At 37.9% G+C, this 62,599-nt stretch overlaps 1 pseudogene; it reads left to right on the forward strand.

Moving 5' to 3' along the window:
• The first annotated feature begins 20,754 nt into the window (after positions 1 to 20,754).
• On the forward strand, positions 20,755 to 24,778 carry LOC132039058 (uncharacterized; annotated as a pseudogene).
• The last annotated feature ends 37,821 nt before the right edge of the window (positions 24,779 to 62,599 follow it).

The following is a 62,599-nucleotide window of genomic DNA, read 5'->3' on the forward strand; positions in this document are numbered from 1 at the left end:
AGTCCTGATTTAAGAGTCATAAGAGCAATAGGTATGTAATGACTATATCGTTATTGTTTCTTTGGCATGACTCCTTGCCATACGCTTCCTTTCAAATGAGATTCAAAGAACGAAATGTCGTAAATACTCCATTCATATTCTTGAGATACATTCATTCCTTTCATATGACGTTGTTCATTTATTGTCGAGCTTCTTTCGGTCATATAGCACTTCTCGAGTTCTTCGAGAATGGTCGGACTCTTTATACGAGCACTTATAACATAAGCATATCAAACGAACCATTTCTATAGGTGATGACTTCATTTGGAACATTTATATCATTCCATAAGCTTAAAAGGAATAATTATAAACGTGCTAACTATATATTTATGCGGGGAAATCATTTGATGTCTCTAGCACGAGGTCCATAGAGGCTTTCGAGGGGGAAGGGACTTTGGACATATTCATTTGTATTAGGCCTTATATATGGCGCATTTGTCACGACCAGACTGGGGGCCATGACGGGTACCCGGAGCTGACTACCGAGCACCACTCATTAAGCTAATTATCATACCCAACCTGAATATGCACAATCTCCAAGGCAACACATACATATATACATAAGCCCTCACGGCTGCAAAAATGATATACAATGATGTATCCATGAGACAACGACTACCCACACATGCGTATCTACGAGCCTCTACTAGAGTACTGAGATGTAAGGATGGGACAGGACCCCGTCATGCCCGAATATGTACACAAAATAATACATCAAAACTGCACCTCTGGAGTAGGGAAGTGTTCCTTTGCAAGCTGATATGGCTCCTATGGATCTGGACCGTCCCCCTGTGGGCATGAACATAACATCCCAAAAGAAAGAACGTCATTACGAACAATGTACTGAGTATGTAAGGCATACATGATAACATAATAAGGAAATGTAGAAAGCATAAGAGTAAAAAGATACTGTAACTGCTTGCCTCTTGAGGCGGAATCATGTATGCTTACTTTTTACCTTTATAACATATCACACATACATACGTGAGGGCGTCAGAATCAATAACCTTATTAGCCCACATCCGGGCCTCCCGCGTCCGGGGTAATCATGTCACGCCACCCACTAGTGGTGTCATGTCCGGCCACATAGGCACAGTGTAATCATAAGCCGCCTACCTTAGCGGTGTCATGTCCGGCCATCTAGGCACGGTGTAATCATAAGCCGCCCGCCTTAGCGGTGTCATGTTCGGCCATATAGGCACGGTGTAATCTCATTATTATACACTTATCATAAGACATGCATAAGAACTCAAGTAAAAGCTACAACTTTATCGGGGTGACGTAAGGTCGAGAACCCCCGATTCCATTATAGAGTAGTCATGATCATCATGCCTCACCTTGAAGGAACTAGCATTATAAGGCGAAGCTATCAACAATGAATAGCATCAAGGAATCATGTGAAGATCATTAGCATCGTAATAGCATCATATCATTATCATGGAACATGTCTCATCTCTATCCCGTAGGAGACTTTTAATACTCTTTAGCTTTCATCTTTTGGAATGTAAGAAGGTCATGGGAATTACCGGAAAGAAATTACAATATATATAGGAATCATGCCTTTGAAGGAAGGTCTAGCCTTATATACCTTTACGTCGCTCTAGCTCTATCGATTAATTGCTTCCCTCCAATACTCACAATTCTACATTCAAGAGAATTTGTACTAAGATTAGACAACCGAAAAAATCTATAGGACACCCATGATAACATAATCAATAAATTCTTCAAGTTAAACATTGTTCACTTCTTAAATCCACTTCCAACATCATCCATAACCATACCTATAATACAACTTCATATTCATTCTCATATAATACTCCTTTAACCTCATTTATATTATTCACCAGAAAATTGTACTCATAACACATCAAGAACTATTATTCAAGTCAAGTCATTATTCAAGAGTATCATTATTCCCATATGTGTATTCCATATTCTCCTTCCTTCCATAATCCAAGTCTTTTAACCTCTTAATATTCTTAATAACATGAATTGAACATAAAACTTACCTTTGATGATGTAGGAATGAACTTTGGATGTAAATACTTCACTTGGAGAAAACCCCACTTCAACACCCAAGAGATTCTTGGTTTCCACAAACCCTAGAGAGTATCCTTGCACTTGATTCTACTAATTCTTGGTGTTTACTCCTTGATTTCCCTTGGATATATGATAATATAATGAGAGGATTTTTCTAGAACCTTCAAGACTTGGAGAGAGAATGAAATCTGAAAATTTGTGGTGTAACTCATCTATTTATAGCTGGAACTGGAACGTTCCAGATAAGCGGTTCGACGAGCGGGTCGACAACCCGTCGACGATCCGTCGACTTGCTCCATTGACTAACACCTGAGAATCTCTGATTGCAGAAGCATGTTGACGGTCCCGTCGACGTGTCGACGGTCCGTCGACTTATTCCGTCGACTGACGCTGTCGTAGGTCTCAGTCTACAGAAATATATTGATGGTGCACAGTGATGGTCCGTCGACATGTCGACGGCCCGTCGACAGTGACTGGTGTCTGCAGTTTTTCCTGAATCCATTCAGATCGCATCGTTTCGATTTGTTCAACTTCTAACCCCGTAAATCATCGTGAATACTTTCTCGGCACAACGTGTTCGATCTTCTCTACCTTCAAATGTCTTTGGAATCTTAATTAGAATCATCAAGTATCCCTTCTTAATGGTAGGGACATCATATACACCTTAACTTTCGTCAGTCTATTCACCGCATAGTGATATGAAATTTTTCGAGGTGTAACAGCATTTGTTCATATGCAACCATTATGCGGAGATTATACAGAATCATTTGCTTCTAAATATGGAATTGTGGTGGGGGGGGGGGGGGAAGGACATGGACATTCGGCGTACTTATGTGTATCAAGCCCGACATGGTGTATTATACTAAAGATTGACCAACAGGTTACTTAACATACCCTCGCAGGTTGTTCCTCAACTTGCTACTATATATTGTTGTTTCCATTTCATTTATTTCTTATATGAGTTTCAGTATTTATATATATACTATCTTGTATGCCTTACATATGAGTACAATTCTTTCTGTATTCACATCCCTTTTGCCAGGGGAGCTATGTTCAGATTGCAGGTTTGTCACGACCCGACTAGAGGCCATGACGGGTACCCGGAGCTAACTACCGAGCACCACTCATTCTACCACTCATCATACTTATCCTGCATTAATTTGTTATTCTCATACTTCTAATCATAGGGAAACCCATTATCACTTCTAAGAGCATATCTACAATTATATACTTAAGCCTTTCGACTATAAAAAATTATATACAAGAAGACATTGTGATCATTACATGCCATTAACTACCCACACCTACGCATCTACGAGCCTCTACTAGAGTACTAGACATAAGGACGGGACAGGACTCCGTCGTGCCCAAATATGAAGATTAAAGAATATCTCCAAATAGCACCTCCGGAATAATGAAGTGCTCCTGTAAATCTGCTGATGGCTCCTATGGCTCGTAGACACTTCCTAGGACTGAACTGCTCTGATACTAATTTTGTCACGACCCGACTAGGGGCCGGCAGACGGGTACCCGGAGCTAACTATCGAGCACCACTCGTTCTACCACTCATCATACTTGTCCTGCATTCATTTGTTATTCTCATACTTTTAATCATAGGGAAACCCATTATCACTTCTAAGAATATATCTGGATTTATATACATAAGCCCTTCGGCTATCACAAATTATATACAAGAAGACATTGTGATCATTACGTGCCCTTAACTACCCACACCTACGCATCTATGAGCCTCTACTAGAGTACTAGACATAAGGACGGGACAACCCCGTCGTGCCCAAATATGTACACAAAATAATATCTCCAAATAGCACCTCCGGAATAATGGAGTGCTCCTGTAAATCTGCTGATGGCTCCTATGGATCTGCACTATCTCCCTGTGGGTATGAAGACAGCATCCAAAAAGAAAGGACGTCAGCACGAGCATTGTACTGAGTATGTAAGGCATAAACAATAACAATATATCAATGAAATAAGGAGACATCAAGTGAAGGATAGCAGAATCGATAATACGTAAGATAGAAATAATGCATGTTAACTTACTTCGTAAACATCATCATATCATATGTGTGTATATATATATATATATATATATATATATATATAGCCCGACCATTTAGGTACGGTGTGATCATCATTAGCCCGCATACAGGCCTCCCGCGTCCGGGGTAACCATCTCATGCCGCCCACTAGTGGTGTCTGCCCATGCTATCCAGACATGGTGCATACGCTGCCCGCCTTAGCGGTGTTTGCCCGGCCATATAGGCGCGGTGTGATGTCATGATCATATACTTATCATGAATCATGCATAAAACTCAAAGACAGGCTATAACTCTATCGGGGTGACGTAAGGTCGTGAACCCCCGATTCCATTATGGAGTATTCATAAGCATTCTGCCTCACCTCGAAGGAATTAGCATATAAGGTGAGTGTACACAATAAACAACATCAATGAATCGTAATTAGGATCATTAGCTTTAGAATCTTTAGACTTAACTCATCATCATCACTATCATACTCATAACATATCTCATTTCTTTATCTCATGTGAAGCTCTTTATAATCATAGACTCATAGTTTCCGGAATGTAAGAATGTCATGGAAAAATAGGAGGATTCATGCCATAGGAGTCATGCCTTAGAAAGAAGGGACTAGCCTTACATACCTTTTCATTTAGCTACGCTATCACTTGAACGTTCCTCTCCAATATTCACGTTTCTACCTTCAAGAGAGTTCGTACTAACATTAGATAATTGATAACATAGGCATGCTTGAACTACAGCGAGAGAAAATTGGGCAGCATCTCCTTTGTTTATACCACTCTCTCCATATCATATATCAACTCCCAAACGTCAATAATAACATTCATAATATCATAAGCAATAATCTTCATTCACCTTACATTATCCAAGTCTCCCAATTTCACTTCAAATCATCCATAACCATGGTCATAGTACAATATTACATCCATTCTTATATAATGTTTCTCCCATGTTCTTAATATCGTTTATAACATAGTTATAATCACAACATATCAATAATCATGACTCATTCCAAGCTACTACTAAAAAATGCCACTATTATCATATTTATGACCCATCTTCTACCTCCTTTCATAATCCAAGTCTTTCAACCTCTCAATACCCTAAACAACATGACATGATTATAAAACTTACCTTTGATAGTGTGGGAATGAGATTTGGGTGGAAACACTTCACTTGAGCAAAACCCTAGTTCCACTTCCAAAGAGATTTCTTGTCTTGGATGAACCCTAGTGAGCTTCTTGCACTTAATTCTCTTGGTTTGATGAAGTTGATCCTTAATTTCTCTTGGATTCTTGTAGAAGAAGTGTAGAGAGTGTTCTAGAGAGTTCTTGAGGTGTGGAGAGAAAAATGAGAAATGAAATATGAACTTGGGGTCCTCTTATTTAAAACATAAAATCTGCCCTGACCAAGTTATACGGACACACATACGGTCCGTATAATTTATATGGGCCGTAAGTGTGACCGTATACTTGTTCCAGTGAAGACCCCTATTCTGGCCAGTTTATACGGTCTAACATACGGGCCGTATCTTTTATACGGTCCGTATGAAGGACCGTACAATGCTCAGTTCTCCGAAACTTGTCCTCGTCGACTCGTGTGATCTCCAATTCTTATGGAACCTTCTTAACACTTATTTAACACTTCATTAACAATCTAAGAGGCATTATAACTCTTCTTTTAGACATCATTAAGCCATCATTAACTTGGTACCTTGTAAATCCTTTCCGATACACAACGTATACCTCGCCTTTCTTGACGAACTTTCTTCTCTTACCTCAAACGTCTTTGGAATCTTAATGGGAACCGTTAAGTGCTACTTCTTACTTGTGGAAACATCCTATACTTCTTTTCCTACATTAATCCATTCAATGTGCAATGACATGAGTTTTTCGAGGTGTAGGATTCTTCCCCCTTTAAAAACATTCGTCCTCGAATGTTAAGTTCTCGGGAATTCTATGAAAATTTCGCCAGAGTTTCCCCTGTAATATGGCGCTATCACCCTGTCACAACAGCCCACAATAATCATGCCTCATAGGGCCACAATACAATAGCAATATATTTATGGTCACACACGACCAAAAGCACGAAAAGAAAGCATACATACCTTATAGTGTTGAGGTCTCATCATGGATCTCTTTCGAGGGCTGGAACAAGTGCGGGTACTTAGACTTCATATTTTCTTCCGCTTCCCAAGTCAATTCTTCTCGGTTGTTGTTTCTCCATAAAACCTTGACTGAAGCCACTTCTTTGTTTCTAAGCTTCCTTACTTGCCTATCTAATATGGCAATAGGTACCTCTTCATAAGCTAACTTTTTCGTAACTTGCACATCCGCTACCGGCACAATTCTAGTAGGATCTCCAACACATTTGCGGAGCATTGATACATGAAAAACTGGATGGACTGCTTCAAGTTCTGAGGGTAAGTCCAATTCATATGCTACTTGACCCACCTTGCGGACTATCTTATAAGGTCCAATGTATCGAGGACTCAACTTCCCTTTCTTACCAAATCTCATCACGCCCTTCATTGGTGATACCTTCAGAAATACCCAATCATCAACTTGGAATGCTAAGTCTCGCCGACGGTTGTCCGCATAAGATTTCTGGCAACTTTGGGCTGTTAATAGTTGGTCTCGGATAGCCTTGACCTTTTCCACCGCTTGTTGAATCAATTCAGGGCCTATTAGCTGTACTTCTCCTACTTCAAACCACCCAATTGGGGATCTACACTTTCTCCCATACAGAGCTTCATACGGGGCCATCTGAATACTGGAATGGTAGCTGTTATAAGCAAACTCAATAAGTGGTAGGTGGTCATCCCAACTGCCACCAAAATCTAACACACATGCCCGTAGCATATCTTTCAAGGTCTGAATAGTGCGTTCGGCTTGCTCATTGGTTTGTGGATGAAATGCTGTACTAAGCTTTACCTGAGTACCCAAACCTTTTTGAAAAGACTTCTAGAGCTTAGATGTAAATTGTGCTCCTCTGTCAGTAATAATGGACACCGGGACGCCATGAAGTCGCACAATCTCTTTGAGATACAACCTTGCATAATCTTCTACTGAATATATGGTTCTAACTGGAAGAAAATGAGCTGCTTTCGTGAGTCTGTCCACGATTACCCATATAGAGTCATACTTGCCTCGGGAACGAGATAACCCTACAATAAAATCCATATTGATCACTTCCTATTTCCAAGTTGGAATCTCTATTGCTTGCAATAATCCTCCTGGCTTTTGATGCTCGATCTTCACTTGTTGGCAATTTAGACATTGAGCTACACATTCTGCTATGTCTTTCTTCATTCCATCCCACCAATAAATTAACTTGAGATCATGATACATCTTTGTCGCTCCTGGGTGAATAGAATACCGAGAATAATGAGCTTCTTTCATAATCGGACGACTTAGTTCGGCAACATTCGGAACACATAGCCTGTCTCGGTATCTAAGAACTCCATCTAAAGAAGTTTCAAATGGAGATTTTTCTTTCTCATGAGATGTATCTCTATAGTGGCTCATCTGAGGATCTTCATATTGACGCTCTTTCACCTCCATATCCAAGGACGAAACAGTTGGATTATTAATATCAATTCCTGCATTGCCTGAATTAATTAGGTGATCTCCGAGGCTAGCTAGTTGGTGGAGCTCACGAATTAATTCCTTCTTCTCCGGAGGTGCCTCACATAGGCTACCCATTGATCTACGGCTAAGTGCATCAGCTACTACATTCGCTTTTCCGAGGTGGTATAAAATACTTACATCATAATCCTTCAGTAGTTCTAACCACCGCCTCTGTCGTAGATTTAACTTATTTTGCTTAAAAATATATTGGAGACTATTGTGATCGGTATAGATATCAATATGCACGCCATATAAATCTTTTTTATGCACGGTGAACAGTGAAAATCAGAAAATTTAAAATGAAAAATCTTTTTTTTTCATCAATCATTTTACACCTCTCTCACCCTCTCTAAACTTCCCTAAAACCCTCTCTACCTAGTTCATGAAGGTCTAATATCAAATTCAAGTGATTATATCCAAATTCAACCTCAAAAGTTAACCTTGGTAAGGAAGAACACCTCTATAGCATTGTGTTGTGTTTAAGGGTGATTGGAAGTTGAATCAGCGACGGATTTCAAATGGTATTTATTTTTTAAGGTAAGTTTAACATCCCTTTGGTTGTGCTTAATCTTAATTCCATGTTGGTGAGATTGTTTATCGCAAAATACTACAAGATAGCATTGAAATAGCCTAAGATATGGCTACTGTTTTGTTTTTAGTCGTTTGAGGTGATAAATATGATTTGTGATGGCTAGAAATTATGGAATACAACATGATTGTAATATGGTCTCTGTTGTTATTTGTATATAAATGTTTATCAAGTGAATTGGTGAAAGAAACATATGAAATTTGAGATTGAAAGTGAAGATTGAAATGTTAGGCGTGTGGATTGTTTTGAAAGCTGCTCTTATGAACTTTAAGTGGCTGGGAATTATTTTAAATAAATTGGATATGGTACTGTAAGTATGATTGTATTGGTTTACATGTCAAGCTTCTTGACGAAATTGCTAACTAGAAAAGGAAATGGATATAAAGCACTTGGAAGTTGTCCGCAGTGATATTATCTTGTGTTGGACTGTTTTGGGTAACTTTGAAATTGAGTAGAAGGTTGGAAATCCTTTAAAAAGTATTGATTAGTATACTGGATATACTACTATGTTCAAGGATGAATGATAATGGAGTTGAAGGGTGTTAAAAGGGATCCAATCCGAGCTTATCGATCGTCATGAGATATTGATGACTTCTTGTTGACATATTGTTCCTTGTTATTGATGTTGTCTTTGTTGTGTGTCTCTGGTTTTTGTTGTTATGTGGAGTTGGAGGAAGTCAATATAATAGGGGAGATGCTGCCCGAATTTATATGGACAAGTTACTAATGTAGAGATTCGACTAAGTCTCTTTACAGTGTTAATCATGGACCTTATTGTATTAATGTAGATTGAATTGTATTGTGGACTGCTTTTGAAAGCATTGGGGAGACGAGGAGATTCAGGTATGTTAAGGCTAAACCTATTCTTTCTAAAGGCATGATTCTTTTGTTATAAACCTTTGTGCCATATCCATAATAGCCTTGCCTCCACAAATGCTAGAAGCCAATGAATCTCATGATCCTTACGATATTATTGAGCTTATTCATGATCTTTGAGACTATTTTTTTTGATTGATCTCGCCTCATAATACTTGTTCTTTCGAGGTGAGATATAGCGATGACGATTCTATTTCTAATGCTATATAAGTTCATGGCTCTCGATACTCTCATGACATTATCTATTTCATCTTATGATGGTTGATCCTTCAAGGAATGATATGGTGATAATGATAATGATAATGATGATGTTGATTTCATTTATGTATATTTATGTATATGTATGTATGTATGCATTGCACTCCCACTGATTAGTTGGGGATAACACCGAGTCCGGAAACGGCCAGGTACGGATGACATCGAGTCCTGAAAGGGCCGAGTACGGATAACACCGAGTCCCGAAAGGGCCAGGTACGGATGACACCGAGTCCCGACAGTGCCGGGTACAGATATGACAGAAGTATGTATAGTAAATGTGTGTGAATGCAAGTGTGTGTATATTGTGTATGGATGTGTATGAAATGTTTTTCCTATAGACAAGTTAATTTACGTGACAAAAATATCCGGAAATGTACGAGGTATAATTGCTCACTTTATCTTATGTTATCTTCATTCTTATATCATGCTACTATTCATGCCTTACATACTCAGTACATTATTCGTACTGACGTCTTGTCTTGTGGACGCTGCGTTCATGCCCGCAGGTGTAGATAGGCGAGACGAGGATCTTTCATCGTAGGCTACCTTCAGGTACTGGTCTTGAATGGTAGGTCCACTTCTTCCTGGAGCATTGCTGGGGTTTTGGATGCTTTTCCAGTGGTCTTTTCCCCTTTTCTATTGAAGGGGCGTTAACAGGTTTTTCAGTGCACTACTTTGCGTTTCATTGCTTTTTCCCATTCTACTGTCCTCTAAAGTGAATCTGTGCCTTTCGGAAAAAAATTATTCCATGCCTCATTTAACTTTTCTGAACATCTTCCATTTTTGAATTTCCTTTTGTTTATAAATTAAAGTATATGAAAAAAAAAAAACTGACAATTAGAGTCTAAAATATCCTACCATTCTCTTGCCCCTGTTTCATATTTTCTATGTTCATCACTTAGGAGTATTTAGTATCACTCCCTCTGTCCCGAATTAGTTGTCATGTTTTGATTCTCGAGAGTCAATTTGATAACTTGATCTTCTTCCACAAAGATCATTTTCGATATAAAAAAGAGGTGACTTTTATTTTTTGATCAAGTAAACAAGAAATGATGTTTGCACTTCAATTTTACACATTATACAAAAACAAGGCAGAAAATTGAAAGATAGTAATCCAATTGTTTACATACGACACGTACCCAAGCTAGGCTCGAAACTTTGTCTTCCTTAAGACTTTAATAAAAAGTATAGCATTATATTTTTAACGAAAAGTTGATCTAAGAGGAGGTGAGGTGACACCTTTTAGGCTACCATTAGTAAGTATTTTTTTTTTCTTTTGGTTAATTTTTTGACCCTTTCATCTCATATTTTTCTTACTATATTTGTTGAAAAATGAAGTCACTTTATCAAAAAATATTTAACTACCTACGTTCATTTCATTGCTCAATTACAAGGGATTTTTTTTTTAGAATTGTTCCTTTTCATATTTCAATTTGTATTAATATTTTGAACTTCCATGCCTTTCATATTCATAACCTTCAAAAAGTTACTGTATTAGGTAAGTAATGACATGATTTTATGACCAATGCTTATATGTATGCAAATCCACGAGAAAAAAAAGTCTTTTCTAACGTGACTACATTTGCAGTAAGATCATATTGTAAATTTACTTTTTCCTTTATGACCGCGCGAGCTAGGCATAGACAATCTTATGTGGCATCTCTCTATGGCCTCTATTGACATTTATCTTTTTTCTCCTTTTTTTGAGTTTTTAATCTCCAAAATATTTTTGGTAATCCTTTTTTCTTTCCCTATAATTAATATGTGATAGTTTGTATTAAATTTATTAGTTAAAGCAATAAACCTTCTCTCTCCCCTCGACCAAGATCTCTAACTTTTGAAAATCTCCTTATACATCTTTTCAACTTTTCATACTCTTATCATAGTATATTTATTTATAAAACTCTTTTCATGCCAATCGACTTTTTCCTGTCTCGAAATCAATTGTGCAGGAGAAGCCACTAAAGTGAATCTGTGCCACTAAAGTGAATCTGTGCAGGAGAAGCCACTAAAGTGAATCAATCGACTTATATATGTATATGTATAACTTGTGTTAAGGGTATGTCGGGGGCTCTGTCCCGACTTTTATATTTTAGTCATGTTCATAGAGGCTTTGCAGACAGTTCCTGTGTATAACTTAGTTATGTTATGTTGGTTGTTATGTTGGCGTCATGGGTCTATTGTACATATATTTATGCATGATATTATGTTCATATTTAGCCCTTAGCCGTATTTTTACCATTCGAGACAAGAAGGATGCAAGTTATAAGTTGGTTCGCTCAGTTCTCGTAGGGTGCCGGGTGCAAGTCACGCCTTACCAAGGGTGGGGTGTGACAGTATATCAATACCCTTAAGCATTAATTTCACTCTAATAATTCACCAGTCAAGCTCACAACGATATCAGAACTCACATATCATTAAATCGATCGTTCAGTCTAGTAGTCAACTCATCATTAAGACACCCGTTATCCTACATCACATAGAGGCCAAACATATAACTAATCTTACGGACGGTCTATAGGATACCTCAACAAGTTCAATAAATAAATCCCAGATCCAAGTACACGTCATTGCCTAAGTAAAGCATCTAATCCCAAATGTGCCAAGTCTGAATAAATCAATCTGAATCCAATCATCACAGGTAAACACCAAATCATCTCAAACGAGCCATAATGCAATGCAATGCAAGATGTATCAATGCAATGTAATGCAAGATGTATGGATGCAATGCCATGCCATGCAAATGAGGTGTACATATGTACTCTGGATGGAAATATCGACGTCTCTGTAGCACAACCCAGTGTGACTCGCGAATCTAAGTGCCACCCGTCTCGGATCTTTGCCCAACAGACAGACGGGACCATGGCAAATTGCTCATAGGGGGAGTCTCACCGGCACCACTCTGGGGGACCCACGAAGCCCATGCACTAACAACGATTCCGAGATAACATCGGAATCGTCCATGCAACAATGATGCCGGAATAGTTTAACCGACATCGGCCTTCTCATAATCACTCAAGTAAAAGAGTTTGTCAAACACCAATTTCATAAAATCAACGATTCCGGAATGGATCTTCGGACATCGGCCTTTTCACAATCACTCAAGTAAAAGAGTTTATCAAAATACCAGTTTCACTCCATCAACGATACCGGATCATCACCGGGTATCGTCCATGCATTATGAATATGAGAGAATGTATGCAATGCATATGTCAACATCAGTAACCAAGTTCAATATCACAAGTACCAATAATGGGGTACACTAACAATGTACCATATCACAATACCAACAATGGTATGCCAACAATATATCAATATCACAATTACCGGTAACGGGTACGCCAACAACGTATCATATCACAATACCAACAGTGGGTATGCCTACAATATATATATATATATATATATATATATATATATATATATATATATATATATATATCAACGGTGGGTATGCCAACAATGTGGCTATATCACAATACCAACAGTGGGTATGCTAACAATATATCATATCACAACACCAACAGTGGGTATATTAAATCCATCCCAATGAGGATGACAAAACAGAATTCGATATCTACCAGTTAACACATGACATCAAGCCAACACAGTAGAACAGTCAAACACAACACAACAGGGTGGCTAGTCCCACACACAAAAGGTCAACCAATCGATATACATATTTGCCACTTCCTTAAATTAGGAACACGAATCTCACCCTACACTCAAAATCCCTCGTCACAACTCATTTTGGACTCAATCACAATCTTGGTACATTTTATCCTCCCATTCATCCACTAGATTTACTATTAATGGCATAACTCAATAATCATATATTACAGGAATTTCTCATCATTAGACCAACAATAGGTTTCACCTGCTACTTTCAAGTCACATATAACCACCGATATTAAAGAAAACCACATCAAACGCCTAAGGAATCTATAGGCCACAAGCCCGAACACAAAAATCACACAACAATACCATCCTAAGAATTCCATCCCAAATCTCCAATTCCTATACATGCATTCTCCGTTCCTTCTAATACACGAATATATGAAACTAACCTAGTCAGCGAAAGGGGAAGCCATACCACACACCGCCATCCGAGCGAAGGCTATGAACGCGCATCTTCAACTTTGTCACTCGAAGCATCTCCCAATTCTCGAACCACACAAGGCTATTGACATTCGAATACAATGTTACCAATTACACAAACAAGACCCATAACGAAATCATGATATTCGGGTCCTAAAGAACCTTAGTTTTAGAAGAAACAACCTCTTGAAAAGAGTAAAATGGGAATCTCAAGGCACAAAATTCAAGAAAAAAAATATGAATGATGTTAAATCAATGTTAGGAACTCACTCAAACATGATTTGAACCCATAAAAACTGATTTGGAAACAAACCCCAATTTTGGTTTGAAGAACCCTAGGTTTTGCATAGAGATTTTTGGAAGAGGAAGGGTTTTACAAAGCCAAAATGATGGATTAATTAATGGAACTATTAAGCATGAGATTTAGACCTTACCCATAGGAACAATCTTGATAAACAATCAAGAATCCATTCATCCCTAAGCTTCCAAGAGAGAAGGTATCCTAAATGATGTCCAAATCCGACAGTCTTTGGTTTTTCTCGATTCTCGTGCCAATATGACCACAAAATGCAAATTGGACCAGACATCAGTCTTCAACGAAACCGCTATAGTGGAAACCACTACCGCTACGGCGGTCCCAAAGATCTTGCGCGGTGCGCGCCACGACGTAAGTGGGTCCGCTTATGGGGCGTCACCCGTACACCGTATGCCGGATTTTTGATTTTTCGCCCCGAAACTCCGAAAACTCATTCGGAACCCAAGTTTCAACAAACAAAATATGCACCCACATGTTAAAACATGCTACGAACGCACCCGTGACCTCTGATTTCCCAACGGAGATACCGTTGACTAAGTCAACTCCCAAACCTCAATAACCATTCCCAAACCAAGTCCCAAAATGCACTCGAGCAGTATGGGAGCCGAAATCCGGCCCCATCAATGCGTCATAAATCGCCCTACGAACCTCTCGAAATTGATAGATCCCCGAATAAGGTTCATTTCTCAGAAGTCGATCTTCGGTCAAATGGAGAAGGAAGAAGAACTCACGGTAACGACCAAACAGGTCATTACATTAGATACCAATTGAACAATCGCTCGTCCTCGAGCGAGGAACGAGGATAGGAGAAGGTTGTGATAACCAAGGAAATCATTTCACAACCAACACGAAGCCGGGCATAGAAAGAACAAACCAAACCACAGCTACTTACCACCAAAGCCAAAACCCTTCTGATATTAGCCGAGAACCCAAAATCCATATAACCATACTCGAAATGCTTTTGGCGACGAGTACCAAAATAACCATAACCATACAAGAACCTTCTGACCCAGAATACCATGCCTCTGAAATGAACCACAAACCTCAGACCCATTATTTAAACAATGCCAACCCTCTGACATAACCAAGTCGTAGCACATTCCGAATCGATAAGATATTCTAATCGCCCTAATTCTTTCATCTCATCTAAGTCATTCATCGAGTCACAACTCCTTAGAAACACACAACAGAGTGGGACCCTGACTTACTCCTTCAAAGGAGAAATCCCAAACCTTCTAGAAATCTATAAACCGTTCCGTTGAAACTCCTCCTATCCACAAATTGCTTAGCCAATTTTCGCCTTTCTTAACTCTTTGAATCACTTATCTAGGAGTCTATAGTCGAACACCGCATAAGGCACACTCACAACCCAAAAGATCCATACCGTAGCCATTACAAACTTAGAGTCCTTTCGAACGTAACCATGCCCATTGCAAACCATTGCACACACCGAAATAGCTGACCCCGAAGGACTTATTGCCAAGTCTACTACTAACAAACCTCAGAAATCAACCATTTCCTAGAGAATCCTCGAAACATATTTCCTTAAGATCCATACATTCCCTCTATGAACTACAACTCGACTTACCCATCTCAAGTCAATTCACATCGACCTATAATGAATGCACCTTTTTAGGAATTTTGTCAACAACCACTCAAACGGATTCCCAAATTCGAAGCCAAACTCATTCTTATCGCGCATAGTAAACCATAGTTCATTTTTCTCAATTTTAAAAGCTGAGTCTTATCCGAATCGGCCTCAAGGCACCTGATAAAAAAAATCTCGGGAACGCAACCTTTAGTTTCTTAACCACACCCAATACATATATCTTACGCAACTCGAATTTTTCCCGATACTAAGAACATGCAGTCCCATAAATCACTTCTAGTCCATAAAGTCTGAAGTCATTCTATCAATATTACTCATTTATAGACCTCTTAGCTTTATTTCAGTCGTATTCCTTAGCCGAACTCACCGCTTTCAGCCTATACAAAAGATCCATCACAAGTGGTATCACGGCAGTGATTCACGATTTTTTGTAGAAGTGCGCATCAAATTCGAACCTATGAATTCTAATCCTCAAAATCAATAGTGAGATATCCTATCTCAATCATTCTGTCTTTCATAACACATTTAAGCCAGCACTTTCATTACCGCCGTAAATCATTCAAATCATCACGCCTGTCGCCTACCTAAGGAACTTTACAACGGCTATGCCAACATCCAACTAGTCCTCTACATACCGCATCACAAATTATGACCTAATCATGAACTCATCTACTTCATGCCAGGCCACAACGCCACAAAGTCATACAACCCCGTAACCAATCAAAACAATCAAGGTGGTAGATTCACACACATACCCTGTACATTAAAGTTTCCTTCAACGCATCAAACTTCAAACCCAATCTCCTCTAAGTCCAACGAAGTTCGCATTTGGTCAACAATGACCCACTTATCCTTACTAAGATTCCATTATTTCATCTCTTTATCTTGAAATTCAGAGATCCATCTACTCGAATAAGTCAAAACCTAATCTTTGATCCATGACTAAGAATACCCTTATCGTCGAATTTAAGCACATATATCCACATAAACAACTATACCTTGGATCCATAAAATCCTTATCATTTCTTTAATCGCGATGGCAGAGGACACATTATTTATTGAAATGGATCCATGAATCACTCGACGTACAACCACAAGATACCCGGCAGATCATTATACTATAATGCAGAAACCATTCTAATATCAAACACAACCATAATCCATTAAGTCTGCCAGATACCAATTGTTCCCATCTTAGACTCAAAATTCCCAATCCACCTCTTGTTTATCATGACTCAATCCCATTTACGCATCAGGTACTAATACCTATTCATCTTAAGAACTCTAATCCTTTACACTATTCTCATCAAGGCCGTCCTTTACGAACTTACTCTTAACTCCTCTCATCTTTTACACACAATCACTATACTCGTCGAATCTCATGATCCCTAGCAAACTCACACTTGTTCTTGCATATCAACTCTTAAGAGTTCAACCATTTACCTGCCATAAGCTCGCTCGTGCTATGCTTGCATTAAATACTTGTCGAACCTTGAAACGCCAATAATCAATCCTCTCATAAAGCCAATCCTCCTTACTAAGCCTAATCATACTAACCATTTTTTAGCAACCAACACTTAGAAACATGACGACATTTCGACTAATATCACCAACTCTCCAATTCTCAAGGAACCAATGCCATGGAACAATGCTTTAACCACGTTTCCTCGATAATGAACGGTGAACCCAAGTCGACCGAACTAGACCATGCATTTGCAATGAGATGATCCCTCTCATACCATACCACAACACAACGCATGAAATCGATCACACCAGACTTAGCAGGAGTTTCACCAGTCGAGAGAGAATAAGACAAGGACACAAAGATACCAATTGGAATCAACCAGATACCAATTGGACCGAAGTAGCACGATTGGAAAGAAAGAAGAGAATTTCCTAGACGCCTCATAGACTCTCGCGGATAGGTACAGACGTCTCCGTACCATTCCACGAGACTCTACTATACATTGCTCTTGTACATAGTAGATCGGTAACCTAAGCTCTGATACCAACTTGTCACAACCCAATTTAGGGTCGCGCGGGCACCTACCTTTCCCTCCTTGGTAGGCGAACCCTCTCATTGATTATACATCAATTAAGTAAAGGCGATTCATTTAAATCAATAGATACTTAGCAATTCAGCGGAAACTTCATAATATATGCAGTAAACTCAAAATTTAATATAATTACAACGATGTAACAAATATAAACTCGATCCAACTTCCATGACACAAGTCTAGTAGTACAAAAGAGCGACTAATGATTTTAGATTACCACTACATTCTAAGACTCAACCTTCGTCCCAAAATGAAATGGGAGGAGGCCTTCCAGATAGGCACCGCGCATTTTCACATATGCTTCGATCAATCACCTGAAATAATCTACACCCCAAAAAGGGTGTAGCAAGTGCAATATCAGTACAAACCACACATACTGAGTAAGTATCATAGGCCGAGAATGGTTAGTAACACATATCAATAAAAGAATTCACAGATAAACATGATAACAACCCAATCAAGTCATACGGTGATCTACCACACACTGTATATCGATGCCCTTATGACTTAATTTCACTCTAATAATTCACCAGTCAAGCTCACAACGCTATCAGAACTCACATATCATTAAATCGATCGTTAAGTCTAGTAGTCAACTCTCGTTAAGACACCCGTTATCCTACGTCACATGGGGCCAAACATATAACTAATCTTACGGACGGTCCATGTGATACCTCGACAAGTTCAATCAATAAATCCAGATCCAAGTACACTTCATTGCCTAACTAAAGCATCTAATCCCAAAGGTGCCAAGTCTGAATAAATCAATCTGAATCCAATCATCATAGGTAAACACCAAATCATCTCAAACGAGCCATAATGTACGCAACGCAAGATGTATCAACGTGCGTAATGCAAGATGTATGGATGCAATGCCATGCCATGCGAACGAGGTGTACACGTGTATTCTCGAAGAAATATCGACTTCTCGGTAGCACGGCCGGTGTTACTCGCCGAAGTCTAAGTGCCCGCCCATCTCCGGATCTTTTAACGATAGACGGTGGACCCTGGCTAATTGCTGTTGAGTCTCCCACCGGCACCACTCTGGGGGACTCGCGGAGTCCATGTACTAACAACGATTCTGGGATAACATCGGAATCGTCCATGCAACAATGATGCCGAAATAGCTCATCCGACATCAGCCTTCTCACAATCACTCTAGTAAAAGAGTTTGTCAAACACCAATTTCATAAAATCAATGATTCCGGAATGGATCTTCGGACATCGGCCTTTTCATAATCATTCAAGTAAAAGAGTTTATCAAAATACCAGTTTCACTCAATCAATGATGGGATCATCACCTAAATGTCATCGGCCATAAATAATAGAATATGAGAGAATGTATGCAATGCATATGTCAACATCAATAACCAAGTTCAATATCACAAATACCAATAATAGGGTACGCCAACAATGTACCATATCACAATACCAACAATGGTATGCCAACAATATATCAATATCAAAAGTACCGGTAACGGGTACGCCAACAACGTATCATATCACAATACCAGCGGTAGGTATGCCAACAATATATCAATATCACAATACTAACGGTGGGTATGCCAACAATGTGTCTATATCACAATACCAACAGAGGGTATGCCAACAATATATCATATCACAACACCAACAGTGGGTATGTTAAATCTATCCCAATCAGGACGACAAAATAGAATTAGATATCTACCAACTAGACATGGCATCAAGCCAACACAGTAGAACAGTCAAACACAACACAACAAGGTGGCTAGTCTTTGCCATACGGAAAGGTCAACGATCGATATACATATTTGCCACTTAAATTAGGAACACGAATCTCTACACTTAAAATCCTCGTCACAACTCATTTTGGACTCAATCACAATCATTGGTACATTTTATCCTCCCATTTATCCACTAGATTCACTATTACTAAGAAACACAATAATCATATATTATAGGAAATTCTCATCATTAGACACAACAATAGGTTTCACCCGCTACTTCCAAGTCACATATAACCACCGATATTAAAGAAAACCATATCAAACAACCTAAGGAATCTACAGACCACAAGCCCGAACACACAAATCACACAACAATACCATCCCAAATCACCAATTCCTATACATGCATTCTCCGTTCCTTCTAATACATGAATATATGAAACTAACAGGAGTCTACCGAAAGGGAAGCCATAACCTACCTGCCATCCGAGTGAAGCTGCAAACGCGCATCTTCAACTTCGTCACTCGAAGCATCTCCCAATTCTCGAATCACGCAAGGCTATTCACATTCTAATACAGGGTTACCAATCATGCAAAAAAGACCCATAATGAAATCACGACATTCGGGTCCTAAAGAACCCTAGTTTTAGAAGAAACGACCTCTTGAAAAGGGTAAAATGGGAATCTCAAGGCACAAAATTCAAGAAAAAATATGAATGATGTTAAATCAATGTTAGAAACACACTGAAACATGATTTGAACCCATAAAAATTGATTTGGAAACAAACCCCAATTTTGGGTTGAAGAAACCTAGGTTTTGCATATGGATTTTTGGAAGAGGAAGGGTTTTACAAAGCCAAAATGATGGATTAATTAATGGAACTATTAAGCATGAGATTTATACCTTACCTATAGGAATAATCTTGAGAAACAATCAAGAATCCATTCATCCCCAAGCTTCCAAGAGAGAAGGTATCCTAAATGATGTCTAAATCCGACATAGTCTCTGTTTTTCCTCGATTCTCATGCCAATATGACCTCAAAATGCAGATTGTATGGCCTAATTGGATTCCTTATGAAATTTCCTTGAATTTAGGCTTTTGAATCGCCTGATTTGGACTTAAAATGAGGGAGGTATGAAGGTTTTAATATTGGACCAGACATCAGTCTTCAGCGGAACCGCTATAGCGGAAACCACTACCGCTACAGCGGTCCTAAGTACACTGTAGAAGTGCCGCTAAAGAGGTAAGGGGTCCTCTGTAGCGATCACCAGACACCAGATGCCCCGATTTTTCAGTTTTTCGCCCCGAAACTCTGAAAACTCATCCGGAACCCGATTTTCAACAAACAAAATATGCACCCACATGTAAAAACATGCTACGAATGCACTCGTGGCCTCGGATTTTCCAACGGAGATACCGTTGACTATGTCAACTCCCAAACCTCAATAACCATTCCCAAATCAAGTCCCAAAATGCACCTGAGTGCATTAGGAGCTGAACTAGTCCCACCAATGCGTCATAAATCAGTCTATGAACCTCTCAAAATTGATGGATCTCCGAATAAGGTTCACTTCTCAGAAGTCGATCTTCGGTCAAATGGAGAAGGAAGAAGAACTCACGGTAACGATAAAATAGGTCGTTACCGCAGATCACATCAATCAAGTTCAAACATCAAGTCCCAGTGCGCCACCTATTCAAACATCAGGTCCTAATAGTGCACCACCTATTCAAACATCAGTTCATGGTATTACCCCGCCTATTCATTTGGAACCCTCTCTGATTACCCCTAATCATAACAACACAATAGGTGAGGTTACATCTTCTCAAAGCAACATAATAGGTGAAGTTGAGTGCAGCAGTACTTGTTAATCATTGACACTTCTTACTATTTCTCCCATAGTACATGCTTGTACTATTATTTTTCATATACTATTATTTACACAGAAAAGGGACTAAAATACCCTCGAACTATTAGTATTGGTGCAAAAAATACCATCCATCCACCTTTGAGCTCCCAAATACCCTCGCTGTCCACCTTTTGGGTCTAATATACCCTTATTTTTAACTTACCCCTTCTCCTTAAATACGTGGCATCATTTAATTGGTTACCCCATATAACTAACTAAACTCATTAAATTTAATGTAAGTTGACCGGATTTCAACCCACCAACCCGACCCGAATCCTCTGTAAACTAATTTTACTGCAGCAATTTGTGTTTGTTGTGGTCTTGCTCCTTCTTTTTAAAGTGTTGCTTGCTGTGAATCACAAATTCACAATTCCTAGTTAGGTATTGAGGACTTGAAAAGAAGCACTTCCTATGACAATGCATACTTTTGCTAAATATTTCAATTTTGTTTTGTTATGGAAATACATAATTTTAGAGAGGTATAGCACCACGCATGAGCATTTCCTACATGCCAAATTAGTTTCAATTTTAAGCTCCTCATTGTTATAGATGCAAAAGTTATGACATAAAATTCAAATATCTCAAGTTAGTTGGAGATGGTGCATGTTTTACATGTTCAATAATTTGTACTTACTCAATTATCTTTCTGTTGTTTGAGATATTATTATCTCTATTGTTACTTCCATTTTTTAGTGTATGAGGTTGTGATTACAAAGAACTAATACTATGTTGGTCTTTAATCCTTTGCAAAAAATGGGTTTTAAGTTTCCTTTGACCGTGTGTTGCATACACTTTATTTCCATTCTGAGTACTCACACTTATTGGTTTTTCTGTCATTCAAATTCTGAATACTCACACTTATTTCAATCTTATCATCATCAGACTAAATTACAAGGTCTTTAATTTGGGGCGGGTCGGGTTGGTGGGTTGGGATCCGGTCAACTTAGATTAAATTTAATGAGTTTAGTTAATTATATGGGGTAACCAATTAAATGATGCCACGTATTTAATGAGATGAGACTGTTAGAAATAAGGGTATATTAGTAGACCCAAAAGGTATACGGCGGGGGTATTTGGGGGCTCAAAGGTGGATGGAGGGTATTTTTACACCAATTCTAATAGTTCGAGGGTATTTTAGGCCATTTTCTGTTATTTATATATGGTATGCCTTCAAATAATGTCTTTTTAATTTGTTCAGGCTAGAACCTTCAAGTTTATGCTCCGAGTGCATACGTAAATCTTTCAAGCATGAACTTGATCCTAATGGGATCAATTGGAAAAGCGTCTCAGATGGGATAACAAAAAATTATTTTGGAGAAACCAAGGTATAATCCACCACAATTGAATTTAGAAAGTGTATTAACTATTATATATAGGATTTTAATGCTATTACTTTATAAAATGATTTCAGAAGGACTTCCACTGGGATTCTTCAATTGATACTGTTGTGGAGGACCAATGGGAGCATAAGGCAGCATTAAGATACAGTGATTTTATTTCCCAACTAAAAAAGAAAAGAGTGTAGCTGCAATTTATTCCAGATAATGTGTGGCAAAGTTGGATGAGACTTTGGGAAGATCCTAAGTGTGTTGAAAAGTCAGAAATAAATGCAAGCAATCATTGTGGTGGTGAGAGCGGAGTTGCCACTGGGACTCACACGGGTGGCTCTATCAATGTAGGGGAGCATCGCAAGGGACTTGTAAGTGTATATAAAACATTGGAAAATCTCATTTAAGTTTGCACTATTTCGAATATGAAAATCTCATTTAAGTTTGCACTAATCCGAATTTGAATGGAATGAGGCAAGAATAGTTGACTGTAGTTGTAGATATAAGAGGTGGAGGAACTCTATGTTTTTGGTTCACAAGTAAAAGAAGAGTAGATGGGGCGATGGAAGAATTCATGAGTTTTATTACGAATTAACAGAGACTAATATTTCTCTATGTTATTTTCAATCTCATTTTATAAAAAAATTCTGTCGATTGTCTGAATTGAGTAACTTTTGTATAGGCTATTGAAAATGGTCGAGATCCAAAACCAAGTGAGATGCATTTGCACGTCCATACACATGATCATGATGGAACATCTTTTGTTGTTGAGAAATCCCAAATCCTACATGTAAGTCAACTTTTTTAAACGTTGTCCTTATTGTATACCAAATTTGTGCACTTCGATTCTCTTCTATTCTTACAGACTGGAAGTTATAAATTACGTTGAACGAGAGCATATTCATCTCTTCTTTAGTTTCAGCTTACTTTGTGTTATTGTATTGTATTCTCTCTTTGTTGGGACCAATTTGTTGTGCTTATATAAGGGTTTGTTGGCTGACCTATTAAAAATTTAAAAGGTAGAAGTCCTCGTTGATTAGTGTAGTCCTCACTGATTAGTGTATATATGTTATGTTAGAATGTGTGTGAATTGAGCTGTGATAGACTGTTGGTATTTAATGAAAGTTGAGCTTTTCAGTGATAGATGCCATGGACTGACAATTTGTACCTAAAGCCGGTGTTGACCGTAAAGCCATTGTTGTTCCATATAATTTCAAGTTCACCACTGCACCAAGGTATAGAGCCTCTTCTAGTGCTATTTTGCCCCTGATTTCCCCATTTATTTCATGATCTGTACGTCCTCATACTTTTTGTTTTTGCATGTATCTGGCATCCTTGTTTTGTCTGCACATTTTGGTTAGTGTTTATATTATGTTAGAATTTGTGTGAATTGAGCTGTCATAGAAGGCTAAGAAGCTGAAATGGAACATTTTGAAGCTGGACGAATTTTGTGCTGGAAAAGTTTTGCATGTATTTTACCTTTTTTTTATCCCCTCTTCTACAGGAAAAATACCAGGAAATATTACAATAACAAACACAGACTCAGTCTGATATTGATCAGTGTCAAGCATATTACCAAGCGGCGGGAGGAGAAAAGAAAAGAAGATTATATGGTCTTGGATGTCAAGCAAAATGCTACTACGGCCAGAATCTTTGTGACTCTTTTGGATTCGATGCTACATCTTCAGCTGCACCTCAGAATGCTTAATCAACACCAATAAGAAATATGGATGAGTTTGTGATGCGTTTGATTCCTGTATTGACAGAACGTACAGTTCCTGTAATCATTGAGCGGGTGCGCGGATTAGCTTCTTCGCCCTCGCATTAGCCAAATATTGATCTTACCAGCCACCCATCAGTTGTGATACCTACAGTTCCTACCCCTCCTACTGCTGCTATCGTTGATGAGCTCCATTCATTGGGTTCTGATGATTAAAGAATGGAACTCCACTGCCCCTAGCAGAGGAACCAGAACTCGAAAGTAATGGCTGATGTTTATACACCATAACCCACTACCCAATTTGATTAGAAGATGCAGGAGAACTAAGGAAATATTACCTAGACTAGGAAATAGTAAGCTCTATTTTGTTAGCCTATTTTGTTTGGACCGTGACTCTCCAGCCTCGCAATAGTTAGCCTATTTTGTTTGGACCTTACACAACTCTCCAGCCTCGCAAGAGTTAGCCTATTTTGTTTGGATTTGTTGGTGTTTGTGGATGGTTTGTACTTAAGGATACAATTATATGCATTGTGCTATATATTTTGGACCTTGTTCATCTCAAAAAATATATATTTTGAACCTTGTTGAATATTAATTTATATGAATATCAATTATTTTAATTAAGTGTATTTAAGTTTTCATGTAATATGCTTGAATAGGGTATATTTAATTTTATAAATAAAAAGTATTTTAAAAAATATTTAGCGACGAATAATTTTCGTAAAATTAAATCTTGCGACGGATTGAATACAAAAGATTTTTATCGCTAAAAGTAGGAATAATTAGCTATAAAAGGACTAGCGACAGACTCTTTCGTCGCTATTAGGCGAATTTGTTATGAATTTTAGCGACAAAATTAATCAAAATAGTGACGGTTGTTTCTGTCGCTAAACTTGGCTATAGATATATTTGGTCGCTAATCCGTCGCTAGTCTAGCGACGGATTTGTATTTTTTGTTGCTAAGAGCTTAGCTATGAGCATTTTAGCGACAAACTTGGATCCATCGCTAATCCGTTGCTAAACCGGTTTAGCGATGGAAATAAGCTGTTTAGCGACGGAATACGTCCGTCACTAAAGGCTTTTTTTTTGTAGTGATATATGGATTATATTAGTATCCCTATAAAAACAATTTTCTATACTTTTTTTCTAAAAAATCTTTTTCTAAACTCGGGTGGGCTTACGTAATGTTCTACTTGGGTTAACGCCTTCGGGTTTAAACCTAGGTGTTCTAGTCCGAAATCCAAAAAAGGTCCAATTTTGGGAAAAACTCTACCATTTTTCGTTTTCTTGAAAAGGAGTGTTTTTGGCATCAATGACTAATTTCTATTTGCGGAAATATGAAACAAAAAACTGTTTTTATCACAAGCAATTTATATCTACAAATGCATACTATTAGAACCCGTAGGTCAATTGTATTTTACGGATCCTTAATACTGGGGTGCCTAATTCCTTCCCGGGGGATCACCAGAACCCTTACCCATACTTTGGTTAGATTAGGTTTCTTTTAAAATTTAACCGTTTTAAATGAACCCTTTTCGAATTGGTTTTCCTAATTTCCTAAAAATTAGGTGGTGACTCTAAAACATTATCCATTTAGAGTACCATTACGTAGAGGTATATTTTTCCTTTTTCCCGGTACAATTGACAACCGTATTTCCCCGGGATACTTTCCTTTTTAAATGAGGCAAGTGCAAATGCGATTCGGAAAAAATATCAAACCGCTACAAATGGCAACTCCCCTGGGGATAATTTAAAGTTCTAACCATAAGGGTTCCAATAATTTATGTGTTTGTATGATATAAATTGTTTATGCGTTTAAATTTTCGCAAAATATAACTGTCATTCATGCATGCATACTCCGCCACTCCTAGCATTTATTTTACATTTTTTCTAAGGGTGACGACGCGGGATGAGCTGCGGTCATACATTCACTAAAAAAACTTTTAGCTATATTCTTTGGAGCGCTTTAAGGTCGAGTGGGCATGCGGTCATCCCACAGCCTTAGAGAGCCCACCCCCAGCTTGTCCACTTGGGTAACCTGTGTCATTTGCTTGAAAAACCACTCTAGAATAATTAGCATAGAGCGAAGCCAAATTTTTACTGATATAGCGCATATTGACCATAGGCCGGTTTGGGTATCTCAGACCTACCTGAATCAGACAAGAAGACCGCCCGCATCCAACTGTGTGAAAAATTGAAGGATGTACATGCCGTTATAGGAATCGTTTGCCCTTGGGTTTGGGTTTGGGTTTTTACTTTTTAGTTTAGGAGTTGTACCCCTGCGCGGGACTGATATTCTGTATACCTCGTTCCCCTATTATGTATCCCCATTCGATATTTATCAATGTTGTATATACTGGGGCAAACAGAACGTCTTAACGGTACCTGCATCCTTCATACGATAGTATACTTTTGTTGATATATTGATTACGTGAAATATATATTGTTTACATGCTACGTGCTATATACTCTGCTTTGCCATGCTTATTTTTGATTTACGCATATAAAGACATCTGTTTTGCTTCAAACACGAATAGTCCATAGTTCGATTCCCAAAATCTTAGAATGTCATCAAAACGCACCCCAAAGTAAAATCTCAAAACAGCACATCAAAAGTCAAGTTTTCTAAAACCTGTAAAACGTCGTTCGATCATCATCCAATCCACGTGAACCATGTCATTTCCAAAAGGACATTTTTTACACTCAATATTGCTAAAAGCCGTACCCCTCGGTCCTCGCAACCTCTAAAGTTTTAAGACAAATAGCCCAGCCGTCGCAAATTGCTGACAACTACTTCATTCCTAAAAAAAATCATTCTTATCAGACCCAAAAGATCGTTAAGGTCACACTTTGCCCTTTCAAAGTCTAAACACTTCAAGTCAAAACTGGTCGAGTCATCATCCAATGCTCGTTGACCATGTCATCCTCAAAGATCACTGTCACATACAAAGATTACCAAAGTCGCACAAAAATCGGTCGAATGGGCAAAATCTGTCCATCCGGGTCATCTCCAAAGTCTCTATGAGAGCCGAAGTTTGGACAATATGTTTTAAGTAAAACAGATGTTACATGTCTTATTATGATTAACGAACTAACACGTTTACCTCTTGAGTTTTTCTCCTCTTTTGATTGACTCGTGGGGACCACCGAGAGGTTTCGGTAATGAAACTTAAGTCGTGATCCATTTTAGCCCATCCATGTGCTATGCTATCGTGATCTCACAAAATTCAAATCACAACTTTTTTTTAGCTCACCCATGCGCTACACTATCATGATATTACAAAATCCAAATCACAACTCCTTAAAAAATTAAAGATTACGACCCTTTTTTAGACCACCCATGTGCTACGCTAAAATGTCCGACATCCAAAATGGCAAGCCTGTGCTTATTCAGATAGACAATCCAGATACGTCAATTTCGAATTCCGAACTACGCCAGACTTCATTCTTGTTCCAGCAAGATACGTAGGCAATCCTATATAAGGTGCGGTCTCCCCACTATTTCAAACCACAAACCCCGATAAGGAATCGGGGTACGTCTTTGATCTAGTCTTCAAAAACTTCATTCTTCCACTGTTTCAAAATATGGACTGTTACACCCCGTATCTTCGAAGAGCACTTATCAAATTTAAAACATAAGTACGTTGAGTTAGGGTTAAGTAAAACCACTTTGGAATATAAGGAGCAAGAATTATTAAGTATATTTATTGAGTGAAGGATGTATATAAGGTATACCGGAAGGTTTTATAAGGAAATGAGTGGAAGAAATGGAGTAGTACGACTTTGGAGAAAGGATGGGTCATGTTTTGTATGAAAATTTTGGTCCAACTTTGGGGACAAATATCTCTTAGCATATGAAGTGTTTTGAAGTGAAACAAGAGTCTAAAATGAAGTTCGTTGAGTCTAGTTTTCAACGCAATAAACTGCTCATCGATAGGACATCGGAGTAGAGAATTATGGACGTTACAAGTTCAGCTGACAGAGCAGAAACGCATGCTACAGTACTGCTACAGCACCGCTGCTACAGTACTGCTACAGTGAACCCGACCCGAATTTGACCCTATATAAAGGGTAAAAACCCCCTTTTTTTCACCAGATTTGCCCGAAAATTTCCAGAGAGAGAAGAGAGAGAGAGAGAGAGAGAGGGGATCACAAAGTAAGCAATTTTCAAGCGACGGAGTATTAATCGAAGCTTGGATAAATGAATGGATGTGATTCTAGTATGGTTTTGCGGTGGATTCAAGGTGGATATTGAAGATATCTCTGTTTTAACAAGAATAAGGTATGAATCTCCTATTATTAATGTTAATTTTGATTTATTTACGGAGATAAAGTCGTTAAATAATTGTATAGCGAGTTGGTTGGTTGTGGAAATTGGGAAACACCGTGTGGGATGTTTTATGGTACATATTGGCGTTGGAAATGATGTTATTGTCATTGTTGTTGTTGGTTGCTGAATTATAATTTCGGGCTAGGCATATAAACGAGGGGATCTTTGCCGAAATTTATTTTCTAGAAAGAGTTAGTTTGAGGGCTTAAGGCAGTGCTATGAAGATGAGTCTAACAATAGTATAAATTTTCTTGAATATAGATTTACGAGCACAGAGGCCAAGTGTTGAATAGTTAAAGTTAAGGCGACTAAAAAGGTATGTTAAGGCTCGTCCCTTTCTTTCAAAGGCATGATTCCTATGTTATGACTTCATAAATGTTTCCATATCTTCCTTATTTCCAAAAGTTAGAAGTCTATGATTCCAAGGCATGATTCCTTTCCCGATAACCCATAACCGTTTTCCAAAATGTCCGTATTCTTCCAAAATAGAGGTTTATGATTTTGTAAGCTCTTATGACAACAATGATGGACATGTTTTTATCATGATAACAATGATGCCAAAGATGAGAATATTTTTCTATGGTGACTATGATGAGAATGATTTCATGTTTAAAGGTTCCAAGTTATGATTTCAATGACGATATAAGAATGTTGAGCTATTTTTTGATTTCTCAATTTTATTCATGGATGATGACTATTTTTTTTTAAAAGATTCCAAAGCATATGAATTGACGCCTTATGAGATTTATGATCGTATTCTATGTTTTCTCTCAATGTTATTCTTCATTGATAGTCTCACCTTATAACAATTATTCCTTCAAGGTGAGACAAAACGATGATCATTCCATAAAATAATCGGAGGTTACCGACCTTACGTCACTCCGGTAGAGTTATAACTTTCCTTGGGCTCTCCTGCATGCTGCTTATATGATATCTGTATATGTAAATAGGGAATATGGGAAAAAGGGCCAGAGTGTTATATACGCGTAACCACCTGATCAGTTGGTATAATATGATATGATATCATCCCGGACGCGGGATGCCCGCGGGACATATGTGGTTAAATGGATCGGAGCCGACGCCTCGGCAATATGATATGTTCTATTTTCTATATATATGAACAAGAAATGTTTTTCAAAAGAAAGCTAGCATGCATGGCATCCGCCCTAAGAGGCACTCACATGTACGTGTTATTCTTTTATCTCACGATATGCTCTATATTTCCATTATGTTATTGTTCATACTTTACATCCCTTATTATGTTACTATTCATGCCTTACATACTCGGTACATTACTCGTACTGACGTCCCTTCTTGTGGACGCTGCATTCATGCCCGCAGGATCAGGTAGCCAGTCGGACGATTCACAGCAGTAGGACCTCCCCTCAGCGGCAGTTGGTACGCTCCATTGATCCGGAGCTTCAGTCCTTTTGGTACGCTATTCGGTTACGTACATATATGGGTACGGCAGGGCCTTGTCCTGTCATTTCTACAGTTTTTACTCCATAGAGGTCGGTAGACAGTGATATGTAGTCGTGATGTTATGTGATATGTAGTCGTGATGTTATGCAGCCTCGTCAGCGTTTATTTTATTGTACAGTATATATGTGTGGCGGCCAAATCGGCTCACGCTGTTATTCTCAGTGTTTATGTTTATATGTATGCGTTGGCCGTGAGTTCCGGGTACGGTGTCTTTTATGTTGATTGTTCGGGAGACAGTTTAGCACAGTTACAGATTGTATATGGGCCTAGGACAGTCAGTGAGAAGTAAATGCGAGCATAGGAGTGCTTGGCCGGCAATGGTCCGGCACTTGTTGCGGCCCATCGGTTTGGGTCGTGATATGGACTCTCCGAGCAGATCTGGGGTATGTCTTTGAATCAATCAAGCCATTCAAATTTTCAAGCGCAAACATCTTGAACTAAGTGCCCTAGGACTGGAAGCCGAGGCGACTGGTTCAAAACAGTTCGACAATTATGATATCTTCATTCATTAGAGTTTCCCAATCAAACGAACAAGTCCTTCCCTTATGAGAATCCAAAATAAGAACGTAAGTGGCTTTTTTCGAACGAACGATTCATCCTTTTATAGAAATAAAAAAAAATGGAACGTGCCTTACGTGACGTCCTATACCGGTTATTTAGCCTTCGACTCACCCAATGCTTATCCCGGGGATCACATCCCCGTTTCCTTTAGTCTATCATGACACGCTCGGTGAGGTCAACATGAGTCAATCACTTTTACTCTAAAGAAATTTTCTTTGAGCACAGGAACAAGGAAGCTACAAAACAACGGACCTCAAGTCGATGTCAATTCCAACCAAAGGCGTTATTGAGCCTACCATCGCCTCAACTCTATAAGCCAAAAACGACTTCATTTCTAACTCAGCCTTCAAATTAGATTCCTTTCACTTCGTTATGTCCACTGACACTTGCTCTTAGAATATTACAGGTTACGATATTATGCAAAGTTGAACTCGGGAATCAAGATTATGAGACGCTGGCTGGATCCTCACCAATCCACAGAAGCCAAGACATCTTCGTCACTAACCTTTTGCGTTATCCTTATCAAAATAATACTATGATTCTACTGACAATAAAGTCGAATCTCGCAGGGATCATGCATCAACACTGCCAAAGACTGGCACATCAAGACTAAAGGATCAATAACGTCACTTGCCCGACGTAATCATCACAAAACAAGCAAAACAAACATCAAGCCTTCAAAGATGGCCAAAAATCTCAAAAGCCTATTTAATGGCCCGAGTGAGCAATGGCAATCTCTAACTCTTCTCCCAATTTTTAAAGGCTACTTTTAATGACTTTGCTTTAAAATTTTGTAGAGTCAACTTCAAGTCATCAATGACTCCCATCGACCCCAAAACGGGACAACTTGCTTAAGAGGAATGCCGAATCTTTCCAAAAAATAGGAACTCCACATCAGGCTACAAAGTACGATCAAAGATCGAAAAAGCTGACAGAGAGCAAGGCCTACCCCTACAAAAGCAAGTAATTTCTCAACGGTTTCGTATATCTTTCTAAAGTCCTTTTTAGATTATCTTGACTAAAGTCACTGGTAAAGTGACCACATAGCTACTAATCATCTTCTTAAAGTACAGGTGATTGCTACAATATTAAGAGGCATCAAAGCCGTGATCGTCCTCAATGTCAAAGGAAATGAGTCAATTGAGCCAAAGGGGCTATAAAAGGAAAAAACGCCGCAAGGGCGACACAATTGAGCCGAAAGGGCTATAAACAAAATCAAGCAAAAGAAGCTACAAATGGACGTGGGGCCACAAGGGCAATGCCATCAAGAAGGGCTATAACATAGACATAGTGTCTTAAAGACGGCATAAAAGAGCCAAAAAGGGCAAAACAACTATCTAACCTAGAGAACCACAGTTCTCGGGGGTCGAGATGACGACAAAGAAGTCAAGAAGGCTACGAAGAACATCGAGAAAGCCGTCCTAAGTGATACCAAGAAGGTTATAACTATAAATCAAAACCGAGGGGTTATAACTACGCGAGAATGGTAGAATAGAAACAAACTTATCTCGTGACAAAGCAGGGTTGTCCGCCCTAAAAATGTGACAAGCAGGGTTGTCCGCCCTAAAAATGTGACAAGCAGGGTCGTCCGCCCTAAAAATGAGACAAACAGGGTCGTCCGCCCTAAAAACGTGATACTTACCTCTTAAGTAGACATTGCCTATCTCTAAAGTGGATTGTCATAGGACGATACGCTAGTCTCGAAAATTCGAGATGACATCATAAAAACATTACCACCAATTATGTTTATGACATAATTCCCAAAGTGGGATTACATAGGCGTTTTTCGTGTTTAGTCGCACCAAACGAAAATCGTAGATATCCCTAGATAGAAACTGGGGCAGAAATTTTGAGATCTTTTTGGGAGATCTCAAAACTCAACACGATAGGTCACCGACGCAGCTTTAACTGGCGCAGAATTTTTGAGAGAATCTCAAAAATTCTTTCGGTACGGCAAGTTTAAGAATTAGCGAATACACTTCTACACTGGGGCAGAAATTTCCATTTTTCAGACTTAGAATAACGTCATTGCCAAGCGACATGCTCCTCTCAAAGGCATCAACCAGACAAGAGTCGCCACGTCAAACGGTTTCATATCCAACTTTATCTGTCATACCTTACTAACTTTAGTATAAGGGTTTTGTAGGTAATGCCGTCAAACATCGAGGACATGCCTAAAAATGACGGATGAAAATGGACATCAAATCCGCAACAACGACAAGAAAAAACAAATAAAGCCTCTCTAATGGCGAAAGCCGAATGGCTACACTTTGAACTCTCTTCTTCTCCTTTACGAATACATTGTCGTTTCTTTTGACTAGTTTAACGCCTTTTTGCTTCAAGTTTTGCAGAAAGTCACCATCAAGTCATTAACGACTTCCCTTGACCGCATTGTTCAAAAGTAATACCAAACTCTGCAGGGAAAGTAGAGATCCTACAAAGTGCGTCAAGGACCACCACGCAGGAAAAGCATGGAAAGCACGGTCTTCCTCTACAACGAGGGAAAGATGCTCGGTGGTTCACATATACCATTAGCCCTTTCCCCAAGTTTCTTTCTTAAGAATTGTTTTAATTACGGTCGCTAGCAAAGCGACAACGTATCTACTAATCATTTACTTTGAGTACAGATGGCTGGACCATCAGAACGGACTTTGGCAATACAATTCAAAATTCAGAAAGGCATCAAGATGATCGCCACAAACAAAGGCTTCAAAGACAGCAAAGGAGAGCATTTTGGCACCCACATCGACAATGAGACATAAACTATGTCAAACACATGGTTCTCGTTTAAACATACTAAGGAGATGATACGTACAACCAAGAGGGCCATTCATTCAAATTGCTAAGAGGGCTATTCATTCAAAAAAAAATGCCGAGAGGGCCATGCATTTAAGATAAAATTCAAAGGAAGAACAACAGAAGCTGCAATTCAATGAAGGAACACCCGGAAAGGGTAACAAAGCTATTTAAATAGAGTTTTTTTTTTGCTAACTTGTTTGTTCAGTGATTGAGACAGGAAATGGCGCTAGCGGAACAAAACAAAGCAAAAAAAAAAAAAAAAAAAAACAAAAGCAAAAGCAAAGACGAAAAATTCAAAGACAAAGCAATAAAAGCTAGAAGTATCCCAAAAGGGAATAATGATGACGAAGCAAAACGAAGACAAAAACTTGAAGATATGTGATAAAGCAAAAGCATCCGAGAAAGGGTAACGAAATCCTCCCTAAGTAAAGTTTGTTTTACTCTAACATGTTTGTTCGTTTTGCTGAGCACAAATATTTTTACAAAAAGAAAATATTAAGACTACTGAAAGATATAATCATGGTTTACCGAAAGCTTGGTCTCCACTAAACAGTATTGTGTCAAGGTATTAAGACCCCAGCTTAGACGTCGCATGGCTTGCCTTAATACATTGACTGATTAGACGTCATAAAAATCTAAAATTTGAAGACGACACGTTTATATCGGTACTGAAATGATGTATTCACAATCGAGTCTAGTCCTTTTGGAAGATGTGAACCCTGTACGGGCGGGTATTCTTCCCCGGAGTCAAACAAGGAAGGTGTCATTCTTGCCACCGAGGTAAGCTTCATTCCTCAAAATGACGATATGGATTGAACGACTACGTGCCGAAGGGGCTAAGTCATCATCCATATATATAGCAAAAATAGGTAGCATAATTCCGAAGTTGATGTCCACAATCGTTGAAATCCGAATGTGATTCCTACATCAAGATTTGCGATCGCTACTGCAGTTTATTTCAAGTTAACGTAATCATGGTTCAGGGATAGTGGTAGTCATGAGAAAAGGCTCCACACTTGAATATGTAGTAGTTAACTTGAATATTCTGACAAAATATTGTAATTCTGAACACAGAGGTTAGTAGTCATCATGAAAGGAATATGATCCTGCACTCTGACGTGCAGTCTACACTTGGGTATTTTTGACTATAAATGATGTGGTCCCGAAAGCGGTATACTGCAAGCTTCGTATGAGGATAACGATGCAGTTGATACCAGATTTGCGACGGTCACTGCAGTATGTGAAAATGATGTGAGTCCAAATTTTTAGGGGTGGCGGATGTTATAAGAAATAAAAATGACCCCGCACTTGAAAACATGGTTTTCATTAGTAACATCTTGCTTACGAAAATGACAACTGGACTGGGGTGTGTAGGTTTCGCAAAAATGCGGTACACCCTGACCCAGATACCAACGGAAGTTATCATTGAACAATGAAAACATCTGAAAATGACGAAAAAAGAGCCTGTAAAACTATCATGATTATTATCCAGAGTAGATCATTTTTTTTCAAAAAATACACGGTAGATCATTTTTTTCAAGAAATACACGGAAAACACACACTTACATGAGAAAAGAAAGAAGACGGACAAGCATTTGCGAAGAGGCGGACATAATATTGGAGGATGACTTCAATGTGAACAAAATGGCAAAACGCCATTCAGGTATGACTACATTAAAATCAAAATTTTCAAAAAACTAACATGCAGGACTCAACATTTGGAGATGGCTAAAAGCTACCGAGATAGGAAGCAAAAGCCGGATTCAAAACATGCGAAGCGTACGTGGAACTTTTCTTGGGCAGCCCGTCAAAAATCGTGTACGAGAGTCAAGCATTCTACACCGGGGATTGGAGATCACTTCAAGCATCAACACTAATAAATCCTTTCCAAAAACCGCCTCCGGTTTGGAATTTCAACCGGAAGAAGCGAAAGGGATTCCCACATAAAGGGATATTCTTTTTCGGGCTGTCGAGTCGAACTACAATTGGCTTGATTCCCAAAGCCAGGGATATGTAGGCTACTCAAGTTTCTAGGATCGGCCATATTCCTATAATTATCTCGAGACACCTCGAGGTAGTTTAAAGAAAACTCTTATTTTTCATAGTTCTCATAGAGTCAGAACTACAAACGGCCTGAATTCTCATGTAGCCTGAGATATGTAGGAAGCCCAGAAACCGGGGTCCAGCCATACTTTCAAAATTTTGCGCAAAAGAAGGTTGTAATTTCTTTTATTTGGTGAAAATTAGGTTTGTCACATTCTCAGCTCAAGGATGGCCTTGCCATCCTCGAACTCCGAAGGGACAGCTGTTGACACCTAATTTTCACCTCATAAAATGCGTATTTTAATTTTCAACATTTTCGAGTCCAAGATGGAGTAAGGATGCCCTTAAAAAGTTAAAAATTTAAAAATCCCGAGGAAATTATAAAAATTGACGTTTAATTATTATTTTCATAAAAATTAATAATTACAAGAAATTACGAGTTATTTACTTTCACAAACGTGATTTGAAAAGAAGATACATATCTCGCTTCGTCTAACTCGGGAAAATTATTAATTAAAAATGACGTATGAATTATGGCTCATTTTGACCGCATTTTTTCACATTTTTAAATATTGCTCGGAAGTATATCAATATTGGGCTCGTTTTGAAACTCGTATTTTAAAACGACATATTATAATTTTTATTTCGTCAAAATATTATTTTACTAGGGCGTATTAAACTAATTAACCTAAAACTATATAAAAATTATGTTACATTTATAAAAAATAAGAAGGGAATTTTATCCATTTGTACCTTTGTTGGTACTATTTGGATAAGGTCTTTTTGGGGGGAAAAGTACGGCCAAGTGGCCTATTTTTGTCCATAGATTTCTAAATGCTTAGTTGGATGATTTTAAAAATTTGAATTAGGATTTTGGGGGGAAAAGCTATGGCCACATGGCCTATTTCTGTCCATGAAATTTTAAATGCTTAGTAGGATGATTCTTGAAAATTTGGATAAGGATTTTTTGGGGGAAAAGTACGGCCAAGTGGCCTATTTTTGTCCATTGAATTATAATTGCTTAGTTGGATGATTTTTGAAAATTTGAATAAGGATTTTGAGGGAAAAAACTATGGCCACATGGCCTATTTCTGTCCATGAAATTATAAATTGGCTTGCCTACAAATAGAGGGATTAACATTAAGAAAAGGGGACATTTTTTTTGGTGGGGTGGGGGGGGGGGGAATCTTTTTTTTTCTATTTTTTGGAAAAAGAGAGAAAAAAAAAAGAGTTCAAATTTGGCATCCTAAAAGCTAAAGTTTGATTTATATGTTCAAAGCTTAGCAACAAAAGATACAAATATAAGATATACATATAGAAAAAGAAAAAGGGGTTGAAAGACTTGGGAATGAACTGCTCTGTTTTTGTAAAGAAAATTTTACGACACCGTTAAAATGTGTCGTAAAATGCCTTATTTACATTGTTCCTATTTTAAGATGCAACTTACGGACCATAAATATTTTTACGGATCATAACTTGCACCGTCAAATAGTTTCCCCATTTCTAGTTATGCTTATATATTTATTATGATACTTTTGTTAGTTAAAAATAATTCCTTGCTGGCTTAGTCTTGTTTGATGATTAAGTGGATATTATGTGAATTTGATACCATTTGAAAAAATGAAAATAAATTAGAAGTTTGATTTAGACAATGTTAAGTGATTTTAGGTTAGTTAAATTGATATACTTTATTTCATTTCTAGTTATGATTATATATTTATTATAATACTTGTGTTAGTTAAAAATAATTCTTTGCTAGTTTAGTCTTGCTTGATGATTAAGTGGATATTATGCGAATTTGATACCATTTGAAAAAATGAAAATAAATTAGAAGTTTGATGTTATATCCCGTATTTTGTACATTGGGACAATCCGGATTAACTATGGTAAGTTAGGGATAAAACCATTCCGGGATACAAAGTCGGGACTTTTGACCTTCGATTTTATTTTAAGACATGAGTTGTTCATAAATTTATTGGTGTGGGACATTTAGGAAATTTGGGACCAAAAATGGAATAATTGAAAGTTGGAAATCATGCATTTTTAGGCCATTTGGCCGTGTGAGTTGGAGGTGGCTCCCACACATTTTGTGGCCAATTTTAATTGATCCAACACATGTGTGGGCCATGGACACATGTATAATTCATGTGGGAACATAAAAGATGACTACTAAGTCATCTTCTCCTCATTCAACACTTAAAAAAAAAACAAGAACTTTGGATGAACAACCAAGAACCATTCGGCCAAGAGAAAAAAAAATTGAAGTCCAAAATTAGCCATCACAAAAATATTTCCTTGGTGCAAATCCACTAATTGGAGGTCCCTAGTTAACGTGGAAGTGTTGTTGGAGCGAACAAACCATCCGTTTTGTCAATCGCAAACCCTAGCCTAGTTGTGAAGTTGAAGAAGAAAGGTAAGATTTAATCTTGTTTATGTGTTATGAATGATGTGTGCATGTTGTAGTATGTTAAAATGGATGAAAATCATGAAATATGGCATGTGGGAGTTGAGCCGTGCATGGCTTGTAGCCGTGTGGATATGTATGTTGTGTTGAAGTGATGAGTTAAACTCTATGTAGCATGTTCAATTGTTGTAGTGTGTTGAAATGGATGAGAATCACCAATATATGCATGTATGGTGATGGCCGAATATGGGTCATATTATGTGACAAAGAATGGATTAATGTTACTTAGTGTTTTAGTTGTTGTCGTTATGAATTCTAGGTTGGCGACAAGAGTTTAATGATTCAAATTGATATTGTAAGTGTTGCGGACTGATTTGGAGGTGATTGTGCATTTGATGTAATTTCTATATTTATGAGAATGACATTGTTAGAGTGTGGATTGTTGGTGCAAATCATGATTTGGAAGTTAGGAATGGGTTATAGTTGTGTTCTCGGGTTTGGGGCAGATTTCAGGTGAAGTGGGATATTATTTGGGATGTTTGAAACATTGTATGAATTGTTTAAAATGTCCTTGAATATTGTTGGTATGGGTTCGGGTTGGTATTTGAATGTATGAGCGTAGATGTTGGCTTGAATGTAAGCCGTTGAATTGAATGTAATGAATGTTGTTGGATTATGTAGAAAGGGTATTTAATGCTAGAATGCGTTTTGAATTGATTATTGATGTTGCTAGGTTGGTTGTTGGTGTTGTTGTTGTTGATTTGGCTTGTTAAATTCTCGGGGTTGGTCTATTTACGAAATCTGCCTAAATTTCTATAGAATTAAGTGCTAGTTTGGAATTAAATGCCTAAACGTCTATAGCTAATATTTGATATCCGTTGACGTTGTGTAGACCTTGGGGAGCCCCAGACGTAGGTTGGCATTAGCTTGAGTTGGATTAGCTTTGAGAGCGATCGAGGTATGTAAAGCTCAACCCTTCCTTCTTTTGGCATGCCTTATTTACAAATAGGCTATGACACGAGCCTCGAGGAAATTTCATTCTTGCAATCCGAGCATGTCTATGATTCTTATGTGTTTCTTGGTATTCGTATGTTTGATGTGATGAAATATTGGCCCTTATGTCTTTGGAATAATTGATTTCCAAATGTTGCATAAAAAGTTTGTTTTTAAAGAGTTCCGTAACTACGAACGGCCGTAACTTTCACAGAAAGGCTCGGATTGCCTCGATATATTCGTAGGAGATCTTATGGCGTGTGATGAGTATGTTTTCCATAGGAGGGCCCGGCTCGAGTCAACACCCGTCCGTGGGTCCCGCGACTCTCCTTTTTGTAATCCTGATGACTTTTGAAAGAATTTGGTTTGGCTATTATTCCGATTTCCAAGTATGGTCATTTTACTTATCTTTTAAGTCTATGATAATGATTTTATACATATGGTTACTCACGACTCTGCTCGTGCATTCTGTTGTATCTTTCGCCGAGTCCCGGGCCGGTTATGTTGTCGTGCGCGCTATGTTATACTCCGGTGTTATGCTGTGTTATGGTTCGCCGAGCCCCTCGCTAGAGGGCCGGGTTCCGCTTATATTTGGTGTTATGCTGTGTATGGCGTTATGATGTGTTATGATGTGTGAGGGGATACGGAGATTTGAAACTTTCTGGTGTTATGCTGTGTTATGGCGCCAACGACGGGCGGGCGACCATATTTTAAAGCCCTATGCATGATTTGTATTTTGAAAATAAACACTTTGGCATTTTTGGATATGCACTTACTTTCGTAGATTTCGATTATGACTCGTATTTGTTACTATATCTTACGCTTTGCATACTCGCACATATTTCGCATCGACCCCTTTCTTCGGGGGCGTTTTCTGCCGCAGTGCGACGTACGCTTCGGTGATCCGCCGCCTAGGACACCCTTTTCATTTGGAGTGCTCCCCTTATTCCGGAGCCCACATTTTGGTATATATTCGTTCGTACGTGTGTATGTGTTTGTTCGAGTGGCACGGCGGGGCCCCGTCCCGTCATATGATTCTCGTTGGTCCGTTTAGAGAGGTACGTCAGACGTATATGTGGGTTGTTACCTATTCGTGTGTGTGTTTGTATGATATATGTTCGGGCGATCCCATTCGCCGTGCAAAATTTCTTGTCGGCTTGCATTTGTATATGTTTTGGGCCGTTGCTTACTTGATAGCCTTTGCGCTTCGATATACATATGTTTGTGTTTGAGATGTGTTTGAGGGCAGGTTGGAGATAATTTGAGACAAATACGATATTTGTATACGCATAAGCTATCTGTTTGTGATTCGGATTTATAAATGTGTTTGGGTGCCCAGCTCGGGCATTAGTCACGGCCTACAGGGTTGGGTCGTGACATTTGATTTAGAAAATGTTAGGTGATTTTAGGTTAGTTAAATTTATATCATTTATTTCATTTCTAGTTATGATTATATATTTATTATGATACTTGTGTTAGTTAAAAATAATTCTTTGCTAGCTTAGTCTTGCTTGATGATTAAGTGAATATTATGTGAATTTGATATCATTTGAAAAAATGAAAATAAATTAGAAGTTTGATTTAGACAATGTTAAGTGATTTTAGGTTAATTAAATTGATATCCTTTATCTCATTTCTAATTATGATTATATATTTATTATGATACTTGTGTTAGTTAAAAATAATTCTTTGCAAGCTTAGTCTTGCCCGATGATTAAGTGGATATTATGTGAATTTGATACCATTTGAAAAAATGAAAATAAATTAGAAGTTTAATTTAGACAATGTTAAGTGATTTTAGGTTAGTTAAATTGATAAAAAAATAAGAAAAAATTCCATCCTTTATTTCATTTTAAGTTATGATTATATATTGTTTATGATGCTTGTGTAGCTGAAAAGGATTAGGTGCTAGCCTAACTTTGTTTACGTGATTAAGTGAGTATCCTATGTATTTATTACTATTTGAAAAAATGAAAATAAATTAGAAGTTTGATTTAGACAATGTTAAGTGATTTTAGGTTAGTTAAATCGATAAGAATAAGAAAAAGAGATTCCATCCCTTATTTTATTTTAAGTTATGATTATATGTTATTTATGATGCTTATGTAGTTGAAAAGGACTACGTGCTAGCCTAGCTTTGTTTACATGATTAAGTGAGTATCCTATGGATTTATTACTATTTTTGACAATGTTAAGTGATCTTAGGTTAATTAAAATTGATAAAAATAAGAAAAATAGTAGCTTAAGTTAGAATTTTTACATTGTGTTGATAGGTTTAGTGTGATTTATAAATTCTTGTTAGCTTTTGATATATATATATATATATATATATATATATAAAACCTTAGTTCTTGTGAGTTTGTTACTAATTCATAGCAATTATTGGGCCTTTTGCATAAATTGTCATTTTATTTATAAGTATGATAATTATGGGCTTGGTTTAAAAGTATTGTAATTTATTTTTTGGTTTTGTAAATTAAATAATTGACCTCGGCCTATTACTAATGTTTTGTAGACCTATCTTTTGTGACCTTCCCAATTTGTTGGTGGATCTTTCGAGGCCCACTAACATTTCTAGATCGAGTCAACCCCTATTATGGAAGGACTAAGGCATTGGAGCATAATTTGAAGCGGAAATATTTATGTAAATTTTACTTGACATAGCTTAGTATGTTACATATTTATGGAACATAACTATACTTTTTAATAATTAGGTTTAGTAGCTATAATATTATATTTTTACAACTTATAGCTACCCACTTTTCTATCAATTAACTTACCACTCCTCACACCCCTATTTTTTAGCTGCACATTTTCTCTCTCTCCCCTTTTCCTAAATATACATTTCTAACTCCCATCTCCCCTAATTTCGTGCTTTTCAAATCAGTTTCTGATTTCTTCACTTCCTTTTTTTACTCTGTATTAACTGCTCATTAATTTCAACCTTTTACCGCCAAAATTCAACTCTATTTCCTAAAATATGTAAGATTCTCTGTTATTTTTGTGTTCTCCCTCATCATCTTTGTTTCTTTTTGGGCTTTACTAAGCCACAGGTTTCATCTTCCCTGTATTCAGTGGAAGTTTAAAGGTTTTTTATTTTATTTTGAGGGATCCATGTATCATTCATCCTCATGTCGTTTTAGACCACCGTCTTCTCCGGCGTGATCTGACCGGCGTCAGTCGTCTTCTCTTTCGGTCGATCCGTAGCAATTGAATGGTCGTATCCGTAGCAATTACAAAGACTAGCATATTTGACACGGTCAGATCTGTAACAATTAAAAAGATCAGCCTATTTGAACAGAAAATATTAAAGACCAAATCATTTAACCGCCATGACTGTTCCTAGATGCCCTCCGCCGCCGGCCACCGGAATTTTTGAATACAGATCTGAAGTATTTGTTATTGGACAAGATAAAAATGTTCATGTTCTCCAAGAGGTATTTTTTTTTATTAATGACCCTATTTTCACTTCACCAGATATTTATTTTACTTGCATTTTAAGTATATTTTTATCGTATTTTTTGATGAACTCAGTTAGCTCCCCTTTTTTCAATTCACCAGATCTATATTTTGCATACATTTTAAGTATATTTTTGTCGTATTTTTTATTATTTCAATTAGTTTGTGTTTTGAAATTCAGTTAATTCCTGTTTATTCAATTCACCAGATCTGTATTTTGCGTACATTTTAAGTATATTTTTATCGTATTTTTTATTATTTCAATTAGTTTGTGTTTTTATTTGTGTGTTATATATTTTTTCTACCTAATTTGTTACTTGTAAATTTATGCGATTTTGAATTTGTGTTTAATTTTTATCAAAGCATATTTTGTAGTATATATTCAGTGTATTTGAAGTGTAATTTTACAGCACAGTCACACACTGTTGTAGTGACAACCACAGTGCATTTGACATAGATATATTTGCATTATATTTATAGTATATTTTCAGTATATCTTGAATGTGTTGTTATTTATTCTGGTTAATTTGTTATTTTTTCATGTTTTGTTAATGTAAAGTTTCAGTATATCTTCATGCATTCCAGCTGAAATTGATGCAAAGTTTCTCCGTATGAGATACGACGCAAATCGACAAGGCAACCCTGAATGCATTTATTAATAACGAGCAACCACCAATACCTGTCAAGGCTACCGTTGATTATGATGCAGTGATTTTAGTAGATGTTTAGGAGTAGATTTGTAGATAGAACAGTTTATGTTTTAAGTTGTTTTTTTTTTCTCCAACTTTTGATGTATAACATCACTGTTGCTACATTATTTTTATGAAGATTTTAGAAGAAGTTTTATGTATTTTGGTAATGATCCCGCTTGTTGTATAGTTTAATCGTAGATTTGAATTCTGTTTTTATTACATTTATATTTTTCTTTATAGTTACTGCTAAAAAATTACAAAGTGCATTTCAATATCAAGTTTGTATTTCCTACATGTTTTCACTATATTTTATTGATGAACCAGAAGAGTTCTATGCATTTTCTCTATATATTCATGGTACACTTGAATTCATTATTGAACCATAAAAATCCATTTTTCTGTACAATATACTTCAAAAATTAAAGAACAATTTTAATACTAAAATACATACAAAATACAAGTGAAATATATATTGTAAATATATTCATTACGATTCAAATCTTACGGATCAATTAGAATACACTCAAAAATACAATCATAATACGATAAAATACGGTGAATCAAAAAAGCCACCCTTAGGGATTAAAGTTTTTTTATGGAGTCAAGTTTTCCCCATCTTATTAAAGTTACTAAATAATATTCAATATCACTTATTGCACTCAATAACTAATATTTTTTGTAACGAACATTTTGATTTTTAATAATGTAATTTCATTGAATATTTTTAATAACGAACACAAAACCGATGGTCATAGCATCAGGAGACAATCTCAACTTGTCACTATGCAATTCAGTTGATGAGCAAATCAAGATTTGCGTGATTTATGGAACATTAAAAAGAGGTTTTTTTTTTAAGTTATATTTTGGGAAAAAATATGAAGAGAGTTTTTTAATTCAAATTTTATGTGAATGATTAGATGTTGAATGAGATATGTGATTAGATATGGAAGAGAATGAGATTTGCGTGATTTATGGAACATTAAAAACAGATTTGTTAGTTTGAAAAAGATTTTTTCCCCTTAAATAGAGGCATTATTTGCTCAACAGTTTCGTGTATTTAGTCTGTATTTTGGCTATATTTACGCGACGAGTCCAGGACCTAAATATAAGAAAAATCAGCTACGAATTGTAAATAATGAATTTGTAGTTATAGCTTGTTAGAAGCAGCTAAAAGGTAGCTATTTGAGAAAATTTTACAATATTTATTTATGCATTTTTCTATTGGGCTTGGTCGGCCCAATTCCCTACTCTTTATATTATTTATTTGATTATATATATGTATACTTGTCTATAAATTGGAACCCTGAATGAGATTATCACGCCTAAGAGTTGCTAAAATTGATTTTCAAAATTTTAAAAAAAAAAAAAACCTGTTTAGGCAAATTTAGGATTGCGGATGACTTTGAGGATTTTGGATACCTTTGATATGATTTTGAACTTATAGAAAACTTTAGGACTACTATGATTGATTTGAAACTTGAGTTGGAAAAGATGTTTTCTAAACTTGGATTATCATTTTGGGTGAACTGTTTTGACTATTAAAAAGGCTAATGAGTTAACTTTGAGACTTTTTGTAAAGATTAAAACGAAGAATTGGATAAAAGATTCTAAAAATATGGTTAACCTATGGAGTATATTAGTATGCCTATAAAAACTATTTTCAAAAACTATTTTCAAAACCTATTTTCTATACTTAAAAACATTTTTTCTAATTTTTTTTTTCTAAACTCGGGTGGGCTTACGTAGTATTCTACTTGGGTTAACGCCTTTGGGTTTTAACCTAGGTGTTCTAGTCCGAAATCCAAAAAACGCCCAATTTTGGGCAACTCTACCATTTTTCGTTTTCTTGAAAAGGAGTGTTTTTGGCATGAATGACTAATTTCTATTTGCGGAAATATGAAATAAAAACTGTTTTTATCACAAGCAATTTATATCTACAAAGGCATACTATTAGAACTCATAGGTCAACCGTTTTTTACGGATCCTTAATACTAGGGTGCCTAACACCTTCCCCGGGGGATCACCAGAACCCTTACTCATACTTTGGTTAGATTGGTTTCTTTTAAAATTTAACCGTTTTAAATGAATCCTTTTCGAATTGGTTTTCCTAATTTCCTAAAAATTAGGTGGTGACTCTAAAACATTATCCATTTAGAGTACCATTACGTTGAGGTATATTTTTCCTTTTTCCCGGTACAATTGACAACCGTACTTCCCCGGGACACTTTCCTTTTTAAATGAGGCAAGTGCAAATGTGAATTGGAAAAAATATCGAACCGCTACATATATGACTCATTAATCAAAGTCTAACTCAAGTAAACCATAACCTACCTCGATGCGGGGCAGCTATCACGAACGTCCATGGAATCTTCACCCTTCCGTTTTCGAACCGAGACCCATTACGAAAAAAGTCTAGGGATACCACGAATCCCTGAACACGAGTCAAATTAATGCATATGTTGTAGTCAAAGTTACATAATTAACTAATCCTTACAAGTCATACAATATAACCCTCCCCTTGAGTTCCCAATTCAAGAAGTCAAGTCTTAACCCATTCTCTAAATATCGAAAGGATCATTATTAGAGGTTTAGTTTATCGTCTTTCAACAAGAATCTATATGAAGTTTTCAAAAGTACAAGGATTCAGTAGTTTAGTAAAATATGTCTGAGTCATTTCCATCCTCGTCCAACCCTTGTAAATCCCTAGCAAAAATAAACATGGCTCCTACTCATTACAAAACACTTTCCTATAAATATGATTACCTTTATGAAGTAGATATCCTACCCGATGAAAATAAAGTGTCACCAACCGACCCACCCCTCATAAATCCATATTTCGCCTTTGCCAAAAAGACATGTTCCCTGTGGTCACAAATCCGTTCCCTGGTCAAACAAAATCATAAAGGAGCTAAAGAATATGTCGGTGCCTCAAAACTTGACCAACTCCCTATTCTTGCAACTCAAGAGGAACAATTCACCACTCTACAAATTCCAGATGATTTTCCTAGACTATGGAAAAATTATGGTTTCAACCATATCCATTTTGGTGCTGTTAGAATTGCGTTGACATATCATGGAAGAAAAGGCCAACCAAGCTAGGTTGCCTTGCTCTTCTTGATACCAGATATCAAGAATACCAACATGTGAATTTGGGTACCACATAAGTCACTCTAAATGCTCGGACAGTTTTTTTCACTATATTTCCAAAGTTCACCATGTCCCTGTATGATCCATATTTAACGGAGGCTTTAAAAATCCAAGTCCAAATCCAAGGTGCTCCACAAGCTAGAGATGCTATTCAAGCTACTCTACATTATCAAATAGCTTGGTGAGTTCAGAACCATGCTATGGATCTCTCTCTTCTAGGTGGAGACAATGCTTTGCTCCTAAAAGTAGATGCCACCAACGGAACTACCATGTGCACCCAAATCCCAAAGCAGCTCTTTAGGGAGGAACTTATCAAAGTCATTCCAGATTCATGGGTCACAAATTATGAAAAACTAAGAGAACCTATTGAACCACTTCAATCCTCAGAACCCACTTTTGTCAAAAAACAACGACAAACAGTTTTCATAAGTTTTGACCACTCTCACTTCAAAAAACCCAAACAAAACGACCTTTTCCTTTCAGATGTACCAATGTACTTACTACTACGCGATAGAAGCGGACCCAAAAACATTCTCATGGCAACTCCCAGGAATCATGAGTGAACATGATCGGATAAAAGAGTTCGATAAGGATGGTCATGATATATGGCAGTTCAGATGTCCTTTCACGGGACACTGCCCATGGAATATTGAGTGTGATTGTCAAGAGTGTCTTGACGATGAATGGGATGAACATCATACAAGATCTTCGAACAAATCCAAATCAAAGAGAAAGAATAAAGGGAGAAACTCTGAGAGAGAGTGGTATGAAAACGAAGATTCATCTATTAGGAAAATATGAATTTCTTGTTTCATACAAACCCCAAGATTGTCCAGCACTACCTAGCTTAAACACACACCACAAGCCCTCAACCACAAATGAACAAAAACCACAAATACTCATGATGAACCCCTCAAGCTCCAGTCATACCCCTGATTTCCCATTACAACAACCTTTTGAAAAAGATGGTATAAGTCATGCTCCAAAAATCCTAAAGCAAAACGTGGTGCTGCCCACTGGATAAAAGCCACCAACAAGTGATGTCGAAGCCACAATGTAACGACCCGTTTGGTCGTTTTGGCGTTTTGGAGTCTTTTTCCCAAAATACCCTTTTCGTAGCTTTAAATGGCATTCTTGACTTGCAGGAATTGGTAGCACGGTGATTTAATTGGTGAGCACTTTTTGAATTACATTTATTTATTGTGTGAATATTTTTATCGTAGGAATTTTATTTGCACACATATAAGGTATAGTTATTGACTAATGTAGTTGACTAAGTGAGTGAGTTTTTACCTCTTACATGGTGGTCGAGTTAATAGGTTATTTGGACTATTAATTTTAGTTGGTGGTTAATGGGCCAAGTCCATAATTTATTTAGCACTCATGTTAAATGGCTCATATATAAGAGTCACTTTAAGCGGGTAGGGTTCGAAGAGTTAAAGGAGGACATCAAAAGTTTCATGAAAGAGTAGCTAAGCACGGAAGTTACGACGTATGTGCCTTGAAGAGCAGATTCTCACCTAAGCTTCAGGTAGATGATTTGAGCGATTGATTCCCAATATATTATTTAACGATGTGCAGGTGGGATAATATTTGATTTCAGTGAGACCATTTTCTTTACGGATACAGTTCTTTGCTTATGGAAAATGTGGTGAAAATTAGTGGATGGCTAATGATGACAAAATTATTTAAGGGGATAGATAATGTAATGATGAAGCAATCATTGGGCACAAATAATAGAATGGGTGTTGGGTTAATGCATGATCCCTGTACGTTTCCTTGCAAATTGGAAGCACTGCTTTCATTTTTTCTTATTTTTACTACGTTGCAATATTCAATTTTTATATATAATGGGTATATGTAATTGAATATTAGGATATTAGATTATATGTAAACATTTAAATTTATGGTATTTGAGTTGTGTAAAGTGGGATTTTAATCCTAAAATAAGATTTTGGGGTAAATGAAGATTTTGAGCTCTAGTCTTAAGAAATGAGAATTTATGATTTGAGAGTCCATTAATAGATGAAGTTGACTAATTTTATGGATATATGACCCTTAGGATATGGGAGAAATGACTTTTCAATAAAATTCTAGTTTTTAACCTTATGGGTCCGGGATCACTTTTAGGGGTGCCTTTTTTTGAGTTTCGAATATAAATATACAATATGGGTGTTCTTAGATTTTTATTCTAATGTAGATCGTATATTTTATGGACTTCGATCTTTCAGAGGCTCTACGCAAAGAGAAGGCTTTGGTTTGATCGTTCGTGGCACCCCCTCGGCATTGAGGTAGGTTACGGCTTACTCTATGTCTAGACTCCGGTTAGCAAAACGTATGTGGATAGTAGTGATTGACGGGGAAAGTATGATAGGCCTTCAGGAATGGTGTGGAGGTGAAGGTGGGTATTGTCAGCTGTTATGTGGGCTTGCCGCCATTATTGTGATACTGTTATGTGGGCTTGTCGCCATTATTGCGATATTGTTATGTGGGCTTGTCACCATGGTTGTGATTTCATGTACTTGATATAATTATCTCTCTCTCTCTCTCTCTCTTGTTATCTCACTTGTCATATCGAAGATGAAGGTTATTACTGAGAAATTGAATATTAAATTGCATTTCATAAAATGAATCTGTGGAACCTATGATTGCGGTGATTATTGAGGTTGATTTCATACGAGGCATGTATCCCATATTCCATGTGTTATTTGATGTGATTATCACTTAGTTGTATCTTTGTCACATACTAGCTCACTCATCTCATGAAAGGGAAGGGTAATATTTATGATCGAACCGTTGACAATAATATGACTTGTATTTGTTGATTGCATATTGGTGCTATAGTTGAGGCTGATATCATGCATGACATGCTTCTATATTACTCTTATGTTGTCCTGATGGTGAGGTGAGTGATTGAGAGACTCTGAGGTCTTTGCCGGAGATTGAGAGTGATTGAGAGACTTTGAGGTCTTTGCCGGAGATTGAGAGTGACAGAAAGACTCCGAGGTCTTTGCCGGAGATTGAGAGTGATTGATAGCCTCCGAGGTTTCTGCCGGAGAGCATGAGTGGTACATGGACTTCGCGGGTCCCCCATGGGGCATGACTATGAGGAATTGCCATAACATGTGTGTACGAGAGTGGAGCGTGAGAGGTGACTACTGCATTGCATAGCATTTGCATAGCACGACATTGCATTGCATTGCACTCGATTTGATTTGATATTCATGCCATTGCCTGCCACATTCTCTTATTGATTCTTGATTAGTGAATTATTGATTTGTTGTTGTTTGTAAGGTATTTATTTTGGAGGCTTGATGGACTCAAGGTTTAGAGATTTCCACCTAGACTTATAACCTGAGATGTTGAAATCCGTAACTATCGTTACTGCAAGACTTCCATATTTGCTAGAGTTGTGCTGTGTTTGATTACTTATTTGCTTATTTGTTAGTTGCTTCTTATTTGTATGCGTGAAATAACCATTGTCGGCCTATGATACCTACGAGCCTTGTGTTGTGCTCATACTACTCTTGCTACACTCCTTGTGGAGTGTAGAGTTGTTTTCAGGTGATGTTCGGAGTCTCGAGACCGTTTCAAGGCATTCGTCTGAGGTGTCTAGGTAAGCTATTTGAGATCTTGCAACCCAGAGTCCCTTCTTAGATTTCTGTTGTTTCTTATCCTTAAACAGAAGTTGTATCCAGTTTGAGTCTGTTATTTACTTCAAATTGTAAACTTCTTAAAAGCTCTTGTACGAGTCTAGACTAGGTTTTGGGAATTTCTTATAATAAAAGTATTTCTTCCGCATTGGTTTTAATATTTAAACTGTTAGAGTGTGTTTACTTATTGTTATTCCGCATGTTGTATCAATTGAGGTAGTTAGGGGAAGTGTTCGCCCACCAGGGGGTTAGTGTGGGTGCCCGCATGATCCGTGATTTGGGTCGTGACAAATTAGTATCAGAGCTCTAGGTTCACCAATCTCGCAGAGTACAAGAGCAATGTCTAGTAGAGTCTTGAGGAATGACACGTAGACGTCTGTACCATTCTCGAGAGGCTATAGGGAATTTAAGAAACTTCCATTATTTCATACACGTGACCCAGTTTAGCTTTTAGCTATGAGTTAGACTCTTAGGTTCAGTGTGGAAGGCGGTATGATTCAGAGGACTGCACGATATCTATGTCTTCAGCGGTGAGTTGCTCTGAAGTCGAGGGAGTGAAATTATGGTTTCGCAAGAATGTTACCTCGAGGTGTGATCGGTATGGGAAAGTTTCGATTTCGTCAAGTTATTATGATAGTTGGGTGGCATGAGTGTATCTATGGCAAATCAACGGTTCTGTAATGGCAGAGTATAAATGTCGATATATGGAAACAAGTGTAAGCTTGGGAAGGATCGTCAGATTTGACAAGAGGATAGTGACCGTTGATAAAGAGAAGCTAAGGATAAAGACGTGAGGGGCGACTTGTGTGTTAAGGTGTGAGGAAGTAAGATTTCTTAAGGTATTAGGGTAAAAGTACTTCGTTGTCCTATGGGACAGAGGCGTAAGGAAGAGAATTTTGATGGATCAATCTCCGCTATATGAAGAGAACAATTGGTATCTGACGTGCTCGTTAGAATAAGATTGCCAGATGTGCAAGGGTGGATTCCGTATAAGGTTATGAAAAGTTAAGTTAGGCTTCGATATGACAAAATGGTAGTAGTGGAGTAATAGCTAGTAGTTTGAGGATTCCTTCAAGAAATGGTCATATGAGTCACTGTTCGATTTTCTTCTAATTTTGAATTTTCTTTTATGTTTATCATATTGAATTTCATTTTTTTTATATGTTCGGTTATGCCGTAGGCTAATGGGGGCCAGTGGTTTACTAATAGAAATGACTTTAGTGATGGGCAAATGTGAAGTTTTAGTACTCAAGGAGTTTTCGGGTGTTGCATCTAATCTTGGACAAGAGGTGTGGACAATGTATCTATTGTGTAAGTTTCGGCTAGCTCCTGTTTTTACTGATGTTATGACTCGGTTGAGTTGATTGAAGAAGGGGGTTGACCGCATGATTTGATTAGAGGCGTTCTAGTTCGGAAATTAAGGATCGCCCTACGGATTATGAATCAATTCAGTGGTGGTTTGGCATATTGCATCGACAATTTCTTGTTGGGATAACCAAGGTTGGTAGGTAATTCCTAGTGGGAAGACTTCTTGAAGAATGGTTTGTGTGTTGCGCCGAATTTAGAGTGGTTCTCAGTTTGAAGTTGAAGTGAGGCAAAGGAAACTCTCGGTTGTTCAGTGAGCGGTATAATACTATCTCCAGGGTTGCCTTGGCTATTTGGCAGGACTTGTGATTTTGCGGTATACTTTTGAGTGGGTTTGAGTGATGGTTAGTCGGTGGCGGTGAATGCGATCTGAATGGAACAGAGGAATTGAAGAATTAAGATAAAGTTATAGTTGATCGAGAATCAGAAGGAATGAAGTACAGTTTGGGAAAAGAAAAGGATTGGGATTGGAAGCAACGGTATTACTTAGGTCAGGTATGGATTGTGCTGTTGTTGTCTTGCATCTTCCAGAGGAGGTGTGATTGTGAAGTACCCTTAAAGAAGGATGTGCACAGTAATGGACTAAGTGTTGTGACAAAGTTTCGTAAGGTTTCGTGATCAGTGGCTAATAAGAAGCAAATTTCGGGTGACCGACATGTTAAGATTTATGAGAAGTGGCTTGTGTTGTACCAAGATGGGTAATTCCATAACACTCTTCAATGGGTGAGCTAGAGTGTCTAATGGGAAGGAAGTTTTGGTAATCTCTCTAATTTGAAGGCTAGAGTTATATTTTCGAGATGAGACCGTATTCGTGGTAGTGGATTATGTTGTAGGTTTTACTGACTGGGTAGCTTGGGTGAGCATTTTGGATATTAAGGACTGGGAAGTAGTTGCGCGAGGTTTAGTGCAGAGATTGCAAGATTTGACACTTTCAAAATTGTTAAGGGTGTGCCAAGATGTTATAATGGGAGATTCTATAGTTAAAAGTGTATTAATTGAGGCCGCATGTTTTGCGTTTAGGTGATCAAAGTTGTGAGCTAGTTAAGAGGAAGCACGAGGAGAATTTGATATTTTTAGAGTTCATGGTATTCGGTAAGATTTGCGTATCGGGTGAAGGTTGAAAAACATGAAGATTGCAATCCTAAGGTATAGTTTTTTTTGCTACTAAGTTGACGACTTGGATAGAATTCAACTTTTGGAGTTGAGGGTGACGGATGTGACTAACTATGCATGAGAAAAGGATTAGAATTGGTCACCACAGATGTGAGGTAGGACTGTAATTGGTTTCGAAAAGTTGGAGTCAGTTCAGGTGACTACTGGGGATATTCAAGGGTTTGTGTATTCATTCCAGGTCAGAATTGTTCTATTAGAGCCTGGTGGACTTTGTTTATATTTCAGAAGGACTTATGAGTTTTCTAGTAAATCACCTTCATGGATCAGATGGTTTTCAGTTCAGAATTAAGGTATGGCAGGTTTACTAAGCTTTATTGGGGCTTGCGAGTGGACTTGATGATATTTTTCTGCGGGCAGCCATTTGGGACAGTTATAATAGGCTACGTCGGTACTTAGTAATGATTTGAGGAGGTACAAATGGTTGTTGGAAGTCTTTAGAGTGAACGGATGGGTTCCTACAGATTTGGCTCGGCGAGGTAATTAGTGGGTATGCTTCTGTATGGTGAATTGAGGAATTGAAAAGGTTGGGCGATGAGTTTTAGCTAAGTGGGTTCAACACCGGGTTACGGAACTAACAGACTTGAAACTAGTGCAATCGGCTACGGATAAGATCTGTTTTGATGGAATTGCGTAGAGTTTTCTCAGATAAAGCAGGGTTTTTCTTTAGGCAAAAGGAAATCATGATAGGACTTGTGGCGTGTGTCTGTGTCTTTTTAAGGAATCGTGGTGTGAAAGACGACTTTATAAGGTCTGAAAGAAAGGTTAGTGAAATCAGAATATTTTACGGGTTCATAGTAGGCTATGCCTGTGGTTATATCTAAAGGATTGTGGCGATTAGGGTGATAACTGGGGAATCAATTGATTGTGTAGAAAGGTGGGGTTATATCAAATCAGAGACTTCAACCGGAGACAGTTCTTATATTCAGGGATCAGTTTTGAAATAAATTTTAAGTATGGAAAATATTAAAAATTGGGTCTTTCTGCCAAGTTAATGGAAGTTTTGACAGATAAGGTGAACGAGCAGTGATATCGGTGCATTTCTTTCTCGTGGAGGCTTCCTTGTGGTTATAATGAAGATTCCCTAGTTACCGTAATCTTTCGTACTCTCTTTCATCGTTCGAGGACGAATGATTGTTTAATTGGTATCTAATGTAATGACCCGTTTGGTTGTTTTGGCGTTTTGGAGTCTTTTCCCCAAAATACCCTTTCCATACCTTTAAATGGCATTCTTGACTTGCAGGAATTGGTAGCACGGTGATTTAATTGGCGAGCACTTTTTGAATTACATTTATTTATTGTGTGAATATTTTATTCGTAGGAATTTTATTTGCACACATATAAGGTATAGTTGTTGACTAATGTAGTTGACTAAGTGAGTGAGTTTTTACCTCTTACATGGTGGTTGAGTTAATAGGCTATTTGGACTATTAATTTTAGTTGGTGGTTAATGGGCCAAGTCCATAATTTATTTAGCACTCATGTTATATGGCTCATATATAAGAGTCACTTTAAGCGGGTAGGGTTTGAAGTGTTAAAGGAGGACATCAAAAGTTTCAAGAAAGAGTAGCTAAGCACGGAAGTTACGACGTATGAGCCTTGAAGAGCAGATTCTCACCTAAGCTTCTGGTAGATGATTTGAGCGATTGATTCCTAATATATTATTTAACGATGTGCAGGTGGGATAATATTTGATTTCAATGAGACCATTTTCTTTACGGATACAGTTCTTTGCTTATGGAAAATGTGGTGAAAATTAGTGGATGGCTAATGATGACAAAATTATTTAAGGGGATAGATAATGTAATGATGAAGCAATCATTGGGCACAAATAATATAATGGGTGTTGGGTTAATGCATGATCCCTATACGTTTCCTTGCAAATTGGAAGCACTGCTTTCATTTTTTTTTATTTTTACTACGTTGCAATATTCAATTTTTATATATAATGGGTATATGTAATTGAATATTAGGACATTAGATTATATGTATTCCTTTAAATTTATGGTATTTGAGTTGTGTAAAGTGGGATTTTAATCCTAAAATAAGATTTTGGGGTAAATGAAGATTTTGAGCTCTACTCTTAAGAAATGAGAATTTATGATTTGAGAGTCCATTAATAGATGAAGTTGACTAATTTTCTGGATATATGACCCTTAAGTTATGGGTGAAATGTGTCACGACCCAACCGGAGGGCCGCGACGGGCACTCGGTGCTAACCCACCCAGGCACCTCTTATCACACTTTCACATTTATATCTAGGTGAGCCACATAGCTAAATCATACTTTTATCCCTCATTCATACTATTTCCATTGGGCAACAATACATTTATATCATCGTCAACAAGCATGCCCACAATAATGTACATAAGCCGACGAGGCTAACAACATGATGTCCAAAACATATGCCGACAAGGCTAAATACATCTAACCATACACACATGTCTACGAACCTCTAAGGAGAGTATGTCATATCATATAGGCGGGACAGGACCCCGCCATGCCCATAAGTATGTACACAAAAGAATAAATACCAAAAGCTGTAGCTCCGAATGAAATGGAGCTCCGCTATGTAGTCCCTGAGTAATAAAGCTATGGATCAAGTCCCGTCTCCCCGGCCACCGCGGGCATGATGCGCAAATCCCACAAACAAAAGGACGTCAGTACGAAGAATGTACTGAGTATGTAAAGCATGATCAACATCATTATAGAAGCATAATAAGCAACATAAGAAATAGCATAAGCTGGGAGGTAGTAGATCCAATGTCATAAACACTTACTTGCTTTTCATAGGGACATTCCATTTCTAATGCATAACCGTGTACATACATTCATATCCGTATCCATATTCGTATCCGTACTCATTTACACTTTCATACCCATATTCATATTCATAATCGTATTCATATTCATATTCATAATTCGTTTACATAGTCATATTCATAGCATAGCCGACCATGAAGGATCGGTGTTTCACATACCTGGCCATGGCAAGGCTCGGTGAATATACATACCTGGCCCTACCAAGGCTCAGGGTTATCCGTACCCAACTGCAGTGGTGCGCGCGCGGTACATAACATACTCGGCCATATAAGCTCGGTGTTACATAATAATCATACATAGACACATCTATGTAGGAGCTCATAAGCGTCTTTGACGTCATTACTATCGTCGTTCATTACATCTATCCCTAGAGGATTACTCATCATATAAGGAATTTAGTACAATCGTAACATATCGAGAATCATGAGCTTAGTAGCTTTTAAAGATAGAATCATTTGGAGGACATCATAGGCTCATGGAAGAATAGATATTTGGCCAAGGAATCATGCCTTATGAAAGAAGGGTTAGCCTTACATATCTTTCCGTTCAACTATTCTATCACTTGCACGTTCTCCTTCAATGCTCACGTTTCTACCTTTATTAGAGTTATACTATCATTAGAAAATCGATAGCTTAGCATACAAGCATGATAATGATGATGATGAGTTTAAGTATAGAGAATCCTAGAGTAATATATGATGTCCATGAGGTTAGTGATCCTAAGTATGGTTCCATTGATGCTTTTCCTTGTGTACACTCACCTTAAAATGTTAGTCCCCTCAAGGTGAGACATAATGATTATGATCACTCCATAATGTAATAGGGGGTTCACGACCTTATGTCACCCCGACATAGTCATAGTTGCCTTCAAGCTCTAATGTATGTTTTGATGATAAATGTATAATGATGCTAAGTTATGATAAGGTCATGATATGTCTATGAGATGTATAATAATGTTAAGTTTATGATGAGTATATGACGATGCGATTCCACCGTGCCTAAATGGCTGGGCATGTCACTACAAGGGCGGGCTGCATACGATTCCACCGTGCCTAGATGGCCGGGCATGTCATCGCTAAGGCGGGCTGCTATGGTTACACTGAGCCTAAAGGGTCGGGCATGACACCACTGGTGGGCGGCGTATGATGTTTACCCGGACGCGGGTTAACGATGATGATATATATATGATATGATGATACATGTACTACGAATATATATGATATATGTATGAAATGCATCCACTCTTAAAAGTTAAGCAGGTTATATCTTCATCTTATGTTTTATGATTTTTCTGTTATGTTCATTTCATTCATGCCTTACATACTCGGTACAATGTTCGTACCGACGTACGTTTTTCTTTGGACGCCGTGTTCATGCCCACGGAGTGGCGGGGAGGTGATCCAGACTCGTAGGAGCTACTAGCATACTTTGAGAGCACCCCATTATTCCGGAGGTGCCGTTGATTTATTCTTTTGTGTATATATATGTTTTGGGCACGACGGGGTCCTGTCCCGTCCATATGTCTAGTACTCTAGTAGAGGCTCGTAGATACGTATGTGTGGGCAGTATGGTCTCACGGTTTCTCCTCGTATGTATATATATTATTTTGATAGCCGGAGGGCTTATGTATATAAGGTAAATATGTTTCAAGTGGAAATGGTTCTTCTATGATTATAAGCATGAGACTAATGAATGACCGCTGAATGAGTAATAGAATGAGCGGTACCGGGTAGTTAGCTCCGGGTACCCATCATGGCCCCTAGTCGGGTCGTGACAAAATTATTTTTCAATAAAATTCCAGTTTTTACCCTTGTGGGTCCGGGATCACTTTTCGGGGTGCGTTTTGTTGGGTTTCGAATATAAATATACAATATGGGTGTTCTTAGATTTGTATTCTAACGTAGATCATATATTTTATGGACTTCAATCGTTCAGAGGCTCTACGCAAAGGGAAGGCTTTGGTTTGATCGTTCGTGGCACCCGCTCGGCGTTGAGGTAGGTTACGGCTTACTTTATGTTTAGACTCCGGTTAGCGAAACATATGTGGATAGGAGTGATTGACGGGGAAAGCATGATAGGCCTTCAGGCATGGTGTGGAGGTGAAGGTTGGTATTGTCAGCTGTTATGTGGGCTTGTCGCCATTATTGTGATACTGTTATGTGGGCTTGTCGCCATTATTGTGATACTGTTATGTGGGCTTGTCGCCATTATTGCGATATTGCTATGTGGGCTTGTCACCATGGTTGTGATTTCATGTACTTGATATAATTATCTCTCTCTCTCTCTCTCTCTTGTTATCTCACTTGTCATATGGAAAAGGAAGGTTATTACTAAGAAATTGAATATTAAATTGCATTCATAATATGAATCTCTGGAACCTATGATTGCGGTGATTATTGAGGTTGATTTGATGCGAGGCATGCATCCCATATTCCATGTGTGTTATTTGACGTGATTGTCACCTAGTCAGACTCACATACTAGCTCACTCATCTCATGAAAGGGAAGGGTAATATTTATGATCGAACCGTGGACAATAATATGACTTGTACTTGTTGATTGCATATTGGTGCTATAGTTGAGGCTGATATCATGCTTGACATGCTTCCATATTACTCTTATATTGTCCTGATGGTTAGGTGAGTGATTGAGAGACTCTGAGGTCTTTGCCGGAGATTGAGAGTGATTGAGAGACTCTGAGGTCTTTGCTGGAGATTGAGAGTGACAGAGAGACTCCGAGGTCTTTGCCGGAGATTGCGAGTGATTGATAGCCTCGGTTTCTGTTGGAGAGCATGAAAGGGTACATGGACTTCGCGGGTCCCACATGGGTCATGACTATGAGGCATTGCCATAGCATGTGTCTACGAGAGTGGAGCGTGAGAGGTGACTACTGCATTGCATAGCATGGCATTGCACTCCATTTGATTTATATCCATGCCATTGCCTGGCACATTCTCTTATTGATTCTTGATTGGTGAATCATTGATTTGTTGTTATTTGTAAGGTATTTATTTTTGAGGCTTGATGGACTCAAGGTTTAGATGGACTCGAGGTTTAGAAATTTCCACCTAGACTTATAACCTGAGATGTTGAAATCCCTTGTAACTATCGTTACTGCAAGACTTCCATATTTGCTAGAGTTGTGCTGTGTTTGATTACTTATCTTCTTATTTGTTAGTTGCTTCTTATTTATATGCGTGAACTAACCATTGTCGGCCTATGATACCTACGAGCCTTGTGTTGTGCTCATACTACTCTTGCTACTCCTTGTGGAGTGTAGAGTTATTTTCAGGTGATGTTCGAGTCTCGAGACCATTTCAAGGCATTCGTCGAGGCGTACGGGGCGAGCTATTTGAGATCTTGCAACCCAGAGTCCCTTCTTAGATTTCTGTTGTTTCTTATCCTTAAACAGAAGTCGTATCCAGTTTGAGTTTGTTATTTACTTCAAATTGTAAACTTCTTAGAAGCTCTTGTACGCGTCTAGACCAGGTTGTGGGAATTTCTTATAATAAAAGTATTTCTTCCGCATTGGTTTTAATATTTAAACTGTTGGAGTGTGTTTACATATTGTTATTCTGCTTGTTGTATCAATTGAGGTAGTTAGGGGAAGGGTTCGCCCACCAGGGGGGTTAGTGTGGGTGCCCGCATGATCCATGATTTGGGTCGTGACACACAATCAATTGGCAATCTAAAAATGCCATCTGCCTAAAGAATTGACCAATATTGGCAATTCCATCAGAAATGTGGAACAAGCATCCTCTCAACATGCTGGACTTATCAAAGCCCTGGAATTGAGATTGATAAACATGCAGTACGAGATTTGTCCACCAGGCACCTCACTCTTTCACTTCTTTTAACACCAACAAAAGGAAATGATTGCCATTAGAGAACAAATACAACAACTGAAACATGATCACTTTGAACCACAAAGAACCCAAGGCTACCTTGCCAAACCCACCTTTTTTCCCATGTCAACACAAACATACTCACCACCGAAATTAAACCACTCTTTCACTAATTTCCCTTCCATTTCAAATGATCCCATGTCTTTTGCTCAAAAACAAAAAGATGAACCTGAATTTGACATTGCAAGGATGGTGTGGGAAAAGAAGGACTCCATTACAGCCCAAAAACAGTTCAATTGAAAGATAGAACTTGGTGAAAGTTCCCAAAACCCCGACCTAGAAAACATGATGATCTCAGATCAAGAAGCTCCTAGCCTTTATGTGGCCCAGCCAAAAAATGGCATAGAGGAAGAGGATATCCTAGGATCTGATACTGAAGATTCATATGATAGTGATCCTACTGATGAATCGCACAGTGAGCCAAGAGAGGACTCCTCACTAGACTCTTCTGAAGAAGACAATCCACCAATATTCATGAACCAACCAAGAGAACTAGAAATTTCTGAAATAGATGACGACCGTGACAGAATGACAGATGAGCCAATTCCAGAAAGGAGACCAGAACCAACAAAACCAAAATTTTTTGGAACTAGATTCCATACCTTCACTCTGAACAACATCAAAGTTTCAAAATGGCCTCAAAGGATTCAAGATTTCTTTACTTGGATGGTGACAAAAGGTCTAGTAGAACGGGAAAAGTATCTGATTCTGTCAGAATTCACTTCAAGGTTCTCCGAAATTCTCAAAGACTGGTGGAATTCACTTGGGATACAAGACAAAAATATGTTCCTTACATCCCAAGATTTTGCCTTCAACATCAGAATATACATGAAGTGTTCTGTAGAAATACTGGCCAAAGACAAGAAAAATTGCGGAAGCAGTTCTTTGAAATGAAATGTGTATCGTTTGACAGAAATGTCATTGATGTCCACTTCCAGAAGATGGCAAAGATATTTTTTGAGTTAGGCGAAGAAACTAGCCTAAAACAAGCCTTTGTTTCATCACTTCCAAAGATGCTAGGAAACCGAACCATGACGATCATTGAAGAAAAGTTCCAGTCAATAACAATCCCACAGGTCGATTACATCAGGCAAGCAATCTTTCTATCATTGGATGATATTTGCACAAAAAGGGCCGTTTTGAAACAAATCATACAAAACAATCCAGCTCTCGATAAAGCATGTAGTAGGCCCGATCTTGTCACTGGGTCGAGTTGTTCGTGCCACGTTCCTCAACGGCGAAGGAGATTCAAGCGGTTCAAATAGCCAAAGCCTTCGGGTGAAAGATCAAAGTTTCGAAGGTGGACAAAATATTTTAGAAGAAGAAACCCAGGCAATTTTCGAAAAAATGACAGATGCTTCATCTGCAACAAGATTGGGCATTATGCAAAAAATTGTCCCCAATCCAGAAGGTCGATCAAGCTTCTTACTGAAATAGAGGACTACACTGGTATCCATCTGGGTGAAGATGATGATCTTGAATCTGTTCTCTCATTGGAGGACGAACCCACAGAGAAAACCCTTTTTTCCATGGATGTGTACGAAGAATATGGAGATAAATATTACCAGCTTTCAGAAGCAGAAGGAAAGGCTCAAGAAGAAATCAACAACATCATGGTAATCCCGAAGGTCCAGCTTAAAGTCTATCCATCCAAATGGGATAAACCAATCCAGGTTATTGCTTTCATGGACACTGAAGCTGCATATTTACTGATGAACCCAGCTGTCCTTTCTGAGGATCAATGGATTCCACATTTTCAAAGATTTCAACACTACTGGGACTGGAGTCCTAACCACCACAATCATCACAAAGCATCCAATCACAATTGAATTCTTTCTAGGGTTGAAGTTTAGAACTAAGCTGATTGGATCGAATGTCCCAGGGAAAGATCTCATTGTTGGATTTGACATCTACAGGCAACTTAGGGATCAGCTCCAGATCAAAGCCAATGGAATAACGTTCAAAAAATAATTCAAGCCATACACAGAAGTTTCACAATTATTCCAGATAACAGATAACGAACAGATCAAGGAGATCAAACAATAGCTAGTGGAGCATTCATGTGCAGAATTTCGCAAGGAGTTTCTGAAGAAAAGCAAAAATCCATTATGGATGAACGAAGAGTTTTTCATTAAACTCCCTTTAAAGAAAAATGAAAGCATTAATTCAATGAAGGCAAGTCACTCCGGCATAAATCCAAAACATCTTCAGCTCGCGAAAAAGGAATGTGAAGAGCTCTTGGAGTTTGGACTTATCTAGCCCTTTGATTCTGGATGGGCGTATGAAGCGTTCTATGTCAACAAACGGCCAGAACAAAGGTAAACTCAGATTAATCATAAACTATCAACCTCTTAACCATTTCCTCCAAGATGATAAATTCCCTATCCCAAATAAACTCACCCTTTTCTCACACTTAGCCAAAGCTAAATACTTTTCCAAGTTTGACCTTAAACTGGTTTTGGCAATCGGGAATACACCTCAAGAAAAGAGCAAAAATAGGCTTTTGCATACTCGACCAGCATTTTCAATGGAAGGTCATGCCATCTGGGTTGAAAACTGCACCCTCTCTGTTCCAAAAGGCCATGACAAAGATATTTCAACCCATTCTTCGCACATCACTAGTTTACATTGATGACATATTACTGTTTAGTGATACTGTGGAAGAACACCTCAACTTGCTTCATCAGTTTCATGATCTGGTAAAAGAAAACGGAATCATGCTCTCAACAAAAAAGATGGTTCTTGTCAAAAGAGAGATTGATTTTTTGGGAATGCATTTTGTTCATGGCGCATACAGCTCGGGGTAGCACATTTGCCAAGAGTTGCTCAAGTTTCCAGAAACTAACTTTACAACAAAGCAGCTCTAGCAGTTGTAGCTGTGATTAATTATGTTAGAGATTTTATCTCTAATGTCTCTCTATAGATTTCTCCACTTACAAAAATGCTCAAGAAAAATCCTCAAGCCTGGGGGAAGGAACAAGATGAAGCGGTTCAAAAAATAAAGGACATATCTAGGGAAATCAAAGCCCTCCGTTGTTACACCCCGGAAATTTCCCGTTAACTTACAGTGAATAGAATAACGAAGGGCACGACGTATACGAAGTTTTGATAAGTAAGAAATAACATTTGATGATTCTAGATGAGATTACAAAGACATTTGAGGTAGGAGACGAAAGTTGTTAAGGAAAGCAAGGTATATGTTGTGTGTCGGGCAAGATTTACGAGTATCGGATTAATGATGGCTTAATGATGTTTTGGAGAAGAGTTATAATGTCCCTTAGATCGTTGAAGAGGTGTTAAACAAGTATCAAGAAGGTTCCATAAGGATTGGAAATCAAACGAACGACGGAGATCTTTTAAGGGAAATGGGGTTTTACGACCGACTTATACGGTCCGTATAACACCCAGCAGAGATGATGTTTGCCTGGTGGTGAACCACGACCACTTAAACGGGCCGTGCAATGTTATACGGACCGTATAAGTATCCGTGGAAGTCCCGACGGGCTGAGTTAAGTTCAATGATATAAATGTGATCCC

The sequence above is a fragment of the Lycium ferocissimum genome, chromosome 12, assembly GCF_029784015.1.
Source record: "Lycium ferocissimum isolate CSIRO_LF1 chromosome 12, AGI_CSIRO_Lferr_CH_V1, whole genome shotgun sequence".
In the NCBI taxonomy this organism is placed as follows: domain Eukaryota; kingdom Viridiplantae; phylum Streptophyta; class Magnoliopsida; order Solanales; family Solanaceae; genus Lycium; species Lycium ferocissimum.